At 46.8% G+C, this 72,089-nt stretch overlaps 1 protein-coding gene across 1 annotated transcript; it reads left to right on the top strand.

Moving 5' to 3' along the window:
- The first annotated feature begins 16,457 nt into the window (after positions 1 to 16,457).
- Positions 16,458 to 51,184, top strand: LOC141165352 (beta-1,3-galactosyltransferase 2-like). Its single transcript, XM_073650947.1, has 2 exons — positions 16,458 to 16,625; positions 49,369 to 51,184. The coding sequence occupies exon 2, from the start codon at positions 49,417 to 49,419 to the stop codon at positions 50,449 to 50,451; it is 1,035 nt and encodes a 344-aa protein (XP_073507048.1). The 5' UTR covers positions 16,458 to 16,625; positions 49,369 to 49,416; the 3' UTR covers positions 50,452 to 51,184.
- Positions 51,185 to 72,089: the final 20,905 nt, after the last annotated feature.

Here is a 72,089-nt window from a genome sequence, read left to right as displayed (position 1 = left end):
GTTCAGTACGTTTACAGTGGTACCACATTTGTATCATTTTTCTATGTTTTGGCGCTTATACACAATAAAAGCTATTTTATAGAAAAAAATATTTTTTAGCATTGCTTTATTCTGAGAGCTATAACTTTTTTGTTTTCAGCTGATGGAGCTGTATGGCGGCTTGTTTTTTGCGGGACGAGATGACGTTTTCAGCGGTATCATTTTTATTTATATGCGTCTTTTTGATCGCGTGTTATTCCACTTTTTGTTTGACGGTATGGTGATAAAGCATTGTTTTTTGCTTCGTTTTTTTTTTTACCGTGTTCACTGAAGGGGTTAACTAGTGGGACAGTTTTATAGGTCAGGTTGTTCCGGACGCGGCGATACCAAATATGTGTACTTTTATTGTTTTTTTTTAATTTTTTTTATAATAATATTTATTGATGGGTACATTATATTTTTATTTTTGGTGTATTATTTTTTTTTTTTTTATAATATTTTTGCACATTTTTTTTTTTTTCCACTTTCACACAGTTTATACACTTTATTACTTTGTGGGACTTTCACTTTTTTTTTTCTGATCGCCTGCATGGCACAGGAATGGAGCACCATCCCTATGCCATGAAGGCTGTCAGAAGTGCACAGTGTGAAGATTGCTTGGAGATGCACTGCGCATGTCCAAGCAATCTTCCTGCTCTCTGGTGACCCGGATGTTGTCATGACGACATCGGGTCGTCATGGCAACGCCCGGGAAGCCTTTGCAGACTGCGCTGGAAGCCGGAAGAGGAGGTGAGTATCGCCGATCACCTCCCCTTGCCCCCGCAATGCCGCGATCGTTTTCGATCGACTTCGATCGCAGCATAGCGGGGGTTAATGTGCTGGGAGCGGTGCAGGATCGCTCCCTGCACATAGTACCGGGTGTCAGCTGTGACAATCAGCTGACACCCGGCGGCGATCGCGCCCGCACAGCCTGTGTGCGCGCGCGATCGCGATGACGTACTAATACGGGTCTGGCTCTTAAGTCCCAGGGCACAGACGCGTATTAGTACGTCAGATGTTATTAAGGGGTTAAAACCGTCTTGTTAAACCACTCTGAACTCCACGTCTCTTCCAAGGGGCATTAAAACCGTCTTGTTAAGCTATTGTGAAGTCCACGTCTCTTCCAAGGGGCATTATAACCATCTTGTTAAACCACTCTGAACTCCACGTCTCTTCCAAGAGGCATTAAAACAGTCTTGTTCAGCTACTGTGACCTCCACGTCTCTTCCAAGGAGCATTAAAACCGTCTTGTTAAACCACTCTGAACTCCACGTCTCTTCTAAGGGACATTAAAATTGTCTTGTTAAACCACTCTGAACTCCACGTCTCTTAAAAGGGGCATTAAAACCGTCTTGTTAAGCTACTGTGACCTCCACGTCTCTTCCAAGGGGAATTAAAACCGTCTTGCTAAACCACTCTTAACTCCATGTCTCTTCCAAGAGGCATTAAAACCGTCTTGCTAAACTACTCTGAACTCCATATCTCTTCCAAGGGGCATTAGAACTGTCTTGTTAAGCTACTGTGCCCTCCACGTCTCTTCCAAGGGGCATTAAAACCGTCTTGTTAAACCACTCTAAACTCCACGTCTCTTAAAAGGAGCATTAAAACCGTCTTGTTGAGCTACTGTGACCTCCACGTCTCTTCCAAGGGGCATTAAAACCGTCTTGCTAAACCACTCTGAACTCCATATCTCTTCTAAGGGACATTAAAATTGTCTTGTTAAACCACTCTGAACTCCACGCCTCTTCCAAGGGGCATTGATATTGTCTTTTTATTCCACTGGGACCTCCACCACTCTTCCAAGGGGCATTGATATTGTCTTTTTATTCCACTGGGACATCCACGTTTCTTCAAAGGGGCATTAAAACCGTCTTGTTAAACCACTCTGAACTCCACGTCTCTTCCAAGGGGATTAAAACCGTCTTGTTAAGCTACTGTGACCTCCAAGTCTCTTCCAAGGGGCATTAAAACCGTCTTGTTAAAACACTCTGAACTCCACGTCTCTTCCAAGGGGCATTAAAACTGTCTATTTAAGCTACTGTGACCTCCATGTCTCTTCCAAGGGGCATTAAAACAGTCTTGATAAACCACTCTGAACTCCACGTCTCTACCAAGGGGCATTAAAACCGTCTTGTTAAACCACTCTCAACTCCACGTCTCTTCCAAGGGGCAATAAAACCATCTTGTTAAACCACTCTGAACTTCACGTCTCTTCCAAGGGGCACTAAAACCGTCTTGTTAAGCTACTGTGACCTCTACGTCTCTTCCAAGCAGCATTAAAACCGTCTTATTAAACCACTCTGAACTCCACTTCTCTTCCAAGGGGCATTAAAAACGTCTTGTTAAGCTACTGTGACCTCCACGTCTCTTTCAAGGGGCATTAAAACCGTCTTGTTAAACCACTCTGAACTCCACGTCTCTTCCAAGGGGCATTAAAACCGTCTTGTTAAACCACTCTGAACTCCACGTCTCTTCCAAAGGGCATTAAAACCGTCTTGTTAAGCTACTGTGACCTCCACGTCTCTTCCAAGGGCATTGATATTGTATTTTTATTCCACTGGGACCTCCACGTATCTTCGAAGGGGCATTAAAACCGTCTTGTTAAACCACTCTGAACTCCACGTCTCTTCCAAGGGTTATTAAAAGCGTCTTGTTAAGCTACTGTGACCTCCACGTCTCTTCCAAGGGGCATTAAAACCGTATTGTTAAACCACTCTGAACTCCTCAGCTCTTCCAAGGGGCATTGAAATGTTGTTTTTTATTAACTCTAACCTCCACGACTCTTCCAACGGGCATTGCATTCCCTCCTAATTTTAGTCAGCTTTTGCTTTTCAATGGATAGTCGAACATAAAGGGAGATACACTACCCAATAATTGGTAGAAGGTTTTTAGTACGCTGTAATCCATGTCTGTTTCAAGGGTCATTGCATCTCCTCATAATTTTTGGAAAGCCTTCCATTCACTGCTTAGGCTAACAGTGTACAGGAGACCCAGTTGCTGTAAATGGAAAAAATGGTTTAGTTAAGGCCCTCTGACCTCCATGTCACTTCCAAGGGGCATTGGAGTGCCTCAAACTTTTTGGTAGGCATTGCACTCACTGTATGCCCTATAACTGTGTAGCCAAACCGCTCCTTTTGGTGCAGAAACATATCCTACAAGACATGTGTGGTTGACTGGCCTGATATTGATGTGAATGGTCCCTGTTCCTCCTGCTTTCTCCTTTGCCACACCTCATCCATTATTCATCACCTGAAGCTTTGCTTTAATGGGAGTCAAAGAACTTGGATAGTAGCAGGAAAACATCCAGCAATCCTCGGAGGAGGTAGGATATGCGCCAAAACGCTGACCACCTCAGGCCCAGCCGCTACTACATACATGCGCTGGCATTCTGAGGAACAGAAAGCTAAGGAGATGGATGGCCTCATGATCATGAATAATTTACTCGTTGTGTAGGAGGCCGACCACTGCTGCTGTCTACCTTCTGAACTTTGTGTTGAAGCCTGATTGACCCAGGACCCGCAATTCTCTATGTCTGGAGGATGTGTTGCATCTCCGTGTCCAACTGTGTCCCGGCTTCCACAATATTAACCCAGTGTGAAGGCGTCGGTGAGATGGACCATCCCTGGCCACATTCACTTGTCCATGTGTTTGTGGTTAGGCTGTCCTTCCCACTAAAAGCAGTGGGGAGGGCACAGGTAATGTTTTTGGTATGCACTCTTGTGTATAAGGTGCACCGGGACAAATAGGGGCGGCTAGGGACCGTTTATGGACACCGTGCTGCCCCCAGGCGGCTGGGTACCGTGTGTGGGCACCCCACCGTGGGGCGACTGGGGATGGAGTATGGACACCCGGCGCCCCCTGGCGGCTGGGGACCAAGTGTGGACACCCGGCCGCCGGGCGGCTAGGGACTGAGTATGGATACCAGGTCGCCGACACAACCATGAAGTGGTGTCCAGATTCCTCCTCCACATGCCTAAAAGGCCCAATTTCAAGTGCAAACAAGCAAGCAGTATGGTATTGCATCCTGGGGGTGGGTGGGTGGCAGGCTGCATACTTGCGCTTGCATTGCAAGGAATGGGGGAGGTACAATTGAACACTGCCCTGGGACAAGGACTTGCACGGGGACAGTTGCAAGTCTGCATCTTCTGATGCGGCAAGTTTCACTTCTGATGGGCACACTTTTAGGCAGTGACCTGGGTGTCAGAGATGCTTCCAGTGGCAGTGACCCGCTCCATGACCCAGGGCGGTCAATAAAAAGTGGTTATTGATTGGAGATTAATAGTGATTGTATAAAGTTCGTGACGCCACCTGTGGTATGCGGCTAAGGGAGCCGCCGCTGCGGAGCAGATCCTCTGGAGCTGATGTTACTGCAGCAGGGATGGTGTGGCTCTCCACAGGTAGAGCTTAGCTCCAGGGTAGTGTAGATGTTATGGCTTATGCTGGGCGTTGTAGTGCAGGGATTGGTGGCGCAGCAATAATCAGTCCACAACTTAATGGCAGTTTCCTCTTAGCTTTACTGGTGGTGATTAGACAAGCCGGGACTAGGGTACTGGCTAGAAGTGGAAGTCCGGGCATCCTGCAAGCAAGTAAAGAATCCTCCTCGCCAGGTGAAGTTGGAGGCCTTCCCTTTCCACTAAAAAACGTGGCCCTCGTCTTTGAGTGCAACGTTTCTGTGCTCACCCGTATGGCAGGCAGCTCGGGCCTCCCTGGTGCGTCGCTCCCACGTGGCGGTACTGGGCCCTCTGTTGTGCTGCTGAGCCTCCAGGCGTCAGATGGGGCCAGGAGACCTGCAGTCTCCTCCCCTCCAGTTTCTGCGGCTTGGCCTTCAGTGCCCCACAGCCACGGACTCCGGTGTCCGGTTCTTCTGTGTTGGTTCCTTCTGGGGTGAGCTGCCGTGCAGCTCCACTCCCCAGCTCCTCTCTCCTCGACGTCTTGACTTCAACTCCTCACACTAAGTCTAACTAACCCCGCCCCCAGATCCCAGTTGCCAAGGGGAGGAACTCTCCTTGCTGGTCTGGAGCCAGGAAAGTGTTGCATGCTTAACAAAACCTGATTAGGGGACCCCTGCTTGCTTCTAGGCATAGCATCACCACTTGTGAGGATACCTTTTAAAATTAACAATTAACAATATCAATTCACATTACAAACAGGTTACAAAAGTCAAAAGTTACAAAAACCCAACAAAAATTGAAAGCAGTCACTGCGGCCCTTAGTCCTTACGCCACAATCCGGGGAATGTCTTTTTCCGGATGACTGAAATTTAGCTGGTGGGAACCATATCAACCCACTTTGTGTATCGTCCCTGGGCGTGGCTTCAGAGCACTCTTCATTGGGCCTGGTCTTCAGCCACGCCTGCGGTTTATTTTCTAGGCCTATTAGTAACTATATCCTACATTGTCCTGACCACACCTAGTCCTGTGGTCCAATTGTCCATAAATTCAACAACTATATATATCCAAGAATATTTAACGGGTACAACTATATACAACATACATTTTAGTTCTCTGATACTTTATAGTTTAGTTTCTCCAGCGAGCAGGGAGCTGACCTTTTGTACTACTGGTCGATCTACGTAGTACGTTAGTTGTCACTGCCCTACCCTGGTCCCTAGTGTCTACCCCTGGTGCGGTGGGTTCAGTGTGAACTACACTACAGGTAGTCTGAGGTAACACTGGTAGGCTGGGTAATTTCCTACGAATTCTTTGGCTCACCATGGGTACGACAGGTTCACTGCTAGCAGAGGGTCGATTCTCCTGGTCTGCTGATGATGAAACCTCTGTCTCTGGGGCCGACTGGTCTTCCAGCTGTTCTGGGACTTCTGCAGATTACGGTGAGGCCACTTGGAGAAAGGTTAGGACAGGCACCACAATGGCTTTGTTCACCTGCGTCCAAGACCGGGGAAATTCTCCGAGGACTGTCTGGACCAATTGCTCCACTTTTTCTGTGGGTTGAGGGCTGTCTTGATCTTCTTCTGTGTGTTTCAACTGTTCAGGACATATCTTCAAGTGATCTCTTGAGATTGCCGCTGAAGTTTCTCCTCCATCCTTACTGATGAGGAACACTTTGGTGTTATCGTAATTTGAAGGTAGGACGGTGTATGGCTCAACCTCCCACTGGTCATCTAACTTGTGGACTCGTCTTTTCCTCTTAACTACCTGTTCTCCAGGTGATAAGGGAACGGCAGGCGCGTGCTGATTATAAGTTTTCTCTTGCTTCTGTCTTGCTTGGGACAAACTTCTTTCAACACACTCTTGCACTTTGCAGTATTGTTGCTGCCGCTCGGTATCCCAATCCGCATCTGGTGAAGTCGTCTCTGGTGTTAGGACTCCCATGTCCAAGTCAATGGGTAGCTTACCAGGTCTTGCTCTCATCAGGTAAGCTGGTGCACAGTTGGTGGAGTTCACCGGGATGTGGTTATACAGGTCCACTAAATCTGGTAACTTCTCTGGCCACAGGCTGCGCTCTTCAAGGGGCAACGTCTTCAACAAGTCTATCACCACCTGGTTCATCTTTTCACACAACCCGTTGGTCTGGGGATGATACGGCGTCGTCCTGATTTTCTTGCAGCCGTACAAGTTACAGAATTCCTGGAACACCTCTGCTTCAAAGGCTGGACCTTGGTCGGTAAGCACTCATTCAGGGTAACCGTGCGGGCGACAAAAGTGCTGTTATAATGCTTTGGCTGCCGTCTGAGCCATCTGGTCTTTCACTGGCACTACTACCAAGAACCGGGAGTAGTGGTCTACTATGGTTAGAGCGTAGACATAGCCTGACCTGCTTGGGGTTAGCTTCACGTGGTCCAAGGCTACCAGTTCAAGTGGTTGCTTGGTGATTATGGGCGGAAGGGGAGCCCTCTGGCTGTCATGGTCTTTTCGTCTCAGGTTGCAGGGACCACATTCGCGACACCATCTCTCGATTTCTTTCCTCAAGCCAACCCAGTAGAATCGCTCATGTAGCAGGACTTCCAACTTCTTCCACCCAAAGTGTCTTGCTCCATTGTGGTAAGATTCTAAGACCATTGGTGCATCCCGTCTTGGGACTACCACCTGCCAGACCAATTTGTGTGTCTGGGAGTTGATGCTTCTTCGACACAGCTTTCCCTCGTAGATGAACAGCTTGCCCTTCTTCTTCCACAACTGTTGGGTCTCCTGTGGAGCATCTGGATCAGGGTGTGAGTCAGCTTGCATCAGCAACTCCTTGACTAGGCGGACAGCCCATCCATATTGGGGCAATGGGTTGAACGTGGCCTCTCTGTTGGCAGAGCGCTTGACCCTTTTGCTTGGAAGGCGACCCACTCCCCAATAATGGAGGACCGTGTGTGGGCAATGGAGACCGTGTGTGGGCACCCCACCGCGGGGCGACTGGGGACCGAGTATGGACACCCGGCCGCCCCCTGGTGGCTGGGGACCAAGCGTGGACACCCGGCCACTGGGCGGCTGGGGACTGAGCATGGATACCAGGCCACCGACGCAGCCATGACGTGGTGGCCCGATTCCGCCTCCACATGCCTAAAAGGCCCAATTTAAAGTGCAAGCAAGCAAGCAGTATGGTATTGCAGCCTGGGGGTGGGTGGGTGGCAGGCTGCATACTTGCGCTTGCATTGCAAGGAATGGGGGAGGTACAATTGAACACTGCCCTGGGACAAGGACTTGCACGGGGAGAGTTGCAAGTCTGCATCTTCTGATGCGGAAAGGATCACTTCTGATGGGCACACTTTTAGGCAGTGACCTGGGTGTCAGAGATGCTTCCAACGGTCTTCCTCATGCTGTTCCCATGTCTTTCAGCACTGTATGCATGTGTCACACAGCACGTGGCCAGATAAGGTTGTAAAATGTTAAAATGACATTTCCCAGTGAATGCATTTGTCATGGTTGAAAGCAATACAAAAGTGCAAAAACGCATAGAAAATGCTACTTGTGAACATAGCCCAAGGTGTGGAGGAGCATTTTTGTTTTTGGTTATTTATTCTACCTTATACACAAGTCTTTACCCTGGAAAGGAAGTTCCTTAACATATTTCACAGGTAAACAGTTTCAGTTTTGTTTTTGAATGTTTTAATGTGAGCCCGTAAAAGTGGCTTAATACCTCTGACCACGTTGTTGACAGCAGTGACCTGGGGGGCAGAAATGCTTCCTGGGGTGATCCCCATGCTGTCCCCATGTAATTTTAGCACTGTCACTATCGTTTTGGGCACTTTTTAGGCTTTCTACAGACTGCCGGGGGTGCCGCCGCAAAAATGCTCGGGTCTCCTATAGACTAACATTGGGCTCGTTGCTCGGGTCGAGCACCTGAGTATCACGGTGAGCTCGGCCCGAGCTTCGAGCACCCAAGCATTTTAGTGCTCGCTCAACACTAGTTGTCAACTATATTATGTGCATGGGGGCTTCAAAGTTGGCCATACACATTAGATATCATTAGATATCTCCCCAAATTCCTGTGTTCTCAATGAGGGGGCATCTCTGACATCAACTTATCTTCCCACAGAACAAACAAATTAGCCCATGGAAAACTAGCAGGCCAGATCCTCCTCTCCCCTAAAATCCTAGGTCATTGTAGACTCATACATATTCTACTATTGTCTTATCCCACTGATATCAGCAGGTGTGAATGACTTTATAATCTTCCCTAATTTCACTTCCCCACCTACTGCCAGTATAAACATGTTGCTACTCTCAAAATCCCTCCTAACAAAATACCAAAATGTCCTAAGCCCCTTTATACTCCTTGGCCAGTTGCAGAGAAAGCAGGAGAAGACTATGATGGCAGGACACACTCAGTAAAGGTGGTGCTGGCAGGAGGACATGAGCAGCAGAGATGGTGGTAGGAGAGACAGAGACAGTGGGTGAGGTACTGAGAAGGGCAGACTTTAATAGCTGGCAGGCTATTGGCTCACATGTCACTGTCCTATCAGTCAGCAATGACATGTTACTGGACCCTCAGCAATAAAGGTGCAAATCTTCCCCACAACCAGCTGGACATATACCACAGAACTTCTCTGTGGGCATTTGATCTTGGTTTCTCCTCTTTCTTGCCAATCAAAACATGTTCACATCTGCAAAGACGTTCTGTGATACACACCAAGTTGGTTAAAGGTTGTAAATTTAAATCTTTATTTCTGTAGGGCATAACTTTGTAATAAAAGAGCACAGGAGAAAAAGAAAAAGTATTCAAGAAACAGTATAACAGCAACTATTGGAGGAAGTACTTTGCTTAAATGACGAAATCCAGTAAAAGGTCCTCTTTAAGGAAAATGAAGTAAAGCATTATACAGTGGCTTGGGGGAGTATTCACCCCAACCCCTTGGCTTTTTACCTATTTTCTTACATTACAACCTGTTTATAAATATTTTTGTAATCCGATTTGTATGAGATGCATTAGCAATAAATAGTATAAGCTGGTGAAATGAGAAAAATATAGGCATAAATTAAATTTATGAGATCAAGTAACTAAAAATTGGCATGTGCCTATGTATTCAACCCTTTTGCTTTGAAGCCCCTAAAAATTACTGGTGCTTTTATAAGTCAAATGCTTAGTGAAAGGACGTCCACCTATGTGCAATCTGAGTGTCACATGTCTGTCAGTATATACACTTTACCTTTAGCCACAGAGGCTGCAACACCATTAAGCAAGAGGCACCACTAACCAAACACCATGAAGACCAAGGAGATCTCCAAACAACAGCATGAAGACCAAGGAGATCTCCAAACAACACCATGAAGACCAAGGAGATCTCCAAACAACACCATGAAGACCAAGGAGATCTCCAATCAACACCATGAAGACCAAGGAGATCTCCAAACAAGCCAGGGACAAAGTTGTTGATAAGTACAAGTCAGGATTGGGCTATAATAATAATAATTTTTATTTATATAACGCCAACATATTTCACAGCGCTTTACAGTTCAGAGGTTTATATACAACAGTCATAAGTAACAGTTAAAGATAATACTGTACCGTGGGTACGGAAAGTATTCAGACCCATTTTAATTTTTCACTCTTTGTTTCAGTGCAGCCATTTGGTAAATTCTAAAAGGTAAAAAAAAATTCTCATTAAAGTACACTCTGCACCCCATCTTACTGAAAAAAAACAGAAATGTAGAAATTTTTGCAAATTTATTAAAAAAGAAAAACTGAAATATCACATGGTCATAAGTATTCAGACCCTTTGCTCAGTATTGAGTAGAAGCACCCTTTTGAGCTAGTACAGCTATGCGTCTTCTTGGGATTGATGCAACAAGTTTTTCACACCTGGATTTGGGGATCCTCTGCCATTCTTCCTTGCAGATCCTCTCCAGTTCCATCAGGTTGGATGGTGAAGGTTGGTGGACAGCTATTTTCAGGTCTTTCCAGAGATGCTCAATTGGGTTTAGGTCAGGGCTCTGGCTGGGCCAGTCAAGAATGGTCACAGAGGTGTTCTGAAGCCACTCCTTTGTTATTTTAGCTGTGTGCTTAGGGTCATTGTCTTGTTGGAAGGTGAACCTTCGGCCAAGTCTGAGGTCCAGAGCACTCTGGAAGAGGTTTTCATCCAGGATATCTCTGTACTTGGCCGCATTCATGTTTCCTTCAATTGTAACCAGTCGTCCTGTCACTGTAGCTGAAAAACACCCCATAGTATGATGCTGTCACCACCATGTTTCACTGATGGGATTGTATTGGGCAGGTGATGAGCAGTGCCTGGTTTTCGCCACACATACTGCTTAGAATTATCACCAAAAAGTTCTATCTTCGTCTCATCAGAGCAGAGAATCTAATTTCTCATAGTCTGGGAGCCCGTCATGTGTTTTTGAGCAAACTCTATGTGGACTTTCATATGTCTTGCACTGAGGAGAGGCTTCCATCAGGCCATGCTGCCATAAAGGCCCAACTGGTGGAGGGCTGCAGTGATAGTTGACTTTGTGAAACTTTCTCTCATCTCCCTACTGCATCTCTGGAGCTCAGCCACAGTGATCTTGGGGTTATTCTTTACCTATCTCACCAAGGCTCTTCTCCCACGATTGCTCAGTTTGGCTGGATGCCCAGGTCTAGGAAGACTTCTGGTGGTCCCAATGTGACGCCCAGCTGTGCTTGGTATCACAGATCCTAGAAGGGTGTATTGATGGATTCCTCCACAAGAGGCCCCCATAACCATTCACACATCTCCACCTTCCACCTCAGATCAGCAGAGGGAGCCCGTTAGGGATAGATAAATAGGGAAGGTGGAGCCAGGCAGTTCGGTTCCTGCAGAGTGAGACACAGAAACAGGTCAGTCTGCAGTGGAGCTCAGTGATTCAGCAGTTCCTCTGGAGAGTTCAGCAAGTATACATCTGAATACAGAGTCGAGCCCAGTCGAGCTCAGGGAAGTGAGCTTTTGGTGTGCCGGCGCCATAAGATCGGTGAAGCACAGCAAGCTGCCATTAGTGTGAGTAGCCTAGTGAGGGCCCGAGTAGGCCGAAGGCAAAGAGGAGAGTTAGTACATAGGGGGCAGAGGAGTTTAATTGGCTCACCCCGAAAAAGTTACCAGACACCGGGTCCGAAGCTTACCGGGATCTCCACGACCCAGTAAGATAAACCAGAATCCCTGGAGAACTACAAGTCCCAGAATCGCTAAAGTGCTGATACGCAACAGAGCCAGGAGACACATAGGCCCCGTAAGTCGGGAGCGTGTACTCCAAGGAAAGGCCCTACCACAAGGTCAGCCAGCGCAGGACAGAGACAAAGTTAGGCATAACTCCAGGCAGGTCAGAAACTTACTACGCAGAGGCAAGAAACAGGAGGCCCAAAACCCGCTCATTGGGGAGGATCCTAACATTCACCCTTTACCCTACAGTGCTCCGGGACGTGCCTGAATTTCCATCAGTAAAAGGTACTGAAGTGACTATCGTGTCTGTCCCTGTTCTTGCTCTGACCCGGTTCGGTCTCGCCTGTCCTGCATCCCCTGTCATACACTGCCCTGAGGCCTGGCTCCACCTGTGGGGAGCTATACCATCAAGCTGCCTTATCACCAGCCTCAGTGGACTGCGCAGCGCTGGTAATCTTCACCAGAAGCCACAGGTGGCGTCACAAACTCTTTTATAAACGTAACAAATTATCCACCCTTTTTAAGGAGAGACCCCAGGGTACGGGCCTGGGAGCCGACCACCGCGACATCCCTAAAGGCCAGGCTAAAGTCCCGGGTACCGAGTCATCCCCATTCCCCTGGGCGAGTCACCAAACTTCTTCCATTTAAGGATTATGGAGGCCATTGTGCTCTTAGGAACCTTGAGAAATGCAGAAATTCTTTTATAACCTTGGCCAGATCTGTGCCTTGCCACAATTCTGTCTTTGAGCTCCTTGGGCAGTTCCTTTGAGCGCATTATTCTCATTTGGTCTGACATGCACTGTGAGCTGTGAGGTCTTATATAGACAGGTGTGTGCCCTTCCAAATCAAGTCCTATCAGTTTAATTAAACACAGCTGGACTCCAATGAAGGAGTAGAAACATCTCGAGGAGGATCACAAGGAAATGGACAGCATGTGACTTAAATATGAGTGTCTGAGCAAAGGGTCTGAATACTTATGACCATGTGATATTTCAGTTTTTCTTTTTTACTAAGTTTGCAAAAATTTCTACATTTCTGTTTTTTTTCAGTCAAGATGGGGTGCAGAGTGTACTTTAATGAGAAAAAAAAATTAACTTTTTAAAATTTACCAAATGACTGCAATGAAACAAAGAGTGAAAAATTTAAAAGGGTTTGAATATTTTCCGTATACCTTGTATCCTTACCTATTATAGCACGATGCACTTTATCATCTATGTTTATTATGACTCTGCCTTATGTGTGTCCTTCATGGGACTTTTATAATGCTTTTTTGAGCACAAGATCATGTTGTGTCTAAATCTATCAGGTATGTTGTGAAATTAATAATGTGAAACCAGGGTTGAGGATTGAATTTTAATCTATGTAAATTTATTTGTGTATGCAAACTACTATAGTAATAATGATTTGCTGGTCTCCTTGACCCATCTCGAATTGTGTCTCCTGATACATTATATTATCATTTGGTCCACAACCTATTTGCATACCTTGCAGACTATTGTATATAAGGCGCTAGGGGTCTGTCATTTCTATTCCCACTATATCTCTATACAACCCGATATAATCCCTTCACACAGGTATTCTAGGGATTCTCAGATACATAATATGGACAGCCGACTGGTGAGCGGGGGCGCCACTGTCTATATACTTTAGGGTGCCAACGCCCGCAGTAGGAGGGGCTACATTAGGGACAAAATAGGTAGTTTTAACTTCTACTGTATACCTCCCTTTTTGCTTATAAATCAATCCACTACTTAAGTGATATCATACACTTGTAGGGATAATAATCACCTCTTGCAGGAATGTTCCTATGTGATCATGAATTGGTGATAGGAGAAGTTAAGTTTGATAGATCGTCTCCCAGAACTCAGGTCTTTTTTTCTTATCCCGTCTCACGGATTCCTAGGGACAGACGACTCACGAGCAGGGGCGCCACTATCGTATATTATTTTAGGGTACCAACCCCCGCTGTTAGGAAAGGTTGTTACAGGGAATAGTAGGGAGAGATTATTTATTCTGTTATTGTACAATATTATCTCTTTATTGCTCTACATTCAGTTCCCCTATGAGCAAGCATTTATTTTGTTCTTTGGTTCTTTTTATGGCAAATTTTAACCCCTTTCCGACATGTGTCATAATAGTACGACACTTGTCGGCTCCCTCCCCTTGGTGCGGGCTCCAGCACTGAGCCCGCACTTTTACAGGTACATGACAGCTGATCTATCGAGCTGACATGCGCCCCTCACAGCCGCGGATAGAGTCGTGATCCACCCAGGGCTGTTAACTAGTTAAATGCCGCTGTCAATCTCTGCTTCTCGCTTTTCCCAGAACCGTGTGACTGGCTCCGCCCATCGGCGACCCCATCACATGATCACGGGCATGACAACCCGGGGTCTGCAGGAGAACCCTGAGGTTGTCATTGCCACTTTGCTATGATTGCTGCCCAGCGGTCAGCACTCATAGCAAGTGACCATTTCTCCTACACTTTTTTAAAAAATATTAAAACATTTTAAAAAATATAAAAGTTTAAATCACCCCCCTTTCGCCCCATTCAAAATAAAACAATAAAAAAAAATCACATATACACATATTTGGTATCGCAGCGTTCAAAATTGACCGCTCTATCAATATAAAAAAATAATTAATCCGATCGGTAAAAGGCATAACGAAAAAAAAATTCAAAACGCCAGAATTAAGTTTTCTTGGTCACGGCTACATTCCAATAAAATGCAATAACAGACGATCAAAACATCAGAGCTACCACAAAATGGTATCAATAAAAACGTCAGCTTGGCGCGCAAAAATTTATCCCCCACCCGGCCCCAGATCCTGAAAAATAGAGACAATGCCGGTCTCGGAAAATGTCGCCATTTTTTTTTTTTTTTTTTAACAAACTTTGGATTTTTTTTCCCCCACTTAAATAAAAAATGTTTGATATCTACAAACTCGTAATGACCTGGAGAATCATAATGGGAGGTCAGTTTTAGCATTTTTTTAGTGAACATGGTAAGAAATAAAATAACTGTGGAATTGCACTTGGATTTTTTTCCCATTTTCAAGTACACAATATGGTAAAACCAATGGTGTCGTTCAAAAGTACAACTCGTCCCAAAAAAACAAGGCCTCAAATAACCATATTGACCGAAAAATAAAATAGTTATGGCTCTGTGAAGAAGGGGAGCAAAAAAAGGAAAAGGACACGGTCATGAAGGGGTTAACAAGAGCTACTGGATCTTTAAAATGGGATTTATTACAAATAGGATATTTACAATAATATACATAAGGGAAATCTAACTAAGGGACAAGGGTACAATGAAAGGGAAAAGGTAATAAGAGAGGGTGGTAGATGGGAAGTGGGAAGAATTATTATTATTTATTATTATTATTATTATTATAGCGCCATTTATTCCATGGCACTTTGCATGTGAAAGGGGTATGCATGCAAAAATAATTACAATAATCTTGAACAAAACGTGACGGCGACGACTGGTACAGGAGGAGCGAAGACCCTGCCCGCGAGGGCTCACAATCTACAAGGGATGGGTGAGGATACAGTAGGTGAGGGTAGAGCTGGTTGTGCATTGGTATGGTGGAGCTGTGGTTACTGCAGGTTGTAGGCTTGTCGGAAGAGGTGGGTCTTCAGGTTCCTTTTGAAGGTTTCCACGGTAGGTGAGAGTCTGATATGTTGGGGTAGAAAGTTCCAGATTAGGGGGGATGCACGGGAGAAATCTTGTAAGAATGCCTAACTAGCTTGGTGTGCTACCTTTATATCAGTCACACAGTCAGACATGGCCCATACATTGCCCATTCCTGTAACACCTCCAAATAATGGTACCATCCGATCAGGTCAAAGTCTTTCGAGTTCTCCAGAAACATGCACATGGCTGCTGATGTTGACTCTATCCTAAAGGTGGCGCTCTTAGGTTCATAATGGATCAGAGGGTCAAACGTGATTGAAAAGGTCCTCATCTTCCTGCAGATGGCGTCCTTATATATAGACAAAAAGTCTTTGTATCAAGCGGTCTGAGGACAGGTTCAACACCATTTGGGTTGGAGACAAGATGTCCATCAAGAACAATGGTTTATAATCAAAACACCACACATGGGTTATGTACCTTCCAAGATGCCAGACAAGATGTCCATCTCCCCATCTAGGTGCTCTCTTTACTCTATCAACAGAACAAAAGGCACCACACCACAGGACACATAACTGTCTTCATGCCTCACAGGTTTTAGGACCAACAACATTACAGCTCATGGTCTATCTCTTTGATGTCGGCCATTGGTGTTATCCAGGGCTCATGGATTCAATTGTGAGTTTAGTGTTCTTATGATACATACATTGTCCATGTTGGCTTCCAACAATTTATAAATAGGAAAAAAATTCAAGTGCATTACATGTGAAATTCAAAGGTATCATTCCGAGAATACTTTTGTCATTTTTTGGCATAAAAGTATTTACATCAAGTGCATTACAAAAATGGTAAAATTAATAGGGTCATTCAAAGCTTCAACTTGTGACACAAAAAAAAATCATAGTTTGGTAATGTTTAAAGGAAAAAAAAAAGTTATGGCTCTTAGAATGAGAGATAAAAACAAAAGTGCAACAGTAAATATTGCCAAGAAGAGGGTAATAAAGCTTTCCTTTTTAATATATTTTGATTAATGACCTCAAAAGAATTTATGATATTGTGGTGTATGTTTTATTTATCAGTTGTGACTCTGTATTGTGCAATACATAAAACTGGAAAGACAAAACTAATTGGTTTCCTTTTGTAAGTCTTTAATTATCTGCAATTATAGGTATGCAAAGTGATGAATTTTATTGTTAAAAATTTTACTAATGAAGGTGGAGAATCTTCTCACCAGGTTCCACCCATAATCTTTGAATTATTTTCTGCATTTCATCTTCGGTCATCATGGTCATTCACTTCTTATTGGAAACGAGTGATGAGCAGATCTGCAGATTTGAAAGAGTCCTCACAGATTGACAACATTGGAGAAGAGCAAGCATCTTTAAGAAACTCAGTGACACAGAACGACGACCTCTGAAGTAAGGAGAACTGTCTCTACTAATGATATCATGGAGAAATATGAACACTGACCACCACCTTGTCTTTATCACTGGGAGAATAGACCCGTTATTACTGTCCATACATTGATAGTAGCTGTAAGATATTCCAGTTCAGATCTTAACAATTTGTATTCCTGAATTTGAGTAGTTCTTGTTTTGAGCTGTTGTATTTGTAGAGCTCTATTCTTTATTGTTATATTATGTCTATGGTACTAAAAATAATAATTTCTGAAGAATGCAAATCTGCTCCATCAGTCAAAAGTCTATTAAAGATGGCTGTCTTGTGAATTGAGCAATTGTTTGGTCATATTTAGGCATGAATAGCCTCATCTAGATAGATAAAGTGGGGAAAATAAGTATTTGATACACTGCCGATTTTGCTAGTTTTCCCACCTACAAAGAATGAAGAGGTCTGTAATTTTTATCGTAGATACACTTCAACTGTGATTGACAGAATCATTAAAAAAATCCAGAAAATATTATTGCATGATTTTTAAATAATTAAATTGCATTTTATTTCATGGAATAAGTATCTGATACATTAGAAAAACAGAACTTAATATTTGGTATAGAAACCTTTGTTTGCAAATACAGAGGTCAGACGTTTCCTGTAGTTCTTGACCAGGTTTGCACAAACTGCAGCAGGGATTTTGGACCACTCCTCCATACAGATCTTCTCCAGATCTTTGAGGTTTTGGGGTTGTCTCTGGGCAACATTGAGTTTCAGCTTCCGACAAAGATTTTTCTCTTGGATTTTGGTCTGGAGACTAGCTAGGTCACTCCAGGATCTTGAAATGCTTCTTACGGAGCCACTCATTAGTTGCCCTGGCTGTGTATTTCGGGTCATGCTGAAAAACTCAGCCATGACCCATAGTGATGAGCGAGCATTCTCACTACTGCTCGGTACTCGCCCGAGCATCTCACTGTTCGAGATGCTGGGCGCTCGCCGAGTATTTCCGGGGTTGCTCGGTGGGAGCTCGGGTCACCTCTCAGCATGTTTGGTGCTCTTTAGAGAGACAATGAACATTCAGGGATTGTCTGCCACACACTGTAATGCCACAGCCATGTTGGTTGTGGCATTACAGTGATTGGCTGGCCGCACAGCGTCATCAGGTCTAAATCAGGCCTGGCACCGCCATGGTCGTCAAAGTCACTCCGGAATCAAGCAGTGTAGGGAGAGGTGCTGCTGAGCTAGGGAAAGATTTGCTTGTTTCTTAGTTAGTGTAGGTATACCACCATATATTATACACATATCCATCTGAACTAACAGTCCTTCTGAGGACTAATCCAGCTGCATAGATATCAGTGCTAGGCAGGCAGGCAGTGTATGTGGCAGACTGCAGTACATATAGCAAGAGGGTCCATTACAGTTCTGTCTGCTGCTGGTGCTTTTACAGATATTTCTAGAAATAGCCCCAGGTATCAGGGGCCAGGAATAATTATTTTTGGATCTTAATCCTGATTATTTGCTTAAAAGCAATCCATTTGCTTGTTGGCACTGCAGAATACAGCCAGATCCTTTCCATATTACAGTGCTAAAAATCCATCTATTTAAAACTGTGGTTTGTCCGTCACACGGATCACATATAAGTGTGCTGAAAATTCTGCCATTTCTGGCCTCCATTGAAATTTTGTTGCAGTGTGTTAGCAAAGTTATTGACACAAGGTCACTGTTAAAAATAGTTACCTAGAGGCCAGCTATTTAAAACTGTGGTTTTCCATCACACATATCACATATCACTGCGGTTCAAATCCAGTCATTTGTAGTGAACGTGGAAAATATTGTCTTCCATTTAAAATGGACAAGGCGCGGGGCAAGGGACGGGGAAGTAGGCTAGCTGAAATTGTGCCACAACAAACACCCACATCTTCTTTCTCGACCTTCCTGTCCCAATTAATAGGGGACCAAAGAACACCACTATTGAACACAGAGCAGTGTGAAAAGGTTATTGGTTGGATAGCAGATAATGCTTCCAGTCACTTAGCCACCATCACCACCACCCTGTCTTCCACATGGTCAAGTGTCAGTAGCCGTGAGTCTGGACCACATATTCCTCATCCTGATCCTCCTTCCTCCCACCATGTTGAGTGCCCGGAGACAACTGATCCCACATTTGGACACTCTGAAGAGCTGTTCACTTTTCCATTTATAGATTCGGGCCTCTCGCCCGGTCCACTTGAAGCGGAGCAAGAGGAGATTGCATGTAGCGATGCCCAAATATTTGATCAGCTACGGTCACACGAAGATGATGGTGGGAAACTGTCACAAGAAGTGGACGATGATGGGACAATTGCCAGAAAGTCAGGAGGAGGACGAGGGTGCAGAAGTGGAAGATGAGGTGGTGGATGATATAGTAACTGACCCAACCTGGCAAGGGGACATACAGAGCGAGGACAGCATAAAAAGGGGAGGAAGGCGTAGCACCACAACAGGCAGGAAGATGCCAGTACAACTGTTGGGTCTTCCCAAGTCTGGTTGTTTTTTAAAGAATCTGCCGATAACCCCAACAAGGCCATTTGCACCACCTGTCAGGCCAGCATCAGCAGGGGTAGCAAAACTACCAGCCTGACCACCACCAGCATGATTAGGCACATGGCATCAAAGCACTAGACTAAGTGGGTCGAACCCCAGGGCCCAGGAACAGTGTCTGCGGGTGGTACCACTGCTTCTTCTGCTGTTGTGCGTGCAAGCCAATCCACTGTCCATGGCTCATGCAAAGATGCCAACCACCCTGCACCTGTCGTTGCACACTCTCAAGTAGCAGCATCAGCAAGCACGTCCACATCCTTATCCCAGCGCAGCGTTCAGTTGTCCCTACCCCAGTCCTTGGAACGCAAGCACAAATACGCAGCCAAAGCCCCACAGGCCACACTACTAAATTCACACATTAAGTGACTGCTTGCGCTCGAAATGTTGCCTTTTAGGCTCATGGAGACAGAAGCTTTCCGCAACCTGATGGCTGTGGCCGTCCCTCGGTACTCAGTCCCCAGCCACCACTATTTTTCCCGGTGTGCCGTCCCCACATTACACAAGCAAGTGTCCCACAACATTAGCCGTGCCCTCAACAACGCAGTTTCTGGGAAAGTCCACCTAGCCACAAACACGTGGACAAGTGCTTGTGGGCAGGGACGGTACATCTCGCTGACAGCACACTGCGTTAACATAGTAGAAGCCGTGACCAAGTCAAACCTTGGGACAGAACACGTCCTCCCGACTCTGAGGATTGCGGACCCTGGGTCATTCAGGGTTGCCCCCACAGTCTACAGCTCCTGCACCTCATCCTCCTCAGCCTCCTTCTCTTCAGTCTCAATCTCCGAAATGACCACATCAGTCGCAAGCTGGAAGCACTGCAGCACTGCCTCAGCCAAGCGACAACAGGCTGTGCTGAAGCTAATATGCGTAGGTGACAAAACGCACAATGCTGAAGAGTTGTGGACAGTTCTGAAATAGCAGACAGATCTGTGGCTCACACCGCTGAACCTACAGCCAGGCATGGTCGTGTGTGACAATGGCTGGAACCTGGTGGCGGCTCTGAGGCGAGGCGAGCTCACACACGTACCATGCCTGGCCCATGTGCCTAACCTCGTGGTTCAGCGGTTTCTCAAATCCTACCCGGAGCTGCCGGATCTGCTTGTTAAAGTACGCCGCCTGTGTGCCCATTTTAGAAAATCAGCTACAGCTTCCACCGCCCTTGCCATGTTTCAGCAGCATTTGCAGCTTCCAGCTCGCAGACTGGTATGTGATGTCCCCACGCATTGGAACTCTACACTGCAGATGTTGGGAAGGATTTGTGAGCAGAAGAGGGCAGTTGTTGAGTACCAGCATCAACAAGGCCGTTGGTATTCAGTTCAGACTCCACACATAAGGCCTCAGGAGTGGACATGGATGTCAGACATATGTACCATCCTCCAAAACTTTGAGGACTCCACCAAGATGGTGAGCGGCAATGACACCATAATTAGCATCACCATCCCGCTTCTCTTTCTTCTGAAATGCTCTCTGCTCACAATCAAAGAGGATGCATTGCAGGTGGAGCACGATGAGATGGAGCAAGGAACCATACAGGGTGATTACTCACTGCCCAGCCTCATCTTATCCCAACGTGGATTGGGTGACAATGAGGAAGAGGAGGAGGAAGAACAGGAGCTAGTTTCATGCGCTGTAGACGGTACTACCTGCACAACTGTCATACTGTCTATTCAGCGTGGATGGCCAGAGGACAGAGAGGAGGAGGAGGAGAGCATGGTCAGTCATCCTCTTGGTGAGGACACAGAAGTCTTGCCTGTTAGCAGTCTGGCATGCATGACTGAGTTTATGTTGTGCTGCCTTTCCCATGACCCTCGCGTTCTCAAAATTTTGGGTGACAGTCATTACTGGTTGGTGACACTTCTAGACCCACGCTACAAGGAGAACTTTATATCTCTTATTCCTGAGGCGGACAGGTCTACAAAATTGGGGCAGTACCAGAAGGCCCTTGTTGCGGAACTATTAAAAAAATTCACATCTGAAAACGCTGGAGGCAGAGGTCGCAGTTCGTTAGACAACCAAGGAGTAAAGGCGAGAGAGACACAAATGCAATACAGCAGAGGCAGGGGAACACTGTCAAAGTACTGGGACAGTTTTCTCAGACCCTCCCATCGCACAGGCCCTGAGGTGTGGGGTACTCTCACAAGGAGTGCAAAGTTTGGGAAGATGCTGAGAGAGTATCTTGCCGACCGTACCAAAGTCCTCCGTGATTCCTCTGTGACTTTTAATTATTGGGTATCCAAGCTGAATACGTGGAATGAACTGGCTCTCTATGTCTTGGAGGTCCTGGGCTGCCCTACCGCCAGCGTTTTATCAGAGCGGGTTTTTAGTGCCGCTGGTGGAATTATAACTGATAAGCGCATCCGCCTCTCAACTGAAAATGCTGACAGGCTGACTCTTATAAAAATGAACAAGGGCTGGATTGGGCCAGACTTCTCAACACCACCGAATGATAGCAGCATAGCATAAACTCAAATCCAGTGTCTTTTTTTGGGAGGTGTATTCCCATGCATCTCTTCACACCCACACATGGGTATATGCTTTCTGATTTTGGCTATTTGCTCTTGTCCTCCTCCTTCTCCTCATTCTCCACCACCATATCATCAGGGTGACCGTGATCCGTGATGCAAAACTCACATAATTTTTTGAAAAGGTGTTTATGATGCCCGTAAAAAATATATATATACGTATACAGTATGTTCATGTATATCCCCCAGGGGTAAATGTTTGTCAGCCCATACACTTAGTGCATGGGCATTCCAAGTATAGGAGACCCGCACCTTTCTAATGGGAACATTTTTTATGAGGCCCTCTAAGTCTCTTCCAAGGGGCATTGGAGTTCCCCCCAATTTTTGGCTGCCCTTGCATTCACTGCATAGGCCAAAACTATGGGAGACCCTCTACTTTCTAATGAGAATTTGCCGTTACTGTGGCCCTGCTCTATGTGTCTTTAAAATCTTAGTGGGGTTTTTCCTAAAATTGGTCAGCCGTTGAACTCACTGCATACGCTATAACTGTATAGCAGACTCTCTCCTTTCTAATAAGAATTTGTCGTTTCTGTGGCCCTGCTCTATGTGCCTTTAAATTCTTAGTGGGGTTTTTCCTAAAATTCGTCTGCAGTTGGACTCACTGCATACCCTATAACTGTATAGCAGACCCTCTTCTTTCTAATGGGAACAAGTCCTACTTGTTACTGGGGCCCTGCTCTCTGTGTCTTTACATTCTTAGTGGGGTTTTTCCTAAATTTGGTCAGCCGTTGGACTCACTGCATACCCTTTAACTATATAGCAGACCCTCTCCTTTCTAATGGGAACATGTCGTACTTGTTACTGTGGCCCTGCTCTATGTGTCTTTAAATTCTTAGTGGGGTTTTTCCTAAAATTGGTCTGCCGTTGGACTCACTGCATACCCTATAACTGTATAGCAGACCCTCTTCTTTCTAATGGGAACAAGTCCTACTTGTTACTGGGGCCCTGCTCTCTGTGTCTTTAAATTCTTAGTGGGGTTTTTCCTAAATTTGGTCAGCCGTTGGACTCACTGCATACCCTTTAACTATATAGCAGACTCTCTCCTTTCTAATGGGAATTTGTCGTTACTGTGGCCCTACTTTATGTGTCTTTAAATTCTTAGTGGGGTTTTTCCAAAATTTTGGCAGCCCTTGCAGTCACTGCATACGCAATAACAGTATAGGAGACACACTTGTTAATAATGGGAACAACAAAGTATAGCCGGCTGATAGCTCTCTAACAATAGCGAGGGCCGACTGCTGGCCTTTTAAGAATAGTAAGGGCCGTCTGATGGCCCTATAAAAATAGGCTTTTTGACTTTCAGAGTCCATCCATCATAAATAAAACAGGATGTGTCTGATGATGTGTCACACACTACATTGCCAGATAAAGTTGTAAAATGTTAAAATGACATTTCCCGGTGAATGCATTTGTCTTAAATAATAACGTAAAAAAAAACAAAACAATTGGATCTTTCTTTAGTATAAAAAACAGCGTCGCCAATTTAACCTCAATGTAATCACATTGTTCAGCTCCTGCACCTCCTCCTCCATCTCCGAAATGACCACATCAGTCACAAGCTGACAGCACTGCAGCACTGCATTGGCCAAGCGGTAACAGGCTATGCTGAAGATAACATGCTTAATGCTTAGGTGACAAACCGCCCTGCGCTGCAGAGTTGTTGAAAGCTGTAACACAGCAGCCTCATCCATGGCTCTCACCGCTGAACATACAGCCAGGCATGGTCGTGTGTGACAATGAGCGGAACCTGGTGACGGAGAAATGACAGCCGGAGTAGATACGGTTTCCCTCTATGCCAGTCCTTTCACTGAGCTAAAGAATATGGCTGCGGTGAAATACAACTCCCACTGAGAAGCTGTTTCAGGTTGTAAAACATTGTGCCCACCAGAGGATTTGATTCTGAGGGCTCACCTTTCTCTCCCGCTCAAGAGCCCCATAGCAGCTGCAAAGTTAGCACTATCATGAACTCTCCTGAGGTAGAAGCTAAGGCACACCAGAGGATTCTCTGGTGGGCCCGTCCAACACTGACGTGAAGCAGTCCTGACTAAGAAAAGTGTGTGGGAAGGTTCCCGGACACTCTATGGCTGCTTTTTTAATGTGGATCGGACATGCTTATGCATGTTATCTCTCAAACCGCATTGCAGATCAGGCCATTGTCCAACTCTGTATTTATCAAATTTAATGCGCAAAGAAAGATGTTTTTGTGTCAAAGCACCACCGACAATTGCGAGTTGATGTTGGACGGGCTGCCATTGCTTCTGCAACAAGCTGCATTAGAGGACTTCCTGGGAGAAATGACACCCAGAGTAGATACAGTTTCCCTCTATGCCAGTCCTTTCACCGAGCTAAATACAACTCTCAGCAAAAAAAGCTGTGGACTGGCTCCGTACCGTCCCTGGCCACATTCACCTGTCCACGTGTTTGTGGTTAGGCGGTCCTTCCCAGTAAGTGCACTGGGGAGGGCACAGGTAACGTTGTGGGACCCATGCTTGTGAAAGGCGGAGACGATACGGGAGAAATAGTGGTGGCTGGGAACCGAGCATGGACACCCGGCCTCCGCCAGCATGAGGTTGTGAAAAGCTTCCACCTCTACGAGCCTAAAAGGCCATATTTCAAGTGCAAGTAGCTGCCCAGAAATCTGGCAGTTTAGTATTGCGGCCTATGGGTGGGTGGGTGGTTGGCTGTATACTTGCGCTTGCATTCCAAGTAGCAGAAAACTAAGCAGATGGTGGCCTCTATCATCATCATGGCCTCACCTCGGTACTATGAACTCTCCTGAAGGAGAAGCCAAGCTTTCACCGAGCTAAATACAAATCTCAGCAAAAAAAATCTGTGGACTGGCTCCATACCGTCCCTGGCCACATTCACGTGTCCACGTGTTGTGGTTAGGCGGTCCTTCCCAGTAAGTGCACTGGAGAGGGCATGGGTAATTTTGTGGGACCTGTGCTTGTGGAAGGCGGAGACAATACCGGGAAAAATAGTGGTGGCTGGGGACCGAGTATTGATACCCGGTCGCCGCCGCCTTAAGATTGTGGACAGCTTCCGCCTCCACGAGCCTAAAAGGCCACATTTCAAGTGCAAGCAGGTGTCAACAATTTGGCAGTATAGTATTGCAGCCTTTGGTAGGGTGGGTGGCTGGCTGCATACTTGCGCTTACATTCCAAGGAATTGGGACAACTGAACGCTGCACTGGGACAAGGACGTGGACGGTGATTGTTGCTAGTCTGCAACGAAAGGTGCATGGCGGGAGGCATCTTCTCATGCGCCAAGGATCACTTATGATGGGCACACTTTTAGGCAGTGACCTGGGAGTCAGAAATGCTTCCAGAGGTCTTCCCCATGCTGTTCCCATGTCTTTTCAGCACTGTATGCATGTGTTTGATGATGTGTCACACACCACATGGCCAGATAAGGTTGTAAAATGTTAAAATGACATTTCCCAGTGAATGCATTTGTCTTTGTTGAAAGCAATGCAAAAGTGAAAAAAGGCATCAAAAACACTAAGTGTGAACATAGCCCAAGGTGTGGAGGAGTATTTTTGTTTTTGTTTTTTTATTTTGCCTTATATACAAGTCATTACCCTGGAAAGGATGTTCCTTAACATATTTCCCAGGAAAATCCATTTTGGTTTCGTTTTTGTATGTTTTATTGTGAGTCCGTAAAAGTGGCGTAATACTCTGACCACGTTGCTGACAGTAGTGATCTGGGAGTCAGAGATGCTTCCAGGGGTCTTCCCCATGCTGTTCCCATGTCATTTGAGCACTGTTCCCATCGATTTGGGCAATTTTTAGGCCCTCTGCAGACCGCCGGAAAACAGGAGTGAATTTCCAAAATAAAGTCAAGACAGATAAAATATAAATCCTGCTCTAACACTTCCCACAGCCTGCAGCACTCATGCAGCCCCAAACTTCCACCACCATGCTTGACTGTAGGCAGGACACACTTGTCTTTCTACTCCTCACCTGGTTGCCACTACACAAATAAGTTTATCTTGGTCTCATCAATCCACAGGACATGGTTCCAGTAATCATTAGTCATTAGTTTACTGGTCTTCAGCAAAGTGTTTGCAGGTTTTCTTGTGCTTTATCTTTAGAAGAGGCTTTCTGGGACGACAGCCATGCAGACCAATTTGATGCAGTGTGCGGCATATGGTCTGAGCACTGACAGGCTGATCCACCACCCCTTTATCTTCTGCAGCAATGCTGGCAGCACTCATATGTCTAATTTAAAATGACAACCTCTGTATATGGTGCTGAGCATGTGCACGCAACTTCTTTGGTCGACCATGGCGTGGCCTGTTCTTAGTGGAACCTGTCTTGTTAAACCGCTGTATGGTCTTGGCCACCGTGCTGCTGCTCAGTTTGAGGGTGTTGGCAATCTTCTTATAGTCTAGGCCATCTTTATGTACAGTAACAATTTTTTTTAGATCCTCAGAGAGCACTTTGCCATGAGGCGCAATGTTGAACTTCAAGTGACCAGTATGAAAGCGTGTGAGAGCGATAACACCAAATTTTCTACACTTGCTCCCCATTCACACCTGAGACCTTATAACACTATTGGCTAATTGGGCACAATTTGTCAATTTAAACTTGGGGATGTACTCACTTTTGTTGCCAGCGGTTTAGACATTAATGGCTGTGTGTAGCATTATTTAGAGGGCACACCAAATTTACACGGTTATACTCGCTGTACACTGACTACTTCATATTGTATCAAAGTCTCATATCTTCAGTGTTGTCCCATGAAAAGATATAATAAAATATTTACAAAAATGTGAGGGGTGTACTCACTTTTGTGATATACGGTATCTATGGCACAAATAAAGGCTATTGTTAAAGGCTTCCATGCACATTAGACTAATGAAAGCAGAACTCGTTGGGTTCAGATGACGGTTTGATGTGTATGGGGGCCCCGGCTGACTGAAGGTTGGGAGAGATGTCAATAAGAAGTGTATGTGACTCGCCCCCTGGGCCGTGGGGCACACGGAACCGGGCAATAGTGAGACGCTGGGAGTAGTAGTGGCAGCCCGGTCCCGCGGCTCAGGGTGGTCAGGCCAGTGGCAGTCCCTTAGATAATGTCCGACTACGCCACCCGTGGATTGCGGTTATTAGGAACCGCCGCTGCAAGGCAGTCCGCTGGGGCTGATGATGTGTGCAGCTGGGATGGTGCGACTCCCCACGGGAGGGGTGCGGCCCCAGGGCAGTGTAGTGGATGGTGGGAGTGATGGTAGTGAGAGTCTTAGTACTGATAGTGCTGGAGGCGCGAAGGAGCACACGGACAACAAGTTACAGTCCAGGGTCTTTACTCACAGTTCATTTGTTCCGGGTCACTTCTGTCAGCAGTGACCGCCCGAGCCGTGCTACGTCCACCAGGTGAGGGACTCGGTCAACTCCCAGACAGTTCAGGAGCATGGCTCAGGACCCCCTTTAATCCTTTCTCTGGCCTGCCTCACCAGTGACCCACTTTTGTCCAGCTGCCGCGGACTTGTGCGGTTAGACGTGGGCCCCGTCTTCCGCTGTCCTGTATGGTGCCTTCCTAGCAGGTTTGATGAGGTGTCGCACCAATAAATGATCACGACGACCGGTCTTTGGCTGAGGGTAGTTTCTCCTCCACCAACTTGGGATCCGGTACCCTTAATCTGCCTGACCCTTCACCCTGGATTCTCGTGGGTTCTTAGGGTCCCTTCCACCTTCTTGTTCCTGAGCCCTTCTGTTTCTCTGTCTCTTCTGCTCCCTTTCCGTTCCTTCCTGTTCCTTTCTGCTCCGTTCTCTTGGAGCTGAGATGAGCCAAAATCTCAGCTCCCCTTCACCTCCTCCTCGGCCTCTCACTAGGCCCTTCTGGAGTAGAGCTCCTACAGAGCCTCTACTCCCTGTCTTCTCCTCTCTGGACAGAACCTAGATCTAAGATGGTGCCCACCTTTTATACCTCCCTCTAACCATGAGCCCAGGTGACCAGCAACCAATGAGCTCCTTCCTACGCTCAGGGACCAACCCCTATCTGCCCCTACAGCACTGGGTGTTCCACCCCCCTCCCCACTCCAGGCAGGGACATAGTCGGTCGTGCCTGCACTTCTGTCTAGTGGGAGCACCGTTGAGCTGTCCCTCGGAAATGGAGTGTGTGTGCTGTATGCAGCTAACTGAGCCCTGGTCCATACTCCATCCTTACCTGGGAGTGGAATATCACACCTCTGGCAGAGGTGCAATACCCCTGTAGCGGCCGAACCCTCGGGGCGCTACATATGATTTCAGACTGCTGATTGCATTGTTTTCACTGTGATAAGCCGTCGGATGATGTGTCTCTTTATGGAAAAATAAGTACAGCATCATTGACGTATGTGTAATACCACCGGGGCCAGCGCCATCACCCGGCGCACCCAGGCAAGTGCCGGGGTCCTGAGCAGGCGGGTCGCCCACTCGTGGTCGGGCACCCCGCCGAGCTATGGGCGGAGGAGAGCGGTGCCAGCGCCCGCCCTTCCCCCCGCTTGCTCAGGGCCCGGCAGGCGGATACTTACATCTACCCGTGCCTCCGCAGATCTGCTGTCTTCCCTTCTCCCTGTGATGTCTCAGGTCAGAGGGTGCGGTGACATCTTTCCACTGCGCCCTCACCTGAGCCATCACAGGCAGCGCAGAGTGGGATGAGGCCAGTGACGCTGGAGTCCGGACCTGAGCAGCGGCAGCAGGTGAGGAGGAGTGAGGTGAGTATTTGATTTTTTTTTTCTTTTAATGTATGGAGGCACGGAAATTATAATGGAGGGGGGGTGACATCCTGCATGGGGCATAATATGGGGGGTGACATCCTGAATGGGGCATAATATGGGGGGTGACATCCTGCATGGGACATTATAAAGAGGGGGGTGACATCCTGCATGGGGCATTATAAAGAGGGGGTGTGACATCCTACATGGGGCATTATAAAGAGGGGGGTGACATCTTGCATGGGGCATTATAAAGAGGGGGGGTGACATCCTGCATGGGGCATTATAAAGAGGGGGGTGTGACATCCTGCATGGGGCATTATAAAGAGGGGGGGGTGATATCCTGCATGGGGCATTATAAAGAGGGGGTTTGACATCCTGCATGGGGCATAAGGGGGGGGTGACATCCTGCATGGGGCATTATAAAGAGGGGGCGTGACATCCTGAATGGGGCATAATATGGGAGGTGACATCCTGCATGGGGCATTATAAAGAGGGGGGGTGACATCCTGCATGGGGCATTATAAAGAGGGGGTGTGACATCCTGCTTGGGGCATTATAAAGAGGGGGGGGTGACATCCTGCATGGGGCATTATAAAGAGGGGGGGTGAAATCCTGCATGGGGCATGATAAGGGGGGGAACATCCTGCATGGGGCATTATAAGGGGGGGAACAGCCTGCATAGGGCATTATAAGGGGGGAACAGCCTGCATAGGGCATTATAAGGGGGGAACAGCCTGCATGGAGCATTATATGGGGCCAGTATCCTGCATGGAGCATTTTATGGGGGCCAGTATTCCGTATGGAGCATTTTATGGGGGCCAGTACTGTATACTGTGTGGAGCGATTCGCTGGTTTCTGAGCTATTGTGGAATTTACAATAGATATCGCTCATGTAATGTAAGAAGTGAAATCTTTGCATTGTACTATATCTATATTTCTCTGCGGTATCTGTGCATCATGAATCGTGGTATGTGTTAAAGGGGCCCACTGAGCTCTTTCGCCCGGGGCCCAGAAAAACCTGGAGCCGGCCCTGAATACCACCTTATGGAAAATATGGTATAAGAAGGTATAAAATGAAGAGTTGTAAAAATAACACTGTACAAATAATAACATTTTTAGAATATTTATATGGGCATCTCCAGTGTCTAATTAGATATTGATCTAATGTAAAAGCGTCCTTCAGTTGGAGCTCTAATTTATTAGTTAGATTAGTAAGTAGTGTTGAGCGAACATGCTCGACACTGCTCGGTACTCGCCCGAGCATCACGCTACTCGGGATGTTCGGCGAGCACTGAGCATTTCCGGGTTACTCGGGCGGGAGCTCGGGTCTCCGCCCTGCATGTTTGGCGCTCTTTACAGAGCAGGGATTGCCAGCCAGTCACTGTAATGCCGCAGCCATGTTGGTTGTGGGCATTACAGTGATTGGCTGGCCGCACGGCGTCACCTCGAGTATTTAAAACCGGGCACCGCCATCTTGGACACAGTCGCTCCGGATCAGACAGTGTAGGGACAGCGCTGCTGATTTAGGGAGAGATATAAACTGCGAAATAGTTAGTGTAGGGTCTGTAAAGGCTGCCAGATCAAGCAAACAGTCCTTCTCAGGACTAATATCCATCCCAGATATCAGGCAGGCAGGCCGTATAGGAGACGCAGTGGTTATACCAGCAAACGCTGCATTACAGTCCTGTGTGCTGCTCCTGTTGCTGAAATTGTAGGACTTAGCTCCAGGTCTCAGGGGACAGGAAAAATCCTTTTTTTTTTCATCTAAATCCTCTTTTTTTTTTCCTCCTTCACACTGTACAAATACCCGTCCTATTAACCTTTTGGTCTCCCCCCCCAAGAGAAACAGAAGTGTTGTTTTGCACTTCCACGGTTCAAACCTCTGTATTATCCACTTTTGGGCCATTTGTATCTAAAACAAAAACAGTTTCAGTGTGTCACTCACTGTTCAGCCGCAATTACAGTGCCTACAAGTAGTATTCAACCCCCTGCAGATTTAGCTGGTTTGATAAGATGCAAATAAGTTAGAGCCTTCAAACTGCAAACGAGAGTAGGTTTTATGAACAGAAGCATAAATCTTACAAACCAAAAAGTTATGTTGCTCAGTTGAATTTTATTAAATTTTAAACATAAAAGTGTGGGTCAATTATTATACAACCCCTATGTTTAATATTTTGTGGAATAACCCTTGTTTGCAATTACAGCTAATAATCGTCTTTTATAAGACCTGATCAGGCCGGCACAGGTCTGTGGAGTTATCTTGGCCCACTCCTCCATGCAGATCTTCTCCAAGTTATCTAGGTTCTTTGGGTGTCTCATGTGGACTTTATTCTTGAGCACCTTCCACAAGTTTTCAATTGGGTTAAGGTCAGGAGACTGACTAGGCCACTCCAACACCTTGACTTTTTCCCTATTGAACCAGGCCTTGGTTTTCTTGGCTGTGTGCTTTGGGTCGTTGTCTTGTTGGAAGATGAAATTACGACCCATCTTAAGATCCTTGATGGAGGAGCGGAGGTTCTTGGCCAAAATCTCCAGGTAGGCCGTGCTATCCATCTTCCCATGGATGCGGACCAGATGGCCAGGCCCCTTGGCAGAGAAACAGCCCCACAGCATGATGCTGCCACCACCATGCTTGACTGTAGGGATGGTATTCTTGGGGTTGTATGCAGTGCCATCCAGTCTCCAAACGTCACGTGTGTGGTTGGCACCAAAGATCTCGATCTTGGTCTCATCAGACCATAGAACCTTGAACCAGTCTGTCTCAGAGTCTTCCAAGTGATCATGAGCAAACTGTAGACGAGCCTTGACATGACGCTTTGAAAGTAAAGGTACCTTATGGGCTCGTCTGGAACGGAGACCATTGCGGTGGAGTACGTTACTTATGGTATTGACTGAAACCAATGTCCCCACTGCCATGAGATCTTCCCGGAGCTCCTTCCTTGTTGTCCTTGGGTTAGCCTTGACTCTTTGGACAAGCCTGGCCTCGGCACGGGAGGACACTTTCAAAGGCTGTCCTGGCCGTGGAAGGCTAACAGTAGTTCCATAAGCCTTCCACTTATGGATGATGCTCCCAACAGTGGAGACAGGTAGGCCCAACTCCTTGGAAATGGTTTTGTACCCCTTGCCAGCCTTGTGACCCTCCACGATCTTGTCTCTGATGGCCTTGGAATGCTCCTTTGTCTTTCCCATGTTGACAATGTCTGAGTGCTGTTCACAAGTTTGGGGAGGGTCTTAAATAGTCAGAAAAGGCTGGCAAAAGAGATCTTTAATCCACACATGTGAAGCTCATTATTCTTGGTGCCTGAACTACTTCTTAATACTTTTGGGGGACCAAACAGAATTCTTGTGGTTTGAGGGGTTGAATAATAAATGACACTCTGAATTAACTTTTAACGTTTTTAAAAAACAAAAAAAACAAAAACAAAAACAAAATTTGCTGCAGTGCATTTCCCACTTCCAGGCTGATCTACAGTACAAATGCCACAATGCCAAGTTAATTCCGCACGTGTCAACCAGCTAAATCTGCAGGGGGTTGAATACTACTTGTAGGCACTGTATATCTATTTAAAAAAGTCTGGTATACCCCAGTAAACAATAACTGTGGTTTTGCCATCCCACGGTAAAAAATCTCTATTATTCAGGTTTTGGTATATTTTCCGTAAAGAAAAACAGTAGTGTCTCCTGACTGTTGTGACACAAAAATATATCTGTTGAAAATAGTCTGGTGTAGGCCCGACAAATCCCAGTGTGGTTTTGCAGTTCCACGGGTCAAATCTCTGTACTATTCAGTTTTGGGCCTTTGGTATCTAAAAAAACACAGTTTGAGTGTGTCGCTCACTGTTCAGCCGCAATTATATCTATTTAAAAAAGTCTGGTATACCCCAGTAAACAATAACTGTGGTTTTGCCATCCCACGGTAAAAAATCTCTATTATTCAGGTTTTGGTATTTTTTATGTAAAGAAAAACAGTAATAGTTTCTCCCTGATTGTTCAGATTGTTTAAAAGAGTCGGGTGTAGGCCAGAGAAATAGAACTGTGGTTTTCCTCTTCCATGGTTCTAATCTACTTTTTATTACCCTTTTTCCATTGATAGTGCAAGTGTAAGCTATTTTACTTACTTTACAATGGGCAAGGCACGTAGCAAGGGACGTGGAAGTGGACGTTCTGGTGATGGTTCGTGCAGAGGACGGGGCCGTGGCCAAGGTGAAAATGTGCCACAACCAACAGCCACATCTTCTCGCTCCCACTTCTTGACCGAATTACTAGGGAAGCACAGAACAACACCAGTATTGAGAACTGATCAGTGTGAACAGGTTATTAATTGGATAGCAGATAATACTTCCAGTTACCTGGGCACCACCACCTCTGGTCTGTCTTCCAAATGGTCAACTCTTATTAGCCGTGAGTCTCGACCGCATACTCTTCCTCACCCTGATGCTCCTTCCTTCCACCATGCCGAGTGTCGTCAGACAGCAATTGATCCCACACTTGGACACTCTGAAGAGCTGTTCACTGGTCCATTTCCATATTTGTGCCCCTTGCCTTATACGCTTGAAGTGGTGGAAGAGGAGATCCCATGTAGCGATGCCCAAATATTTGAACAGCCACGGCCACAGGAAGTCGACGCTGGCAATTTGTCACAAGAGGTGGACGATGACGAGACACAATTGCCAGGAAGTGAGGAGGAGCATCGTGGTGCGCAAGTAGAAGAGGAGGAGGTGGTGGATGATCTAGTAACTGACCCAACGTGGCAGGAGGACATGCAGAGTGAGAGCAGCAGCACAAAGGGGGAGGGAGGCAGTACCCCAACAGGCAGGAAGAAGCAGTGTGGTGGCCGCAGACAAAAGGAGGGCAATCGTTCCTCGTAACACCAACACGAGGGACGTTGCCAGTAAAAGCGGTAGGTCTTCCAGAGTCTGGAATTTTTTTAAAGACTCTGCTGATAACCCCAAAAAGGCCATATGTTTCACCTGCCATGCCAGCATCAGCATGGGTGAAAAAACTACCAGCCTGACCACCACCAGGATGATCAGGCACATGGCAGCAAAGCACCCGACTTTGTGGGGCGAAACACAGGGTCCACGACCAGTGTCAGCGGGTGTCACCATTGCTTCTTCCACTGTTGTGCATGCAATAGAACCCCCTGTTGTGTGTGCAAGGCAATCCCCTGTCCATGCTGCATGTAAAGATGCCCCCTCCTCTCAGTCTTCACTTGTTATGGCAGTTTCTCAAGAAACAGCATCAACGTCCACGTCCCACCGCAGCGTTCAATTGTCCATATCCCAGACCTTTGAACGAAAGCAGAAATTCGCAGCTAACGCCCCACAGGCCACAGTCCTAAATTCGCACATTTCACGAGTGCTTGCGTTGGAAATTCTGCCTTTTAGGCTGGTGGAGACGGAATCCTTCTGCAACTTTATGGCGGTGGCCATCCCTCGGTACTCGGTCCCCCGCCGACACTTGGGACGGAACACATCCTCCCCACACCGAGGATTGCGGGCCCAATGTCAGTCAGAGTTGCCCCCACAATGTACAGCTCCTGCGCATCATCCTCCTCCTCCTCCTCATGTTCAGCCTCCATCTCAGATATCAACGCATCAGTTACAAGCTGGAAGCACTGCAGTACTGCCTCCGCCAAGCGGCAACAGGCTGTGCTGAAACTCATAAGCTTAGGTGATAAACCTCACACTGCTTGTGAGTTGTGGACAGCTGTGAAAGAGCAGGCAGATCTGTGTCTGAGACCGCTGAACCTACATCCCGGCACGGTCGTGTGTGACAATGGCCGTAACCTGGTGGCGGCTCTGAGGCGAGGTGAGATCACACACGTACCATGCCTGGCTCATGTGCTTAACCTCGTGGCTCAGCGGTTTCTTAAATCGTACCCCGAGTTGCCAGATCTTCTCGTGAAAGTACGCTGCCTGTCAGCTCATTTTTGCAAGTCGGCTACAGCTTCCGCAGCCCTTGCTGTGTTGCAGCAGCGTTTGCAGCTTCCAGCACACCGACTGGTGTGTGATGTCACCACACGTTGGAACTCTACCCTCCACATGTTGCAAAGGATTTGTGAGCAGAAGAGAGCAGCTGTGGAGTACCAGATGCAACAAGGACGTCGATATTCAGGTCGGACTCCACACATATGACCTCAGGAGTGGACCTGGATGTCTGACATATGTACCATCCTGACAAATTTTGAGGAGGCCACCAAGATGGTGAGTGGCGATGACTCCATCATTAGTGTCAGCATCACACTTGTCTGTCTTTTGCAACGCTCTCTGGAGAGAATTAAAGAGGAGGCATTGCAGCCAGAGTATGATGAGATGGATCAAGAAGCCGTAGTGAGCGATTACACACAGCCCAGCCTCATCTCATCCCAATGTGCATTGGGGGACAATGAGGGAAAGGAGGAGAGGGAGGAGGAGGATGAAGAACAGGAGCTGCTATCATGCACTGTAGACGGAAGTACCTGTACAAGTGTCATACCGTCGGTTCAGCGTGGGTGGCCTGAGGACAGGGGGGAGGAGGAGGAGGAGAGCATGTTCAGTCGTCATCTTGGTGAGGACACGGAAATCTTGCCCGTTACCAGTCTGGCACGCATGGCTGACTTTATGTTACGCTGCCTTAACCGTGACCCTCGCGTTGTCAAAATGTTGGGTGTCATTACTGGTTGTTGACACTTTTAGACCCCCGCTACAAGGAGAACTTTCACTCTCTTATTTCTGAGGTGGAGAGGTCTACAAAAATGGGGCAGTACCAAAAGGCCCTTGCTGCAGAACTCTTAAAAAAATTCCCATCTGAACACGCTAGCGGCAGAGGACACAGTTCGTTGACCAACCAAGGCGTACAGGCGAGAGAGATGCAACTCCAATCCAGCAGAGGCAGGGGAACACTGTCAACGTTCTGGGAAAGATTTCTGACACCCCCCCAGCTTACAGGCCCTGAGGCGCGCGGTACTCTCACAAGGAGTGGAAAGTTTCAAAAGATGGTGAGGGAGTACCTTGCCGACCGTACCAGCGTCCTCCGTGATTCCTCTGTGCCTTTTAATTATTGGGTATCCAAGCTGGACACTTGGAATGAACTCGCTCTGTAAGCCTTGGAGGTCCTGGCCTGCCCTGCCGCTAGCATGTTATCGGAGCGTGTTTTTAGTGCCGCTGGGGGAATTATAACTGATAAGCGCACTCGCCTGTCAACTGACAAGGCTGACAAGCTGACCCTTATCAAAATGAACAAGGGCTGGATTGGGCCAGACTTCTCATCACCACCAAATGACAGCAGAGTAACATAAAGTCAAATCCACTGTGTTATTTCGGGAGGTGTATTCACATGCACCGCTTCACACCCACACATGGGTATACGCTTCCTCATTTCGGCTGTTTTATGTTCTTCTCCTTATCCTCAGCCTCCACCACCACTATACCACCAGGGTGCCAGCAATGTAAGTTCCTCCTTCCTTATTTTTGTCAGCTTTTGCTTGGAAGGCATAAGCAAATCCTATGGGAGACCCACTCCCCAATAATGGGACTTATGTTTGTAATATGCTGTACTGCATGGCTCTTGTAAGGGGCATTGCAAGTGGCTCCATCCTAATTTTTTGAAGCTTTTGTTGGAAGGCATAAGCAAATACTATGGGAGACCCACTCCCCAATAATGGGAATAATGTTTGTAATATGCTGTATTGCATGGCTCTTGTAAGGGGCATTGCAGTTCCTCATAATTTTTGGAAAGCCTTCCATTCACTGCTTAGGCCAACAGTGCACAGGAGACCCAGTTGATATAAGTGGAAAAAAAGGTTTAGTTAAGGCCCTCTGACCTCCATGTCATTTCCAAGGGGCATTGGAGTGCCTCGAAATTTTTGGTAGGCATGGCACTCACTGTATGCCCTATAACTGTGTAGCCGAACCGCTCCTTTTGTTACAGAAACATATCCTACAAGACATATCTGGTTGACTGGCCTGATATTGATGTAAATGGTCCCTGTTCCTCCTGCTCTTTCTCCTTTGCCACTACCTCACCCATCATTTATCACCTGAAGCTTTGTTTTAACGGGAGTCATAGAACTTGGATAGTAGCAGGAAAACATCCAGCAATCCTCGGAGGAGGTAGGATATGCGCCAAAACGCTGACCACCTCAGGCCTAGCCGCTACTACATACATGCGCTTGCATTCCAACAAAACAAAGCAGATGCTAACTTCTATCATCCTCATCATGCTCCTCACCTTGGCACTCTCAACTCCCCTGATGGAGAAGCCAGGGGCCACCGGAGGAGTCAGGTTGCCTGGTGGGCTCGACCAACGCTGCCTTAAAGCAGGCCAGGCTAAGAAAAGTGTGGAAAAGGTTACCGGGACAAATAGGGGTAGCTGGGGACCGAGTATGGACACCCGGCCGCCCCCTGGAGGCTGGGGAGCAAGCGGGGACATCCGGCCACCGGGCGGCTGGGGACTGAGTATGGATACCAGGCCGGCGACGCAGCCATGGCGTGGTGGCCAGATTCCGCCTCCACATGCCTAAAAGGCCCAATTTAAAGTGCAAGCAATATGGTATTGCAGCCTGGGGGTGGGTGGGTGTCAGGCTGCATACTTGCGCTTGCATTGCAAGGAATGGGAGAGGTACAATTGAACACTGCCCTGGGACAAGGACTTGAACGGGGATAGTTGCAAGTCTGCAACGACATGTACAGGTTGGGAGGCATCTTCGCATGTACCATGAACAGGGGTTTGGCATGCACACACTAGAGCGGAATAGGCTCTCCTTCCCACTAAATGCCCTGGGGTGGGCACAGGTAATGTTTTGGTATACGCGCTTAATGTTATGTATAAGGCACACCAGGACAAATAGGGGCGGTTGGGGACTGAGTATGGATACCTCGCTGCCGAAGCAGCCATGAGGTAGTGGCCAGCTTCGGCCTCCTCCAAACTAAAAGGCCCCATTTCAAGTGCAAGCTAGCAGTATGGCATTGCAATCTGGGGGTGGGTGGGTGGCAGGCTTCACACTTACACTTGCATTAAAAGAAAACAAAGCAGATGCTAACTTCTGTCATCATCATCATCATGCTCCTCACCTTGGCACTCTCAACTCCCCTGATGTTATGATCTGCTACAGAGACTAAGGAAAGACAGGAGATCTGTCCCTACAATAGAACTAAACTAGATCCCTACGATGTAACGGGGAACCTGATCCTGCGATCAGACCCGCTAAAGTCCTCGGCGAGTCTGTACGAAGACCTATAGATGTGAGGGAGGAATCCCTACAAGAACTAGGAACTGGGATAAGGTGGACACCTCTTAGCAGAAATCATAGCAGTCAAAGACAAACACACAACAAAAAGCATAGAGGTCAGAAGTCCTAGCAAAACTAACAGAGAACGGCAACAGAGCACCAAGCTAGCTCAACAGTAGTAAATACAATGAAGTCCAGCAATGCCAGGAGGGAGGAGCCGGATTAAATAGGCAAAAATGGTCATGTGACCAGCAAACTAAAAAAAAACTAACAGGAGAGTTGTAACAGTACCCCCTCTTCTAAGAGGATCCTCCGGATCCCCTAGGCCCAGGCTTACCAGGAAACCTCCTGTGAAACGCTCTGACAAGTCTGGAAGCAGAAACATCATCCGCCCTCACCCATGAGTTATCCTCAGGTCCGAAACCCTTCCAAGCGACGAGATACTGCAAACTCCCTCTATACCATCTAGAATTTAGGATGCAGGAAATTTCATATTCCCCGTCCTCCACCACCGGAGGAACAGTGGCAGAGGCGTCACCATCCGACACATCAACTTTTTTCAACAGAGAAACATGAAACACCGGATTAATCCTCCAGGACGTAGGAACCTCCAGCCTAACAGCAGATTGGTTAACTATCTGAAGCACCTTAAAGGGCCCTACGAACTTGGGACCCAATTTTTTAGAAGGAATCCTCAATCGCAGATTCTTAGAGAACAACCAAACCATGTCACCAACAGCAAACAAAACCTCTTGTCGTTTCCTATCAAAGTACCTCTTAGATTTTTTGTTAGCCTCCTGAAGATTACCACGCACATCCGTCCAAACTCTCTCCAAATCACCGGAAAAACTCTCCTCCTCAGGCACAGCTGAAACCAATTTGGAGAATGACCCAAAAGACGGATGTCTCCCAGAACAACAAAAAAAAGGCGAACACCCAGCAGAAGAGGATGTATGGTTGTTAAGAGCAAATTCAGCAAGTGGCAGAAACTCAGACCACCCCTCTTGATTCTCTGCCACAAAACAACGCAAGAACTGCTCAACATCCTGGTTCTTCCTTTCTGTCTGGCCATTAGACTCCGGATGAGATCCGGATGAAAACGACAAATGAACTCCCAACCTGTCACAAAAGGCATGCCAAAAACGAGCCACGAACTGAGGTCCCCTATCAGTAACAATGTCAGTAGGAACACCATGTAGTCTGACAATTTCCTTGACAAAGGCCTTAGCGAGTGTCGTAGCTCAAGGCAGTTTGATGAAGGGAACCAAGTGACACATCTTGCTAAAACGGTCCACGACCACCCAGATGACCATGAAACCTTCAGAGGGAGGAAGGTCAGTAATAAAGTCCATAGCCAGATGTGTCCAAGGTGCACTAGGAACCTACAGAGGGCAAAGCAACCCCGCAGCAGGAGCATGCGAAGACTTAGATCTTGCACACACAGTACATTGGCGCACCCACTTAATGACTTCCTTCTGCCATCCAGGCCACCAAAAACTGCGACCCACAAGTCTCTTGGTCTCAGAAATTCCAGGATGACCTGCCAACCGAGACTCATGACACTCAACAAACAAATCTCTCCTAAAGGTCCTAGGCACAAACAACCTCCCATGGGGAGTGTTAGATGGGGCATTCTCCTGTGCTTTAAGAATCTCATCCTCCAAAACGGAGTCCAAAGCAGCAATCACAACACCTTCTTGTAAAATGGTCTCCTCTTCCTCCTCAACACCGACCATGGGAGAAAAGCTGCGAGACAAAGCATCCTCTTTAACATTCTTGGTACCCGGGATGTAAGTAACGGAAAAATTAAACCGCGAGAAAAAAAGTGCCCACCTAGCCTGACGGGCATTCAAGCGCTTGGCAGCATCAAGATAGATCAGATTTTTATGATCAGTGAAAACCTGAATGGGAAATTCAGCACCTTCCAAGAGGTGACGCCAGTGTTCAAATGCGAGTTTAATCGCCAGCAATTCCCGATTACCAATATCGTAATTAAGTTCAGTCTCGGAAAATTTTTTTGAAAAAAAGGCACAGGGATGTACTGCATCCTTGTTTTCCTGAGACAACACCGCACCAACCCCCACCGAAGAAGCATCAACCTCAACCAAAAACGGCTTAGTCACATCAGGCTGCATAAGGATGGGAGCAGAGGTGAACCTCTCCTTTAAAAACACAAAAGCTTCAATGGCCTCAGAAGTCCACTGAACCGCATTAGCACCTTTCCTGGTGAGATCGGTCAGCGGTTTGACAATAATAGAAATTTTTTTTATGAATTTTCTGTAATAATTGGCGAAACCCAAAAACCTCTGTATCGATTTCAAACCAATAGGCCTAGGCCATTCCTGCACAGCTTGAACTTTAACCGGGTCCATCTCAAAACCTTCACTGGAGATAATATAGCCCAAAAAACTAATTCTCTGTACAGCGAACTCACATTTCTCCAGCTTAGCAAAAAGCGAATTGTCCATTAATAACTGTAATACCTCACGTACGCTCCGCCAATGAGACTCCAGATCCGGCGAATAAATCAAAATGTCATCCAAACACACAACCACATTTTTGCCGATTAAAGGTCTAAGGATATCATTAATAAGATTCTGAAAAAATGCTGAAGCATTGGTGAGACCAAAAGGCATAACCAGATTCTCAAAATGACCCACAGGAGTGTTAAAAGCAGTCTTCCATTCATCACCCTCCTTCATGCGCAACAAATTGTATGCCCCCCGGAGATCAATTTTAGAGAACCACTTGGCCCCCACTAACTGGTTAAATAAATCAAGAATCAATGGCAGTGGGTAAGGATTGCGTACAGTAATTTTATTAATCTCACGAAAGTCCAGACAAGGACGTAAACCGCCATCTTTTTTTTTTACAAAAAAAAATCCAACAGCCACAGGAGACTTGGAAGGCCTAATGTGACCGGCGGCCAAGCTTGTCTGTATGTATTCCTCCAAAGCCTTCCTCTCAGGAATAGTAAGGTTAAATAAACGACTTTTAGGAAGAGTCGCTCCAGGGACAAATTCAATAGAACAATCATAGTCTCTATGGGGAGGCAAAACCTGCGATTCCTTCTCAGAAAAAACTCTCCAAAAATCCTGAATAGGAACAGGCAATTCTCCCCTATCCAAAGCTGCAATACGCCCGTTACAACACTTGTCATAACATTTATGGCTCCAGGATTTAATTTCACTGGTAGACCAATCCAGTACAGGATTGTGAAATTTTAACCAGGGTAACCCCAATATTACTGGAGAAGGCAAATTATCCAATACCACCAAATCCAAATTCTCTTGATGAATACCATTAATAGTGAGGGGAAATTCACAGACCTTGTGAGTAACACTCTTCAAGGGAGAGCCATCGACAGAAACCACAGCAATAGGGGATGACAAAGTTTTAGGTTCTAATCTAAGTTTTTCCAAGAATCCCCCATCAATCACATTCAGAGTAGATCCACAATCCATAAATACCCGAAATTCAATTAATTCATCCTGAGCAGCAGTAATGGCAGATAGGAATACTCCCTTAGAATTTAAACAGGCAATACGGGCATGACTGACCATTTTTTTTTCTTTCTTCATACGAAGCACACAGCTCTTAATAAAATGACCAGAATTTCCGCAAAAGAAGCACAAGCCTTCAGAAAGTCGGCGGTCTTTTTCCTGAGAGCGGGGTGCCATCGCCCCAATTTCCATCGGCTCTCCATTGTCAGCACAGAACCTCTCAGGACTCGAAGCTGACATAGAAGAGGATTTGCTCTCATTAACCCTTGCACGCAGTCTCCTGTCCACCCGTATAGCTAATTGCATTGCCTCCTGCAAGTTTCCAGGTGTGGGATAAGCAATCAGTAAATCCTTAACCCTTTCACCTAGCCCTGCAAGAAACAAGCTTTTCAAAGCTGAATCGTTCCACCCCACCTGGGCAGACCACCGACGGAACTGAGAACAATATTTTTCCACATTACCTGATCCCTGCCTCAAACGTCTTAATTCAGACTCAGCAGATGAGACACGATCAGGATCATCGTACAACAAACCCAAAGCAGAAAAAAAACTATCCACTGAACTAAAGCACGGATCACTAGGTTGGAGAGAGAAGGCCCATCCCTGAGGATCTTTGCGCAAAAGTGACATTATGAACCCTATGCGCTGTGATTCATCACCAGAGGATCCGGGTCTTAAACGAAAATATAATAGACAAGCATTTTTAAAAGAAAAAAAATCTTGTTGCTCGCCAAAAAATAGATCAGGCAGACGTACCTTTGGTTCCACAAAATGCGCTCCAGAACAGCTACTTACGTGTTGTTGGAGCTTGGTCGCCTCCAGAGAGAGTCCCTGCAAGCGTTGAGCCAAATCTTGCACCGAGATCATGATGGAAAACTGGAGGTCTTTCCTTAGAGAAATTTTTTTTTTTTAAGGCTGGACTTACTGTTATGATCTGCTACAGAGACTAAGGAAAGACAGGAGATCTGTCCCTACAATAAAACTAAACTAGATCCCTACGATGTAACGGGGAACCTGATCCTGCGATCAGACCCGCTAAAGTCCTCGGCTAGTCTGTACGAAGACCTATAGATGTGAGGGAGGAATCCCTACAAGAACTAGGGACTGGGATAAGTGGGACACCTCCTAGCAGAAATCGTAGCAGTCAAAGACAAACACACAACAAAAAGCATAGAGGTCAGAAGACCTAGCAAAACTAACAGAGAACGGCAACAGAGCACCAAGCTAGCTCAACAGTAGTAAATACAATGAAGTCCAGCAATGCCAGGAGGGCGTAGCCGGATTAAATAGGCAAAAATGGTCATGTGACCAGCAAACTAAAAAAAACCTAACAGGAGAGTTGTAACACCTGATGGAGAAGCCAGGGCCCACCGGAGGAGTCTGGTTCTCTGGTGGGCTTGTCCAATGCTGCCCTAAAGCAGGCCGGGCTAAGAAAAGGGTGTGGGGGGATGTTCCAAGGAGAAATAGGGGCGGCTGGGGACCGTTTATGGACACCCGGCTGCCCCCAGGCGACTGGGAACCGTGTGTGGACCCCCGGCCACGGGGCGGCTGGGGACCGATCATGGACACCCGGCAGCCGGGCGGCTGGGGACTGAGTATGGATTCCAGGCTGCCAACGCAGCCATGACGTGGTGGCCAGATTCTGCCTCCACATGCCTAAAAGGCCCAATTTCATCTGCAAGCAAGCAGTATAGTATTGCAGCCTGGGGGTGGGTGGGTGGCAGGCTGCATACTTGCGCTTGTATTGCAAGGAATGGGGGAGGTACAATTGAACACTGCCCTGGGACTAGAACTTGCACGGGGATAGTTGCAAGTCTGCATCTTCTGATGCGGCAAGGATCACTTATGATGGGCACACTTTTAAACAGTGACCTGGGTGTCAGAGATGCTTCCAGGGGTCTTCCCCATGCTGTTCCCATGTCTTTTCAGCACTTTATGCATGTGTCACACAGCACATGGCCAGATAAGGTTGTAAAATGTTAAAATGACATTTCCAGGTGAATGCATTTGTCACAGTTGAAAGCAATACAAAAGTGCAAAAACGCATAAAAAATGCTACTTGTGAACATAGCCCAAGGTGTGGATGAGTATTTTTGTTTTTGGTTATTTATTTTACCTTATACACAAGTCTTTACCCTGGAAAAGAAATTCCTTAACATATTTCACATGAAAAAAGTTTCAGTTTAGTTTTTGAACGTTTTATTGTGAGCCCGTAAAAGTGGCTTAATACCTCTGACCACGTTGTTGACAGCAGTGACCTGGGGGTCAGAAATGCTTCCTGGGGCGATCCCCATGCTGTCCCCATGTCATTTGAGCACTGTCACTATCGTTTTGGGCACTTATTAGGCTTTTAAAAGACTGCCAGGGGTACCGCCGCAAAAATGCTCGGGTCTCCCATAGACTAACATTGGGCTTGTTGCTCGGATCGAGCACCCGAGTATCACGGCGAGCTCGGCCCGAGCTTCGAGCACCCGAGCATTTTAGTGCTCGATCAACACTATTAGTAAGTCTTGGTCCAGTGAGACTTCCCAGTTCCAATGAAAACAGTAGACATTTAGTAGCTTGACCTCCCTATAATTAGTGGCTTACAAGGGAAGCATGCATCTGAATTAAGGTTGCTTAAACCAGATTTTTTTTAATAAGGTTTTTAAATCAAAAACTTGTTCTATAGAAAATGATATAACTGGCAGAAGAAAGAATCTGGTGAGCATTATGACGCGCCCTCTGGGCCATATTCTTTAGGGGGAATATCCGGAGCCGGATCAGATGGGAGTTGTAGTCTTCCGAGTGGCTGTGACCCGGTCCGTGCCCAGGGTGTCAAACTGAGTTGTATGTGGCAGTCCTACAGATGTTGCTAAGTTCTTAATGTCGACTACGCCACCCGTTGTGTTGCGGTCACTGTGGCCGCCGCTGCAGCAGGGTCCGCTGAGGCTGATGGTGTAGGTGCAGCTTTGATGATATAACCCCCAACGGGTGGGGTATGGCCTCAGGGGGATCAGGTGCAGAGGATGGGGGTTGTGGTGATGCAGTGTAGACGGCAATCAGAGACAGAGTCGGGTTATGCAGTTTAGGATGTTTACTCACTGCTGATGTTCTGGTCACTCCAGCTTCGAGTGACCTCCCGAGCCGTGCTGCGTCCACCAGGTTCTGGATCCAGCCAACCCCCAAATAAGTCCGGAGCGTGACCCTGAGCTCTCCTTCTGTCCGTTCTCTGGCCGTCCCCACTATTGATCCACCCAGGTCCAGCTCCCTCGGGCCTTCTGTTGGGAGACCCTTGGCCTCGGGTTCCCTGACCCTCCACGTGGTATGCCTTCGTGGTGGATGTGGTGGGTGACCGTGACAAACGCTGCCCACGGTCTCCGGTCTCTGGCTGGGGTGTGTTTTTGCCCCCACCAGCTTGGGTTCCGGTACCCTGTGCCGACTCTTCACCCGGGGATTTAAGTTGGGTTCTTGGAGTCCTTTTCTGCTGTTTCCCCCTCTGGGTCTCTCTCTCTCTTCTCCTCTCTCACTCTGGGTCTTTCTTCTCCTCTGCTCGCTGACTTCCTCTCTGCAACTGACCCTGTTCTTAGTTGGTGCCCACCTTATATACACCCTCTATGTGTGAGCTCAGGTGACCAGCACCCAATGAGCTCCTATCTTTACCCAGGCTGCTCCCCCTATCTGCCCCTACACTACTTGGGATGTACCACCCCCCTCCCACTCCAGCCAGGAACAGACTCGGTCGTACCTGCACATTTCTAAGTGGGAGTACCGTCGGCCTGTTCCTCGGAAATGGGATGTATGTAGTGCATGCAGAATACCGAGCTCAGTTCCACACTTCTTCCTTACCCGGGAGTGGAATATCACACCTCTGGGTTGAGGTGCAATACCCCTGTAGCAGCCGAATCCTCAGGGTGCTACATTCCCCCCTGGTAAATCACAGCACGTCCTCGGGCTGTAAGACATAACACCAAAAACATACAAAATTTTTTCATAAACATATAAAATATATAAAACATTGTATATATAAAACTTTCTCGTCGCCTCTGGCTCCTCCTCCGGTCACTGTGCAACGTGTGACCGGGTAAAGTGCGACAGTCTCTCTGGAAAACTGGTTTTCCTATAAAACCGGTAGGGGGCGCTTTAGGACGCGCAACTATATACAAGGGTATGGCCGCTCTCAGTCCTCGGCCAGTTAAGGAGGGAAAGGGAATGGCTGCTCACAGTCCTCAGCCTGTGGAATTAAGGGTAAACGGGTAAACAGTTCACTCAGCTGGTCCCAACGGGGACTATATTTGCAGTAACAGTTTCTTTATACCCCGATCGGGTAACTATTTACAGCACCTGCTCCGCTGTACCCAACAACGTCTTCCTCCTGCTCCTTCTTTGGGGATCTCAGCTTCAGACCCGTCCGGATCCTCTTGCTCTTCCTCCTCACATCGCAGCTCCTCCTCTGTCAGGCGATGCACATGGAGGGCGTAAGGTCCTTTGGCACACTTGTGCCGGGTAAAGGTGACCTCGTCCCCGATGTAAAGGTCACGACCTCTGTGCCCCTCCGGCAGATGGGACTCCACGTCTCTGCGCGTGACAAAGACGTCGCCGGGGGTGTTGTTGTCTCTGATGAAGCCCCACCCATGCTGCAGGTTAAACTTTATTACAGTCCCGGTGGTACGGGGACTGTGCGCTGCACGGGGGTCCCTCCTGGTTCGGCTCTTCTGCTCGGCGCTCCTTATTTGGGCCTGTTGTTCCCGGACCCGCCTCTCTCTCCGCTCCCTCGCAAACTCCTCGAGCTGCTGTCGGCAACACTCAGCACGCTCCGCTGCAGCTGCCCTGGTTTCCTGAGTGAACCCCATTAGGTCTTCTCCGGTGGGGTCCCACTCAAATTGGGCCTCTTCAAGCGGGGGCGAGATCCTTATCACGGGCTTCGGAGCCGGAATCAGGGGTGCACACATGGCCCCAACTCTCCTCTGGTGCTCCAGTTCATAATACCTCTGAGGCCAGATGAAAGGCTGCCCGTCCGGCCACGTGTGCTTGGCAAACAAGTCCTCTCCCAGACGCGGCACCCTTGGTTTTACGGGTGCGGGCGCGGTGGTGGTGGCGCCCGGGTTGCCCAGGCCTTGCGGCCAGGCCTGGGGCACCTGGAAGGTGAAGGGCACCGTTAGGACGGCGGCGCCCTGGGCTACCTGGCCTTGCGGCCAGGCCGGAGGCTCCGCGGAGGTAGGGGGCGCTGTTGGTGATGCGACGCCCGGGAATTCTAGGCCCTGCGACCAGGCTGGTGTTACTTCCTGTTTTGCCACGCTCGGGGTCGGTGCGCATGACGTCACAGGGGTCGCGGCGGCGGCTTCCGGTTGGGGCCTAGTCTGCGTCGGTGACATGGCGTTTTCGGGCACAGCAGGGGGACTTTCGGGCTCTGCGACGGGAAGCTGGGGCAGGCAAGCGGTGTCCTGATTTGGGGTATAGACGTCCCCTTTACCTGCCTCCATGCGTTCGGCTCCCTTCTCGGCGCCGTCTCCGGCCTTGGGTCCTCCCGCGCCGTCCTCAGAGGCGGTCTGTCTCCTCATCTTGGCTGGCGTGCTCCGGGTCTTGGTTTGCTGGGCCATCTCTCGGCTCCACTCCGCCAATGTCTCTCGCTGTACCCGGGCCATCCTCCGTGCAAGGCCCTCCAGGGCAGTCTGTGCACACTCCCGGTCTTGGGGGAGCTGTGCAAGGACCTCCACTAGGCCTAGTGGGGTCGTGGTTTCTAGCAGGCTCCTGACCAACGGGTCGGTGCTGCTCTGCTCTTCTTCCAGCAGGCTCCTGGCCAGCGGGCCGGTGCTGCTCTGCTCTCTCGCCATCTCCGGGTGAGCTTCTCTGCTACTCCTTTCCAGGCTTCCTGCCTCCGGGTGCGCTCGCTCCAGACTGCTCCAGGCGGCACCCATCTTCGTTCTTTTCTTTCGTCTCCTCCCACTTCGAGGGCGGTCCCGGGGCCACTGGGTGACTGTCAGCTCCAGGGGCGGTTCTTTCACGCTGACAGACACCTCTAGCATCACAGTCTCTGTTGGTGGGGGCGGTTTCCACTTTTGGCGCCATTTTCGGTCCTGGCCCACGATGGGAGGTGGCCTCTCACCACCCTCTGGCACGCCCATAATGGCGTCCGCTCTTCCAAGGCGGGAAACCTTTGGAAATGGCGGGAATCGCTTCCCAGTGGCGGGAAACTCTGCAGATGGCGGGAAAAAGCTGTTAATGGCGGACAACCGGCGGGAATCGACCTGTGATGGAGTCCGATGGCGGGGACCCTCCGGAACCGGCAGGAGACTTCTTTTTGAGGTAAACTCATTCTTTTCTTCAGGCACGCAGTACCCGGTTGTTGCGGGCACGTAATCCTGCCGACTACGCCAAAGTTGACGCGCCCTCTGGGCCATATTCTTTAGGGGGAATATCCGGAGCCGGATCAGATGGGAGTTGTAGTCTTCCGAGTGGCTGTGACCCGGTCCGTGCCCAGGGTGTCAAACTGAGTTGTATGTGGCAGTCCTACAGATGTTGCTAAGTTCTTAATGTCGACTACGCCACCCGTTGTGTTGCGGTCACTGTGGCCGCCGCTGCAGCAGGGTCCGCTGAGGCTGATGGTGTAGGTGCAGCTTTGATGATATAACCCCCAACGGGTGGGGTATGGCCTCAGGGGGATCAGGTGCAGAGGATGGGGGTTGTGGTGATGCAGTGTAGACGGCAATCAGAGACAGAGTCGGGTTATGCAGTTTAGGATGTTTACTCACTGCTGATGTTCTGGTCACTCCAGCTTCGAGTGACCTCCCGAGCCGTGCTGCGTCCACCAGGTTCTGGATCCAGCCAACCCCCAAATAAGTCCGGAGCGTGACCCTGAGCTCTCCTTCTGTCCGTTCTCTGGCCGTCCCCACTATTGATCCACCCAGGTCCAGCTCCCTCGGGCCTTCTGTTGGGAGACCCTTGGCCTCGGGTTCCATGACCCTCCACGTGGTATGCCTTCGTGGTGGATGTGGTGGGTGACCGTGACAAACGCTGCCCACGGTCTCCGGTCTCTGGCTGGGGTGTGTTTTTGCCCCCACCAGCTTGGGTTCCGGTACCCTGTGCCGACTCTTCACCCGGGGATTTAAGTTGGGTTCTTGGAGTCCTTTTCTGCTGTTTCCCCCTCTGGGTCTCTCTCTCTCTTCTCCTCTCTCACTCTGGGTCTTTCTTCTCCTCTGCTCGCTGACTTCCTCTCTGCAACTGACCCTGTTCTTAGTTGGTGCCCACCTTATATACACCCTCTATGTGTGAGCTCAGGTGACCAGCACCCAATGAGCTCCTATCTTTACCCAGGCTGCTCCCCCTATCTGCCCCTACACTACTTGGGATGTACCACCCCCCTCCCACTCCAGCCAGGAACAGACTCGGTCGTACCTGCACATTTCTAAGTAGGAGTACCGTCGGCCTGTTCCTCGGAAATGGGATGTATGTAGTGCATGCAGCCTACCGAGCTCAGTTCCACACTCCTTCCTTACCCGGGAGTGGAATATCACACCTCTGGGTTGAGGTGCAATACCCCTGTAGCAGCCGAATCCTCAGGGTGCTACAATTATATACCCATTAAGATTTTTAAGATTAAATTGTAATAGGCCTCCATGAAGTCTTAGTATATCACATCATAGGTCACTCCTTCCTACTCTAACAAATCCTTGGTTTAGTCAGAAGCAATCTAGGGTAGACCCACCAGAAAAATACTGACCACTTTAACATAATACTAATACTTACAAAACAGTTCCATAGTCCACCTAATTTACAGAGGTCACCAACAGAGGGGAGCTGAATGTGACTCGCGACCATCTCTTCGAACTGAATGTGGCTCTCATGGTTGCCCTAGGAGGTACATTTAGCGATAACAGCGTTGATTATGACCCTTGGAAATTTAGGAAAGTGTTCCATTATGATGGATAAGAGATAGGGAAAATGTGGTCAGACGTGTTGGCTGAGAAATCTCAGAAGAGCTAAGAAAATAGGAACATTTTCATACAAAATAAAAATGGACTTGAGAGGACAACATATTTTTGTAAATTCACATAAATAGTATAAAGAACGTCTTAAGATGAAGAGGCTGTTTTGAAAACTTTACAGATTTTGTTTTTGGGCTCTGCAACTTAAAGTCAGGCTTTTCTCTTTGGGCCTGGCATATATGACCACTGCTCATCATTAAATGTACATGCTTGGGCTGTATATATAGGCTTGTGAAATTTACTGTCAAAGTTTTTCTATAATTTGTTTTTTCATTTTCTCTCATTTTTACAGAACACTTGGAATCTTGGTGATATTTGATTTTGATCTTTGGAGGACAACATGAATATCCGAATTCACTTCCAGAAATTCTTAACCTTATATTTCGGGATCCTTATGTTCATGTTTGGGTACTTTGTCTGCCATGAAGGCAAAATAAAAATAGGCAACAAATGGACTCAAGAATCCAAAAAATTACAGGAGAGAAAAAAGCCTGTGAATAATTTGACTTACCCGGCATTCAAGCACCCACTGGCCCCTCCATACCCATATCCATACCAGTTCCTCATTAACCAGCCAGACAAGTGCAAGAACCAGAAGCCTTTCCTTGTCTTAATGGTCCTTGTAAACCCCCAGGACATGAAGTCTAGACATACAATCCGAGAAACATGGGGTAATGAAAGTATTTATGATGTTGAGGTGGTCAGGATTTTTCTGGTGGGTCTATCTCAGACTGTTTCAGGGCGAGTCCAGGATATGTTAGAGGAGGAAAGTAGGATCTTTGGGGACATCGTCCAACAAGACTTCATGGACACCTATTACAATTTGACCTTGAAAACCTTAATGGGTATGGAGTGGGTGATCAAATTCTGTCCTTCTGCCAGCTATGTCATCAAGATAGACAGTGACATGTTTCTTAATGTAGACTACCTGATTCATAATTTTCTTTATCCAGACTTACCCGTGCGTACCAATTTCTTCACTGGAGATATTTTTAAGAATGCTGTCCCTTTCAGGATCAAGGCTTCTAAATGGTATGTACCTAAGGAAGTCTATCCAAATGATACCTACCCAACCTATTGCAAAGGTTCTGGATATGTCTTCTCAGCTGATTTGGCAAAAAAAATCTATGATGTGGCCCAAGAAATTAGGGTCATCCCCATGGAAGATGCTTTTGTGGGAATTTGTTTGTATGAGCTCCACATTCCACCTAGTGAACCCCCTAGAGGTTTATTTAACTCTTACAGGTTAGATTATGACTACTGTAAATTTAGGAAACTTATCACAATACACAATTATGGTGGAGAAGTGCTACGGAATACATGGGCAGACTTTTTGGCTAAGAAATCTCAGAAGTGCGAAGAAAGTGGAAACTAAGAATGGGCTATAGAAAAAAACATATTTCTCGAGAATTACTCATGATGAAGAGGCAACTCAGATATTTAAAAAAAAACTATGGACGTTTTGCATTGATTTTTATTATTTCTATTTGATTTGTCTACATATAAAGGAAAGCAACTTTACAAATAAATTATTTAAAAAAAAACTATCATTTTGCTGCTGCAGTGTAACTACTTCACATATCTGGCTTTCCTGTTGCTCGTAATATATATTAGGCAAGCTCCTGAATGTGTAAGCTCTCTCTGCTCTGCCCTTTCCTTCACTCAGTGTTAGGGATAGCAGCAGGAGAAAGTTATACCTGGCAAAAATTATGGTATCTCCGGGCTCGGAGGATTGATATTTTGGACATATTTGGATATTTTCTTATCCCATCAATTGAAAAGATGTTTTGGGATGATGACATCATTTTTCAAGATGATAATGCATCCTGCCATAGAGCAAAAACTGTGAAAACATTCCTTGAAAGAAGACACATAAGGTCAATGTCATGGCCTACAAATAGTCCGGATCTCAATCCAATTGAAAATCTTTGGTGGACGTTGAAGAAAATGGTCCATGACAAGGCTCCAACCTCCAAATCTGATCTGGCAACAGCAATCAGTGAAAGTTGGAGCCAGATTGATGAAGAGTACTGTTTGTCACTCATTAAGTCCATGCCTCAGAGACTGGAAGCTGTTATTAAAGCCAGAGGTGGTGCAACAAAATACTAGTGATGTATTGGAGTGTTCTTTTGTTTTTGTTTTTTAATGATTCCATATTTTTTTCCTCAGAATTGAGTGATTCCATAATTTTTCCCTCTGCTTGGTATGAAAAAAATTACCCTTACTGAGTACCACATTTTTAATCTTGATTTCTTTTAGTGTTTCTTAAAGCCCTAAAGTTGCCATTTGAAATGACTTTCGTTTTGTGTCATGTCTGTAATCTGCTTTTTTTCAACAACATTAAACAACTGAATATACTGGTATAGCAGAACTGAGTCAGTGATCAGAGCACAGCAGCTTAATGATTACTCTGCTGTGTTCTGAACACATGTAAGGTGCACAGGGCAATAGTCATCATGGGTGAGGGGCTATTGTTCTTCCACACCCTGGCCCCCTACAAATAAATGGTTTTCCGATTCTCCTTTGCTATGCATGTGTAAAGGCCCCATCACACTAAGCAAGATCGCTAGCGAGATCGCTGCTGAGTCACAAGTTTTGTGACGCAACAGCCACCTCACTAGCGATCTCGCTACGTTTGACACGTAGCAGCGATCAGGCCCCTGCTGTGAGATCGCTGGTCATGTCGGAATGGCCTGGACCTTTTTTTGATCATTGAGGTCCCACTGGGAAGCATGCATCGTTGTGTTTGATACCTTACCAACGACCTCATTGGTGACTCAGACACAGAGACACATAGGCATGCATCGTTATACAGGTCGCTACGGGTCGCTGCATCGTTGCTGCGTCGTTGGGAAGATCTGATTGTTTGACATCTCACCAGTGACCACATAGCGATGCAGCTACGATCCCTGCCAGGTCGTATCGTTGTCGGAATCGCTGTAGCGTCGCTAAGTGTGACGGTATCTTAACACACACATTTTGGTCGCAGGCCTCTTCTGTTTCTGGCTCTCTAACTTCAGGATCCACCGCACACACATTAGGGGACTTACTTAACTTACTTAACAGAGCTGCGCTCCGTCACACGCCTCCCTGCAAAACTGCTCCCACTTTTCAAAATGGTGGAGCTGAGACCTGTGTACATATGGGAAAAATTCTACCAAAGCTGAACATTCAGGGCTATGTGTAAGTTTATATATTACGAAAAGTAATAATAAAAATGCAAAAAACTTCTCTATGCAACCGCCAACATGCAGCCCCTCACAAAGAACATCACCCAATTCCCCACATAACCCCCAGTGTGCATCATCACCCCCTTCCCAATGAAGCCCTCCAGCAGGTGGCCCCATCCAAGGAACATCATCACCTTCCCCGTGTAGCCCCCCAACATGCAGCAGCATCACCATGTCAATGCCAAGCAATAGACTAGTAACATCAGATGGGGAGTGGGGAAAACGGGAGGGGGAAAATCACAGACAGAATCTCTATATTAATTTTCCAGGGCAATCAATAGGGTCTGCACAAATAGGTGCTGCCATAAGAGGTGTGTTTTTTTCAGTAAATGGGCAGAATCCTAATTAAATGCTTTCTATGACATATCTGTATGTCATTTTACCTTAAGGAAATCTCTATGATTTACATTATATTGTATTTAGGTTTAAGGTTTTACATTTCAAGACATCAACCATATTTCATCATAGCATTAATGGTTGATGAGTAAACTTCAAGTGCATCTTGGGGTCAAAGATGATCCCATCACAGTACCTTTTAGTTGTCTAAAATAGTGGTGTACCTGGTAAAGTGACATAGTGTGATAAAAACATACATATATCACTGATGAAACTAATTTATTTCTTGCCATGTTAATATCATATTTAGAGATGAGCGTTGTTCTACTCGAACTGTTCGCCAATCTCAAATTCGAGCTGTTTTGGGCGGTGTTCGAGCCGTTCGGCGAACACGAACAATTTGAGAAAAATTCGGCTGTTCGAGGTTATGTTCGATAACTGTTCGTGCACCAAAATCATAACTGGATTTTTTCTCAGTAATGATGAAAATTAATGTTAATACGCAGTTTGAGTGTACAGCGGGGTGGGGGGAGGGGCAGGGGATGGATCTCTGCAGGAACAATGAAGATCTCCATTTTTTTTTCTCTTTCCCGCATTTGCAGTGGGGAGGTGCAATCTGTCAGCCTATCAGCAGCGCACACACGGAGCGAAGTGCTTTTTTTCACACAAGCAAGGGCATGTGTCATTGGCAGTGTATGTCACATGTCCTTGCCCTATAAGACCAAGCCATTTTCCCCGTCGCCACCATTTTCTCACTGCTGCAGCTGCGTGTTAGACGGCACCGCTGTTGCTGTGTGCGCTATACCTTGTTAATTTCAAGCCAATTTTCGCACAAATATACAGATAGCTTGGGAGTAGGGAATAGTTGTGATTGCAGTCCTTTTAAGGACTAGGTTACAGCATTTCCTACGACTTTTATCAGGGAGGTCTGTGCTCTTAAATAGATAGGTTGTGGGAGTAAAGACTAATTGTAATTGGAGTCCTTTTCAGGACTAGGTTACATGAGTTCCTATCAGTTTTTGCCAGGCAGGTCTGTGCCAGTGCTGTGCAAGTTTTTTTCACAGCATTTGGCTGAATCTAGCAAAGCTAATCCTTTTTGGCCTATTGCAGAGTGTGTTAGTCAGTGGAGTAGCCTATCTGTGTTGCAAGATATAACACCTGTGTATAGAATACCAATTTTTTTACTGCACCTAGTGAAGTAAAATCTTTTGGGCATAGCATCATTCTATTAGTCCATCTATACTGACCTCCATCAGGTTGCAAACTGAATATAATTTTTTTCTGCATCTAGCTCTGAAAAAATATTTGGGCTTCTAGCAGTGTGTGGGACTTGGTCTATTAGTCCATCTATACTGACCTCCATCAGGTTGCAAATTAAAAATAATTTTTTTCTTCATTTAGCTCTGAAAAAATATTTGGGCTTCTAGCAGTGTGTGGGACTTGTTCTATTAGTCCTTCTATACTGACCTCCAGCAGGTTGCAAATTGAATATAATTTTTTTCTGCATCTAGCTCTGAAAAAATAGTTGGGCTTCTAGCGGTGTGTGGGACTTGGTCTATTAGTCCATCTATACTGACCTCCATCAGGTTGCAAACTGAATATAATTTTTTTCTGCATCTAGCTCTGAATAAAATATTTGGGCTTCTAGCAGTGTGTGGGACTTGGTCTATTAGTCCATCTATACTGACCTCCATCAGGTTGCAAATTAAAAATAATTTTTTTCTTCATTTAGCTCTGAAAAAATATTTGGGCTTCTAGCAGTGTGTGGGACTTGTTCTATTAGTTCTTCTATACTGACCTCCAGCAGGTTGCAAATTGAATATAATTTTTTTCTGCATCTAGCTCTGAAAAAATAGTTGGGCTTCTAGCGGTGTGTGGGACTTGGTCTATTAGTCCATCTATACTGACCTCCATCAGGTTGCAAATTAAAAATAATTTTTTTCTGCATCTAGCTCTGAAAAAATATTTGGGCTTCTAGCAGTGTGTGGGACTTGGTCTATTAGTCCATCTATACTGACCTCCATCAGGTTGCAAATTAAAAATAATTTTTATCTGCATCTACAGTACCTCTGAAAAAATATTTGGGCTTCTAGCTGTGTGTGGGACTATTTGTATTAGTCCATCTATACTGACCTCCATCAGGTTGCAAACTGAATATATTTTTTTCTGCATCTACCTCTGAAAAAATATTTGGCTTTCTAGTAGTGTGTCGGACTTTCTCTATTAGTCCATCTATACTGACCTCCATCAGGTTGCAAATTAAAACTAATTTTTATCTGCATCTACAGTACCTCTGAAAAAATATTTGGGCTTCTAGCTGTGTGTGGGACTATTTGTATTAGTACATCTATACTGACCTCCATCAGGTTGCAAATTCAAAATAATTTTTTTCTGCATCTAACCCAGCCAATAGTTTTGGCCTAATACCACAGTTTGGCCACTCAGCTCTGCTCGGTTACCATCCATTGTTTTTTTGTGCAAACAACTCCAGAGTTGTGAATTAGTTAACCACCAAAATGAGTGGAAAAAGGCCTGCTGCTGGTGGAAAGGGGAATAGGCGTGTTGGGAAGGGGAAAAAAGGTTGTGTCCGTGGGGTAGGTGTTAAAGCAACAGTAACATCTGCAGAAGAAAGACCATCTTCCAGCCAAACTAAAATGTCTACTTCTTTTAGCGGACAATGTGATAAGATCCCTTTCTTACGGCCACGCCAATCGCTACAAATTCCAGATGAGGCACAAAAACAGCAGGTGCTTCAACGGATATCAAGTGCTCCTTTAAGTGGGCTCTCCTCCACATCAACTTCAACATCACAAATACTCCAGTCCTCAAAGGTGTCACCCAAATCGCACTTGCTTCCTCACAGCTCCCAAATCTCCAGCTGCCCGTCTGAGTATGAGGTAGAACAGATGGTTGAGTCTGCAGAGCTGTTTACTCATACTATAGCCTGGGAATCAGAGGTCGACTCCAGCGCTTCTGTGAATCCAGACGAGGAAATGATCTGCACTGATGCCCAGAATCTTTATGAGTCGGATCCAGGACCAGACGCAGAAGGTTCTGACCATAATGTAGACCCTCATTCCCAAACTGTAACTCCTGTTGGTGGAGACAATGAGGAAGACGATGATAAGACTCAAATACCTGATTGGAGCGACAACTTTAGTTTTTTGTCAGGGCAGGAACAGGTTGGCTCTGAGGACGACGGGTGTGATAACGCACAGGGTGATGATGATGAGGTCGGAGATCCCACTTACTGTCAACCCACAGTCAGCCAAGAGATGAGGTCAGCAGAGGAGGTGGAGGAAGATGCTAGTGACGACGAGGTCAGGTTGCGCCTTCCTGGACAGAGACGTAGTACTGGAAGCACGTCAACAACTGCATCCTCAAACACAACTCTGCCTCTCACCACAAGTTGTGGTGGCTCTTCAGGTCGCATGGGTGCTAAGCCTTGCATAGCCTGGGCATTTTTTCAGATCGATAAAGATGACCCAACTCGTGTTATCTGTAACATTTGTCAGCAAAAGCTAAGTAGAGGCCAAAAAATACATAGTTTGAGTACTTCATGCATGAACCGGCACATGGACATGAAGTATAAGTTGCAGTGGGAAGCTCAGTGTGCTACAATGCGGCCTAGCCGGCCGGGCCAATCACCGTCTGCCATATCTTGTGCATCCGCGGCCTCTTCATCCTCTGTGACTGGGGGGACAGCAGTCACACCTGTTTTGGGGCGCAGACCTGCCACCTCTTTACCCGCAACAGCCAGCGTGATTGGCAGGTCATCATTTTCTTTGGAGGTGGTAACACCAGCTGGTGTTGAGCGCTGTCCGACATCGATAGCACCACCTTTGGATCAAGGCAACCTAACATGTCCGCCTGCATCTTCCTCACAGACCGGCAGTTTGCCGGGGACACCCTTATCAACCCCGTCTAAGCACAATAGCCAGCCCTCGGTCCCTCAGATGTGGACAAGTAAAAGACCATTTCCTCCTAGCCATGAGAAAGCTAAGAGGTTGAATTTCACCATCTGCAAGCTCTTGGCTACAGAAATGCTGCCTTTCCGCCTGGTGGACACAGAGGATTTTCGAGACCTTATGTCCGTCGCAGTGCCCCAGTACCAGATGCCCAGTCGGCACTACTTCTCAAAGAAAGGTGTGCCTGCGCTCCACCAGCATGTCGCACACAACATCACCGCTTCTTTGAGAAACTCTGTGTGTGACAGGGTGCATTTCACCACAGACACTTGGACGAGTAGGCATGGACAGGGGCGTTACATGTCGCTGACTGGGCACTGGGTAACTATGGTGACAGCAGGACAAGGGGCTGCTGTCCAAGTCTTGCCGTCCCCACGAGTTGTGCGTCAATCCTCTTTATGTCAAAGTTCCTCCACTGCTTCTGCCTCCTCAACCTCCTCTCGGTCTTCCACCTGCACCCAAAGCCTGTCTGGTCATGCCACAAGCTTTCTAACTGCGCAGAAGGGATCCTGCACACCTCCTTACTATGCTGGCAGTAGGGCTCAACGTCATCAGGCGGTTTTTACATTGAAATGTCTGGGAAATGTGAGTCACACAGCTGAGGAGTTGTGGTCAGCTCTGGAGAACCAATTTCATGAATGGTTGTCTCCACTGGACCTGAAACCAGGGAAGGCCGTGTGCGACAATGCTGCAAACCTGGGTGCGGCCCTTCGCCGGGGCAATGTCACACACGTGCCTTGTATGGCTCACGTGTTGAACCTGGTTGTCCAGCAATTTTTAGCCCACTATCCCAGACTAGATGGCCTTCTGCAGAGGGCACGGTCGCTGTGTGCTCACTTCCGCCGTTCGCATCCCGCAGCTCAGCGACTTACATCTCTACAGAAGTCGTTGGGCCTGCCACTTCACCGGCTAAAATGCGATGTGCCTACCCGGTGGAATTCAACTCTGCACATGTTGCAGCGACTGTGGCAGCACCGACAAGCCCTGGTGCAATACGTTCTGACGTATAGCCTGGGCCAACGAGATTCAGAGGTGGGGCAAATCACGCTGGAGGAGTGGTCTCAGATCAGGGACCTATGCACCCTTCTGCACAGTTTTGAAATGGCGACGAAGATGTTTAGTGCTGACGATGCCATTATCAGCATGACTATTCCGGTGATTTACATGCTGGAGCACATGTTAAACAGAATTCGGAGTCAGGTGGTGGCACAAGAGGAGGTGGAGGAAGTAGAGGAGGAGGAGTTGTATGCGGAAGGGCTAACATCTGCAAGGTCCAGACGGTTGGCAGCACCAAGGCGGCAGGCATGTGAGGGTGGGGGAGATGGTTTTACCAGGGCGCATGGTAGCAGCCAAACTAGTGAGGAAGGTGCAGGAGCCCAGGAAGAAGTGGAGGACGAACTGATGGAAGACTCATCAGATGAGGGAGACCTTGATCACATTTCTGTTGTGCGAGGTTGGGGGGAGAGGACAGAGGAAGGAAGCATGATTGTTACCTCGCCACCAACACAACAGGGACTTGGTGCTCCTGGATGCGCAACACACATGAGTGCCTTCTTGCTGCACTACCTGCAACATGACCCTCGAATTGTGAGAATTAGAAATAATCCTGACTACTGGGTTGCCACACTGTTAGATCCCCGGTACAAAAGTAAATTTGCAGAAATTATTCCTGCCATAGAAAGGGATGCACGCATGCAGGAGTATCAGCAGAGACTGTTGCAGAATCTTACATGTGCTTTTCCACAAAATACCAGTGGTGCACGTAGTGAATCTCACAGTTCCAACTTGCCAACCGTGGGACCGTCAAGTGTTCAGCACTCAAACCGTAACAGAACCACAGTATCTGCTGGTAACATCAATTTTGCGGAATCATTTCACCACTTTTTTAGCCCATCCTTTGCAAGGCCACAGGAGACAAGAAGTCTGACACATAGTCAACGCCTAGAGACGATGGTACAGGAGTATCTCCAAGTAAACATTGAAGCCACGACTGTGTCACTGGACCCTTGCTCTTTTTGGGCTTCCAATCTGGATAAATGGCCGGAGCTAGCCACTTACGCCTTGGAGATCTTGTCATGCCCCGCAGCCAGCGTTCTGTCTGAACGTGTGTTCAGCGCTGCTGGTGGTGTGCTGACAGATAAGCGCACGTGGCTCTCCACTGTTAATGTAGACAGACTCACGTTCATAAAGATGAACAAATCATGGATCCGAAACGACTTTTCTACCCCTGTGTCATCCTGGGGAGAGTAAAAGCTTGATGATTGGTTAAAATCACCCTACCAACCGTTTTAAGCTTTCAAATTACTAATCATGTTTATCTGTATCTTGACTGGAAAATAATTTGGGCTTTGTAGCAGTGTGCAGCACTGATCCTATTAGGCCATCTATACTAAAGCTTCACCAGATTTAAAATTAAAAATAATTTTTAGCTGCATCTAGCCCGGAAAATAATTTTGGGGCTCCGAGATGCGCAAGGCACATAAGTGCCTTCTTGCTGCACTACCTGCAGCATGACCCTCATATTGTCAGAATTCGAAGTAATCATGACTACTGGGTTGCCACACTCTTAGATCCCCCAAACTTTTCGATCAACCTTTTCATTTTAATAAAGACCAAAAAAATGGTCATTTTTGAAATTATAAGCATTAGCAGGTTGTTAGAAACTGAAATCAAACAGTTTTCAACTCAAAACTTTATTCTAGGTGATGTTACATTTTCACATAGGACCCCTTGTTCGAAAGGAGCTTCTGAACTCTCTCGTCCATTGAATTTGTCAGGTTTTGGATGGTTTCTGCTTCAATTGTTTTGCATGAGGACAGAATACCCTCCCAGAGCTGTTGCTTAGATGTGAACTGCCTCCCGCCATCATAGACACTCCTTTTAATGATGCTCCAAAGGTTCTGAATGGGGTAGAGGTCAGGGGAGCATGGGGGTCACACCATAAGTTTGTCCCCTTTTATGCCCATATCAGCCAGAGATGCAGATGTTTTATGTGCAGCATGAGATGGTGCATTATCATGCAGAAAAATGATCTTGCTGTGAAATACACGGTTCTTCTTCTTGAACCATGGCAGGAAGTGCTGTTTGAGAAAATCCACATACATTATGGAGTTCATCTTTAGCGCCTTCAGGGATCCTAAAGGGGCCGACAATCTCTCTCCCCATGATTCCAGCCCAAAACATTACTCCACCTCCTCCTTGTTGGCGCTGTAGCCGTGTTTGCGTGGGGTGTCCATCAACCAGCCATCCTCCACTCCATCCATCTGGACCATCGAGCGCTGCACGGCACTCATCCGTGAACAAAACAGTTTTGAAATCAGTCTTCATGTAATGTTTGGCCCACTGGAGCCGTTTCTGCTTGTGTGAAGTGGATAGAGGAGGTCGACAGGATGGCGCATGCACAGCTGCAAACCTCTGAAGGACCCTGCATCTTGTTGTTCGGGGGACGTTGGAGGCACAAGCAGCTTCAAAAACTTGTCTGCTGCTATGACAAGGCTTTTTTGCCGCTGCTCTTTCAACCTGACGTAATTGACTGTAGGAAAGAGTCCTCAATTTGCCCTTATCAGCACGCACACGTGTGTACTGTGAATCAGCTACATACTTCTTGATTGCCAAGACACTTCATCCTGATCATCGCACAATGTTGATTGTAGTCATGCCTTGACCTAAACACTCCACAATTTGTTGCTTCTCAGCAGCCGACACATCCTTTTTCTTTCCCATTTTGGCAGAAAATGTAGGCTGCTTAATAATGTGAGAGAGCCTTCTTAAGTAGTCTTGCCTTTCATTGGACACACCTGCCAAACTAATTAGCACAGGTGTCTGCAATTGCTTACAGTGATATAAAGAGCCCTGACACACATCACCATCAATGAGTTTAACTGACAAACAAACAAATTCTTCCCTTATCACTCCTAAACACTTTTTGTATAATAATTTGGAACGCAGTGTACATGTGCTTTTCCACAAAACACCAGTGGTTCACGTAGTGAATCTTACAGTTCTAACTTGCCAACCGTGGTCTGTATGGAGTTGTTCAATAAAGGGCCCAAAATTAAGATAACATAGATGGGAGAGGTCTCTATGAATAGGAATTCCTAAGTATTTGATACCCTGTGAGGGCCAGGCAAAGGGAAAGTTGGACTGGATGGAATCCTATATGGATTTGGGGAGGGAGACATCGAGGGCCTCAGACTTCGCTGCATTGATTTTAAAATTTTACCATGTAACAAAGTGATCTATTTCAGCCATAACAGCATGGATGGATATATGTGATTGAGTGATATATACTAGGACATCATCAGCAAATAGAGAGCACTTGTACTCGGTGCCTCCCACCTCAATCCACCTAATATTGGGGTTATGGCGAATTGATGAGAGCAGGTGCTCTGTCACTAGGATGTATAAGAGAGGGGACAGAGGACATCACTGCCTTGTCCCATTGGTGATTGTGAAAGGTGATGAAAATGTTCTGACGCACCCCCTGGGCCTTGGGACACCCGGAGCCGGACCCTTTTTGGTGGATGCTGGTGGTTGTAGTCTTCGTGGCGGCGACCCAGTTCCGTGGCTCAGGGCGGTCAAACCAGTGGCGGAACTATTTATGTGGTTTTCATGTTTAAATGTCCGACTACGCCACCCGTGGATTGCGGTCAGAGTGAACCGCCGCTACAGGGCAGACCACTGAGGCTGGTGTTGTGGGTGCAGCAGAGCGTAGCATAACTCCCCACGGGAGGAGTATAGCCTCAGGGCAGTGTATGCGGAGGATGGGGGTGATGGTGCAGGGCAGCAGCAGTAACGACACGGAGTCAGTGATGCAGTTCAGGGCCTTTACTCACAGTTCTTATTATCCAGACCACGTCTGCAGGTAACGGCTGCCCACGTCGTACTGTGCTCACCAGGTGAGGGGCTCAGACAACTCCCAGATAACTTTGGAGCACTTCACAGGACCCCCTTTGTGTGTCCTTTGTCTGGCCTTTCTTACCAACACTTCTGTCCGGCTGCCTCGGGCCTCCTCTTGGTAAACTTGGCGCCAGTTTCCCTGACCCTATGTGGTGCCTTCCTAGCGGGTGTAGCGAGGGGCTGCGCCACATAAAATGTCAGAGCCTCCGGTTTCTAGCTGAGGGTCGTTTCCTGCCTCCACTAGTTCGGGGACCGGTCTCCCCCTTTGGCCTGACCCCTCCACGCAGGTGGATTCGGGCGTGCGGTGGCGACTCGCCCGTCCGCACCCCTGGGATCCCTTCATTCCTCGTTCCTGGAGCCTTCTCCGCTCCTCTTCCTTCCTTCTCCCTCTTCCAGGCCTGGGCCTCTGTTACTAGGCCCGCCTCCGGAGCAGAGCTCATGCAGAGCCCCTGCTCCCTGCCACTTCTGCTCAGACTTCTCTGCACTGAACTAAGATGGTGCCCACCTTTTATACTCCCTTCTCAATGCACCCAGGAACTGCTTCCTCCCTGCTCCTGCACTACAGGGTTCCCCTTCCTCAGTGTTCCCTCCCCCCACTCCAGCCAGGGACAGGGACTGTCGTGCCCATCTCAGGGGCATATTGGTCGCCCTGCCCCACGGCAATGTGGTGTAATGCATGCAGTGTGTCCTGATCCACACTCCATCCTTACCTGAGAGTGAGATATCACACCTCTGGGTGAGGTGCAATACGTCTGTAGCAACCGAGCCCTCAGGGTGCTACAGTTCCATTTATCTTCAACCTAGGTGACGTATTGCGATACAGGGCCGTGATTTTGGCTATAAAAGGGTCCCCTAGACCCCTACCCCAAGCTTTTTAAGAGAATCATATATGGCGTGCCAGGAGACTCTATGGAATGCTTTCTCAGCATCCAACGAGAGTATCTAATTACAAATTTTTAACTGCATCTAGCCCAGGAAATACTTTGTGCCTAGTAGCAGTGTCTGCTAGTGAGCGGATTATCCCGGCTGTTAAGCAAGCTGCACCACCTGTAGTTTAGACACTTAATTTTTTCAAAGGAAATGCTTCGGGACCATGGGATACTTAGTGAAGAGCATCAGGAGGCACCCCAAGGCATAGGGGCTGGGACTGGCAGTAGGATGCCTTGCGGTGGACAGCCGAGCCCGATCCTTATAAAAGCTTTTTAACTGCAGCAGCTTTAGTGGACGCTACTGGAGCTGGAATTACCGCGGCTGCTGGCATGAGACTTGCCCTCCAATAGATCCTTGTAAATGGATTTAAAGTGTATTCATTCAAATTAGAGAGACAATTTAAATTAAAAAGCTTAGAGCTGCCTCCACCACAGGGGGGCTCGCTCGACCCACCAGCGGACAGGCACCAGTATTGGGAGAGGGGGGCTGGCCGTCAGGGTTCACCGCGGCTCTGGCACAAACCCGGCGACACGGAGGTGGCACGGGCAGGAGCGGACTGGCCGTGTCGGCTTCTCACTTTTTGGATTTTAGAAGAGCATGACATGCCTATATCTGTGTCTCCCCCTCCTTTTACTCCTCCACCTCTTTTATTTTCGCATGACTATATGTACTTGTCACTTTTCCATGTGTTAGTTATGTCTTCTGAGCAGTTTGTCAGCTTTTGGACACCTTTGAAGGTGTTTTCTATGTGTTTCTATGTGTTTTTGTTTGCCTGCCATTGGTTTTAACGGTGTTCGAAGGTGTTCGACGAACAGTTCGACGAACAGTTCGGCGAACACACGGGTGTTCGACGAACCAAACCGAACTCGAACACTACGGGGGTGGCTCAACACTAATCATATTAACCCTCAACTGGTGAGATGGGTTTTTTGTCAGGCAGCTGGTGATGTGGGGTTTCCTATACCCCAGTGTTTAGAAATCTCTTATTTTTACAGAAAATGCAAAGATCACATTTGTTTTAATCGTTTTCTTATTGGCGATTGATTACACATGAGTATAACAACTTTTTGACACCCACAAATGGATGGAAGCTAGTGAGACACGTATCCTCATACCAGCATTTTTCAATGAATGGCAGCCGAACAAAAATTCCCAGGGGTGTGGCAAACCCCACCTCACCAGTTGAGGGTTAATCAAATTGGCTGAACAAGTAATATAAGTCTTTTAAAACTAGAATATATCTTATATAGACCAATATTCAAAAAGAACAGAATAAAAAGGTGTGCTGCAATACCATCCTATAAATATATGCATGATTCATCAAAATAATTATATACTGTGTGTGATGAGCAACTGTGTCTGTGCTATAAAGGTAATAATGCTCTTAAGCTAATATGCATATGAGCTTCATGCTCATCCAAAAGATGGTAAAAAGTATTATCTCATGATGAGAAAAAAGTGTATAATTTTGGTTTGATAATTTTAAAGACTTTTGCCCTTTCTCACAATCCTGATCAGGGTGTTACTGGGAAAATTCAACCCAGATGCATCACAATAAAATTTAATTTCACCTGTTGTATGTTGAATTGAAAAATTGATAAACATAACACTATAAATTTTGTTGTTAAAAAATTTTGCAGTTTGTGTCCAAACCTGAGAGCAATGGCTTTTTATCACAAGCAATAATGGTGGCTTGGTATCTTCCGTTAAGCATGAGCACATTCAATTCTTTTGCAAAAGGTAGTACAATCCAGGTGGTCTACCACCAATTATGGTGAACTTGGATATACGGAGGCATAATTTCCAAGTAATTTTCTGACTGAACACATGTTTATTGAGTTCACAAAAGGAGAACTCATCTTGCAATGGATTTAGAGAATGAAGTATACATAAATTAGTAAGTGAGGATGATGATGGGGCTGATGACAATGACAATGCAGTGTTACCAAAAAGATAATCATGAGGAGATGAAGAAGGACAGTTTTAGCTCTGCTCATTACACTGGTCAGTTTGCTTTCCACCCATGCCATTTTATTTGCTGATGATGGAGTGATGTAGTTCCTAATCGATGTGTGCCAGGATGTACCTGACTTGTTTTACAACAGCAAAGCCTGAACAATGCAATAGTTTGGTCCTCCAGCAACGTTTAAAAGAATTTCCACACACAAAATAAGACTCCTTATCACTAAGACCAGGAAAGAGCTGGGCCAGGGAGCAAGATGTCAGAAGATGAGCTTTGTTTCTGGCTTCCCAGATACTCAGAAGTAAAAACACCCTAAATATGTGTGTATGGCTGCGTGTGTGTATTTAGAATTGTGTATATCTATGTATGTCTGTGTATATGTCTGTGTATATTTTTTATGTCTATGTATGTATGTGTCCAGATATATGTATGCGTGCATGTCTGCATACTGTAGAACCAATAAGAAAACCTGAAAAATGGTCGACATTGTTTGATACATGGTCTGCGTGTGGAGGGAGAAGACCTCCTGTGTGGTATATTCAGACTGAGCCAGTGTACTGGATGCTATCCAGTCTGTGTGACCAGGATTGGATAGCAAGAGACTTTGTCCAAAGAACTCTTTACTTTGTTTTGCCTACCCTGAAGGCTTTTTATTTTTCCTTTTGCTTATGGCTGGTTATGAAGCAGCAATAAACCAACATGGGCATTTAAATGGAAACACTTCCTGTTTTACCAGCCGACGCACCCGAGTGCCATTTGTAGCATCTGCAAGACCAGCATCAGCAGGGGCAGCAAAACTATTTGCCTGACCACCACCAGGCCCATGACATTAAAGCACCTGACTAGTTGGGCCAAATGCCAGGGTCCAGAAACAGTGTCTGCGGGTGCCACTACTGCCTGTTGTGCTGTTGTGCATGAACGCCAATCCCCCATCTATGGTGCAGGAGGAGATGTCTCCCGCCCTGCACCTGTCATTCCACACTTGCAACCACCACCATCATCAACCAAGTCCTGGTCCCAGAGGAGCGTTCAGTTGTCCCTACCCCAGTTCTTTAAATGCAAGTACAAATACGCAGCCAATCACCCACAGGCCACACTACTAAACTCCCACATTTCAAGAATGCTTGCACTTGAAATGTTGTCTTTTAGGCTTTTTTAGGCCGCAACTTGATGGCGGTGGCCATCCCTCGGTACTCGAACCCCAGCCACCACTATTTCTACTGATGTGCCGTCCCCACATTACACAAGCACATGTCCCACAACATTAGCCGTGCCCTCAACAACGCAGTTACAGGTAAGGTCCACCTAACCACGAACACGTGGACAAGTGCTTGTGGGAAGGGACAGTACATCTCGCTGACGGCACACTGGGTTAATATAGTGGAAGCTGGGGCCCAGTTGAATCCTCCCGACTCTAAAGATTGATGGCCCTAGGTCAATCAGGATTGCCCCCATAATCTATTGCTCCTGCACCTCCTTCTCCTCCTCCTCTTCAGCCTCCATCTCCGAAATGCCCACATCAGTCGGAAGCTGGAAGCACTGCAGCACTGCCTCGGCCAAACGGCAACAGGCGGTGCTGAAGCTAATATGCTTAGGCGACAAACCGCGCACCGCTGAAGAGTTGTTTACAGTTCTAAAAGAGCAGGCTGATCTCTGGCTGTCACCACTGAACCTACAGCCAGGCTTGGTCATGTGTGTCAATGGCCGGAACCTCGTGGAGCCTCTGAAGCGAGGCGAGCTCACACACTTACCATGCCTGGCCCATATACTCTATCTAGTGGTTTAGCAGTTTCTCAAAACCTACCCAGATATGCCTGATCTGCTTGTCAAAGAACTTTGCATGTGTGCCCATTTTAAAAAGTCAGCTACAGCTTCCGTTGCCATTGCTGTGCTTCAGCAGCGTTTGCAGCTTTCAGCTTACCAACTGGTATGTGATGTCTTCACACGTTGGATCTCAACCTTGCAGATGTTGTGAAGGATTTGTGAGCAGCAAATGGCAGTTGTTTGGTACCAGCTTCAAAATGCCCATCGGTATTCAGGTCAGCCTCCGCAAATAAGAACTCAGGGGTGGGCATTGATGTCAGATATCTGTGCCGTCCTCCAAAACTTTGAGAACTCCACCAAAACGGTGAACGGCGATGATGTCATAATTAGCGTCACCATCCCGCTTCTTTGTGTACTAAAACGCTTGCTGCTCACAATTAAAGAGGAGGCATTGCAGGCAGAGCGCCATGAGATGGAGCAAGGAACCATTCAGGGAGTTTCCACAGAGCCCAGACTCATCTCATCTCAACACGGATTGGGTGACAATGAGGAAGAGGAGCAGGAAGAACAGAAGCTAGTTTCCTGCTCTATAGACTGTACTACCCACACAACTGTCATACCATCTGTTCAGCGTGGATGGCCTGAGGAGAGGGAGAATGAGGAGGAGGAGGATGAGAAGGAGAACATGGTCAGTTGTCCTTTTCCTGAGGACTTGGAAGTCTTACCTGTTAGCAGTCTGGCACACATGGCTGAGTTTATGTTACGCTGCCTTTCCCGTGACCCTCGCGTTGTCCAAATCTTGGGTGACAGTCATTACTGGTTGGTGACACTTCTAGACCCACGCTACAAGGAGAACTTTTTATCTCTCCCTCCCCGTGGAGGAGAGGTTTGCTAAAATGTTGCAGTACCAGAATGCCCTTGTTGCGGATTTATTAAAAAAATTCCCATCTGAAAATGCAGGCAGCAGAGCTTACAGTTCCTTGGGCAACCAAGGAGTACAGGCAAAAGAGACACAAATACAATGCAACAGAGACAGGGGAACATTGTCAAAGGTGTGGGACAGTTTTCTCAGACCCTATTAGCGCACAGGACCGGATGCGCAGGGTACTCTGACAAGGAGAAAAAAGTTTTCGAATATGCTGAAGGAGTACCTTGCCGACCGTACCAGCGTCCTCCGTGATTCCTCTGTGCCTTATAATTATTGGGTATCCAAATTTTTGGCAGCCGTTGTATTCACTGCATAGGCAATAACAGTATAGGCGGCCCACTTCCTAATAATGGGAACATTTATTTTATTGAGGCCCGCCTCTATGACTCTTCAAAGGGGTATTGGACTGTGTCCTACTTTTTGGCAGCCCTTGCAGTCACTGCATATGCAATAACTGTATAGCAGAACCGCTCCTTTATAATGGGAACATTTTTTTACTGAGGCCCTCCTCTATGTGTCTTTAAATTGGTATTGGGGTTTTTCCAAAATTGAGGCAGCCGTTGCAGTCACTGCAAACGCAATAACAATATAGGAGACCCACTTCTTAATAATGGGAAATTATTTTTTTAAATCTGGCTCTTTATGTGTCTTCAAAGATATATTGGGGATTTTCTCATTTTTGGGCAGGCCTTACAGTCACTGCATATGCATTACCACTATAGGAGACCAGCTCCTTAATAATGGGAAATCATTTTTTTAAATCAGGCCCTGTATGTCTCTTCAAAGGTGTATTGGGGTTTTTCCAAATTTTGGGCAAGCCTTGAAGTCACTGCATACGCTGCAACAGTATAGGAGACCCACTCCTTAATAATGGGAACAACAAAGCATAGCCAGCTGATGGCCCCCTATGGCCCCCTAACAATAGTGAGGGCCGACTGCTTTCCCTTTAACAATAGTAAGAGTCGCCTGATGGCCCTATAAAAATAGACTTTGTGACTTTCAGAGTCCCTCCATCATAAATGAAGCAGGATGTGTCTGATCATGTCTCACACACCACATGGCCAGAAAAGGTAAAAGGTAGCAAAATGTTAAAATTACATTTACCGGTGAATGTATTTTTCACAGTTGAAAGAAATGCAAAAGTGCAAAAAAGCATCAAAAAACACTATGTTATAAAATAGAAGGTAAAATAGTGGTACTTGGTTATTCAATATTCCCTGCAGTCAATTCATGCGTCTCCATAGGAACTGCTCTAACACACTGGATTTTGAAGAAGAAGCAACCCACCTCACCAATAAATTTCTAGAAAAAGCATACAACTCACAATTCTTGACTAACTCTAAAAACAAAGTATTAGCCATACCTAGGGAAACCCTTGTACACAAACCCATCACAGAAATTCAAGCACAAAAAAACAGCGACCAGATAGATGTCCCAATTATCACCCAATATAACTCCAACATCCATTTACTAAAGAAAATTATTAACAAACACTGGAGCATACTTAAGCATGATAAAATTATTGGTGAAATGATCCCAAAAAACCCAAGGTTTATATATAAGAAGGCACAAAATCGGGGAAACCTAGTAGCGCCTACAATAAGAAACCACCCAACTAGTGCCGATCCAACCCTCCATTTTAATAATAAGATAAAAGGTTTCATTCCTTGCAAAAAATGCACAGTATGCAAGAAACTATACATAGGCAGAACAAAACGCCCCCTACAGGTTCGCATCAACGAGCATCTAAAAAATATTACCAACAAATTCAAGGGACATCCCCTCTCGAAACATTTTATTGAAAAACATGAGGGCAGTATAAAAAACATCCAAATAATGGGCCTACAAAAAGTTGAAAAACATTGGCAGAGGGGCGACTTTCTAAAACAAATGTCGCGCACAGAAAGCAAATGGATCTTCATCCTGGACACCCTTAAACCAAAAGGCCTCAACTCTGAAATAGAGTTATTTGCCTTCAATGACACCTAATTACAGAATCTGACGGCCTGCATGCTTTCATCCATGAGGATTGTGCTTTCTGCCCTATACAGAGATTGACAGCTTGATCTTCCAATCAGGATCCTGATCAAACCCTCCAATCAAAGTGAGCACACACGTATATAAGGGACCCACTTATACCTATAGACCAACCCTGAGGAAGGAAACCGGAGTTTCCAAAACGCGTAGGTTTTTGGTCATCGCACGTCCCTGTATTGGTACGTACCACGTGTGTCTGATGTCACGCAGGTCCTTCTATCCTTCAGTGCGGCATTACAAGTCCTCTGACCGCTGCCGCACACCGACATCTGGAGAGTTACAGAGGGAACAGTCAGTCACCGGCTGGGACCCTGTTCCCCCCTCTCCTCACCTGCTGCGCCATCGCTCACCAGTCTTTGGAGCGCTGCAAGGATAGACGGCACTACACGGTGGTCTACAGGATGTGAGGATCGCCGATCAACAGCCACATAAAGATGCGCACACCAGACACGTAAGTTAACTGGGAATCGCTCCCTGCCTTACTCCAGCTGTGCCTCATAGACTGTACTATATTCTGGCAAGCCTGCCTCACGCAGCCAATATCGCTGGGAAAAGACTCATCATTTTCATTTTGTGCTATTCACTCACCGACAGCCTAACTATTTGATCCCTAACTCCCTTTGGGGACACCGACATATCGTCTCACACCCAGAGAGGATCAAGCATTTTTACAAAAGGCACCGGGTTCATCTAAAACCCATTCAGGTCAAGCCTCTACGCTCTCTAAGTGTTACCAGTAACACGTTTCTCCATGCTGTGAAAATAATAGGACATAAAAACACAGGTAGAACTATCTTGGTAACTATTACTGCCTTCCCCCCCTCCTCTGATGGTTCTTTAACTGTAGCCTTATCTCTCCTCATAGAGCAACTTCAAACTAAATTAGGACCTGCTGCTACAATTACCCTACTATTACCCTATGATCATCAATACCATTCAGAATAGAGCCTTCTTACAGGTAATCACAGCATTCACTGTTGTATTCTAAAACATTTTCTTCTATAAATCTATTATCCCTCAACTATATATATCCTTTTTGTCCCTCCACCCCAGTCATCTTTGAAAATTCTACTTCTTCCACACCAGATAAACTTATTTCTGTCCATTCACCCAGGGACAATCACCCATCATCTAACTCTCATCCTCTCCTCTTCCTGCAGGATACTCCTGGGATCATATGCACTTTACTAGTACATACCATACTATTACTGCTACTCCGCAGTCATTTCCACCCCGGATTTATATTTAGTTTTAACAAATTGTGTTTTTTTTTAAAAAAAAAAAACCTCCCTACCTAATATTGTGAACATCCCTTTAATAAAATCATGAATTTGTTTTAAATTATTGTTGTCACATATATATATATTTTACGCCTTTTATCCTACACCTTATACATCCAGCGCAAGTACCACTATTTTACCTCCTATTTTATAATTTGACAATCTGTGGTTGGCTGTATTTCTTGCAGCAGGTATTTTAGGCTGACCTACCAGCGCCACCACCCTCTTTTTATTGTGAAAAATGCTATGTGTGAACATAGCACAACGTGTGAAGGAGCATTTTTGGGGTGTTATTTATTTTGCCTTATATACAAGTCATTATCCTGGAAAAAATGTCACTTAACATTTTTTCCAGGAAAATCCATTTTGGTTTCGTTTTTATATGTTTTATTGTGAGTCCATAAAAGTGGCGTAATACCTCTGACAACGTTGTTGACAGCAGTGACCTGGGAGTCAGAAATGCTTCCAGGGGTCTTCCCCATGCTGTCCCCATGTCATTTGAGCACTTTTCCCGTCAATTAGGGCAATTTTTAGGCCCCCTGCAGACCTCAGGAGGGGTGGGGGGATGCACCAGAAAAATGCTCAAGTTTCCCATAGACTTACCTTGGGCTTGTTGCTCGGGCAACGAACACCCGAGCATTTTAGTGCTCGCTCATCACTAGTAAAGACACAAAGAAAAGACATCACCAAGGACAATGATTTATATCATCAATAAGTATAAGGGTAGCTACAGGTATATCCATATTGTAGGGATGGTACTCACTCAGGTGCGTTGAGAGGCAAACAGGAGGCATGCTCCTTTAAATGTCCACAGCGGTTTATTAACTTCATAAACCAGCAAAAGTGAAAAGTGCAAATAAACAGCCTTTAGTGCAGGCACAACAACAGTACTTTGAACAAAGTCTCTGGTACACCGAACCTGTGGTCACACAGGCTGGTGTACGTATAGCACACAGCTCAGTCTGGAAACAACACACTGGAGGCCTTCTCCCTCCAAACACAGACCATGTGCCAAACAAACAGCCTCCATTTTATAGGCTGTTAACCACACCCAGAGGTGAGGCATGTACCGGGTTACATCCAAGAGATCAGCCATCTCTGGGATACATACTTTCCATCGATTACAGACCATTAGCCACCTTACATACCTCCCCCCTCTGCCTAAAGCCGTGGGGCTTGGCACCTTCTGCCACTAGACAGGAGATTCTCGAGAGGGCATCAGCATTACCATGTAGCTTCCCTGCTCTATGTTCTACATGGAAGTTGAAATCCTGTAGGGCTAAAAACCAGCGGGTGACCCTGGCATTTTTCCCCTTTGTTTCCCTCATCCATCTGAGTGGGGCATGGTCGGCTACCAGTCTAAATTTTTGACCAATTAGATAGTACCGCAACTTGTCCACCGCCCACTTTATGGCCAAGCACTCCTTCTCTATGACCGCATAATTTTTCTCGCAGGAGGACAGCTTCCTACTCAGGTAGAGGACAGGGTGCTCCTCCCTGTGTATCCCCTGGGAAAGGACTGCTCCCAAACTGACAACTGAGGCATCTGTCTGGAGTATAAACTCTTTCTTGAAGTCAGGGGCAGCCAGGACCGGTTGCCTACACAGAGCCACTTTCATCTCTTGAAAGGCCGTCTCCACCTTTGCATTCCACTTGGCTATGGCTCATTTTGTCCCCT

This window comes from Phyllobates terribilis, unplaced genomic scaffold (assembly GCF_046119375.1).
Source record: "Phyllobates terribilis strain yellow unplaced genomic scaffold, ASM4611937v1 Scaffold_11__3_contigs__length_659146591, whole genome shotgun sequence".
NCBI lineage: Eukaryota > Metazoa > Chordata > Amphibia > Anura > Dendrobatidae > Phyllobates > Phyllobates terribilis.
This window is presented reverse-complemented; position numbering and strand designations above follow the sequence as displayed.

Coding starts and splice junctions, on each gene's coding strand:
- LOC141165352 (XM_073650947.1), top strand. CDS start 49,417: ATGAATATCCGAATTCACTTCCAGAAATTCTTAACCTTATATTTCGGG.